Source organism: Anoplophora glabripennis, unplaced genomic scaffold (genome assembly GCF_000390285.2).
Source record: "Anoplophora glabripennis isolate ALB-LARVAE unplaced genomic scaffold, Agla_2.0 scaffold53, whole genome shotgun sequence".
Lineage (NCBI taxonomy): Eukaryota > Metazoa > Arthropoda > Insecta > Coleoptera > Cerambycidae > Anoplophora > Anoplophora glabripennis.
Genome location: NW_019416376.1, coordinates 948,267 through 1,020,355, shown reverse-complemented (window position 1 = coordinate 1,020,355; position 72,089 = coordinate 948,267). Strand labels below are relative to the sequence as shown.

Genomic DNA, 72,089 nt, shown 5'->3' with positions numbered 1-72,089 from the left:
TGTCACGTATACGTGGCATAATTGCTTTAACAGGCCCGGCCGGTGGAAAAAAACGGTGGTGACAAATTCTGCTTAATTTTGTTTCTTAAAAAACAACATATTGCTTATGAAGGAAAACTATAGGCTATTGGTTATATTCAAAAAACAGGGTTAAAAGGAAAAGGTTCAAGCAATTTTATTGCATGAATCGTTTAAAGTGTAATTTTAGATGAAAACACCGCGGAATGCTATTAAATTAGAGGGTGGAAATTGGAGATAGCGGTGTAAATGCACCCCTTTCGGTTTTTTAATTGTAGCTCGAAAACGAAGCAAAATTTCGGTATAGTTCATAGGAAAAATTTTGTAGAGAATTGAATTTCGAAATAGCTTATTTAAAAAATTTAAAAGAAAAATTTTATGCAAAAAATCGTTAATAAACAATTAAAAAAAAAATTGTTTTGATTTTTTTTACTTTTTTTCTCTAATTTTTTTTTAGTAGAAGTTGGAAAAGAAAATTGTTATAACCGGTCAAACTTAAATATTTTTAAAGTTTCGTGGTTTTTAACATAATGATTATAATTATTATTTTTACAACAAATTGGTTCTTTACTTAATAAAAAATTATTTGAAAAGTTTTATTTGTTCATAGTAAATAAAGATTTTCACAACTTAAGAGTCAAAAAGTAAAAAAAAATCAGTCTTGCTTTTTTTGAATTATTTATTAACGATTTTTTGCGTAAAGTTTTTCTTTTAAATTTTTAAATAAGCCATTTCGATGGGAAATTCAGTTCTCTACAAAATTTTTCATATGAACTATACCAAAATTTTGCTTCGTTTTTGTGCTATATTTAAAAAACTGCAAAAGTGCATTTATATCTGCATATCTCCAATTTTCACCCTCTAATTTAATAGCACTCCGCGGTTTTTTCATCTAAAATTACCATTTGAACGATTCATAAACATACATAAACAAAACGTACTCAGAAACATTCGAACATTTAGTCTCGATTGTAATACTGCTGCTTACCACTGGTTTTGATTTCTGAAGTTTAGGATATTCTATCCTTTCAAGATTTTTATTTACGAGAAATTTCTTTATGTTCCCAGCTTGGTGTTAGCTGGGAATTTTTTTTATTATTGCTGACTCATTATTTCACCCAAGTGAAAATACTTGATATTCTAAAAATGTTTACTGTTTCTCCGTTTCTCCGTCTGGTTAATTTAAAATTGTACATGCAAACCCCATCACAGTTATGTGATGCTAATGCATGTTATTCAACGATCACGTACGGACTACTAATAACGTATTAAGTGAAAAACAAATTGGTTTACTACTTTTCCACAACATCGATGCGACTTTTAAAATTTACATTACCACACAGTAAGTAATAAATTCGGTAGTAAAAACTCCATTTGAATGTATAAGATCGCCGTTAAACAAATACGTAGGAGCACAAGACTGGAGGTTTATATTCCACCTGAAATCTACATTAGCGTTATCTGTTATTTGTACCACTACACCAATCGAGGCGAATTGGCTTCCGCTTGGTAGAATACAATTGCGATTTCTCATAAAAAAATGGCATTAAAACATTCCCGCTGAGATTCAATCTCTGCAGGAGCAACAAAAAGGGGCATTGATTTCTATTTTAAAAAACGAAAATGCAAACAGTTCCGCAGTGTCATTGTATAAAATTACGAATGCCGAGTGTCTCAAGAGTACGAGACCTCGTATTTGGCAAAGTAGTTATCTATAAAATACTTGGATTTGCACAGTTTAATTTTATAGTTCTACTGCCAGTTTTTATATTCTCTAAAATATTTAGAGAGTTGCATCAAAAAAGGGTAAACATGTTTTAGATGAAATGTACATCTAAATAGAAATCATCTCATGGAAAATTTAATGAACAGAAAAATAAAAAATATACACTTAACTGTATAATGGAAGTTATGTTAGGTCTAGATGTATTTCCAGGCATTGTTAATTGGGATACTCCAAACTCCTGTCGAACAATTTGCTTTGTACTTAACAGGAATTCATATTTATTTCTTTATATTTCTTGTTGTATTATTTTTTGTTATACCCTAAATTTTCTCTTTGAACCCCTCAGTTTTAGATCCAAGATTAATTACGACTAATGTCATAAAAATATGTTTTGCTTTATTGTTAAAGAAAAAACTTTTGTACTAACCCTAATGTAAAAAAGCAAATTTCGTATCCTTGAAATCTGTTATCTAGTAGTCCTCTTTTATTAAACCTTCTATTAATTTGAATACCAAAATAATCAACGTAGGGTAGCAACAAAAATTTATTTTCAAAATACTCCCTGTCAATTTATGTTATGATGTCTAAGAAATTCCCGCGAATTTCTAAACAGCGTTGCATGCTACGAAAATTTCACATTCCATCATAATTATCGTAGTTTTTGAGTCGAATTATCCCACATTTATGTCCTACTAAGAGTTCACTGGGGTCAGTCGCAATGAACGAACCAGGAAAGCACGTAGTCGAGTAGTACAAAATTAGCAGGTTGTAGGTATGTGTAATGTAGACTACAATAATGTTGCTTATACAGGATGTTTTTAAATGAAGGAGCAAAAATGGTACCAGTGAATGTAGAGCCAAAAATAAGAGGATTGAAGTAAAAATAGCTTACATGAAAGTTGCACCCCTGAGGCGATATACCCTCTTAAAGGAGGGGATTGAAATTCACATTTTAATTTTTTTCTTTAACATGAGGAATGCTAGAGACACGAAACTTGGTATGAGCATCCTACTAATAAAGAGACAACTTTTCAATATTTTATAAAGGAGTGAAACAGTCAACCCCATTGCAATATTTTATTAGAAATTTTTTATATGAAGCACATTATTTATTTAAAAATTCTTAAGCGTAGTTCTTCAAAGGAGGCAACAGGAGTGGCATAAACAATACTGTTTATGTGTCCCCACAAAAAGAAATCCATAGGCATTAGGTCAGGTGAGCGTGCAGGCCAACAAACAGGGGAATCACGTCCACGACCAATCCGGCGATTCGAGTAATTTAAATTTAACCATTCTCTAACGGCAAGTGTACTATGTGCACCTGACGTGTAGCGAGGAGTACGTCCTCAAGTAATGTTGGAAGATTTTCGTTCAAAAATCTAAGGCCGCTCCAAGCCTGTGTGGAAGAATAAAAGGACCTACTAGAGTATTTCCTACAAATCCCATCCAAACGTTTAAACTGAAATTATGTTGACATCTTGAAACAAATATTTCATGAGTATTTTCTTCCGACCATGAATGAACATTATGAAGGTTTACTGCACCTACTCTAGAAAAATTTGCTTCATCGGTGAAAAGTATATTCATTAGGAAATTTAAGTTATGCCTGGAAATATTAATGTACTATTAACAAAAATCCACGAGGTTAAGTAAATCAGAGTCATTCAATTCTCGCACGGGTTGATGGTGAAAAGGGTAAAAAGATTTTCATGAGTTACATTCCACACAAGACTGTGAGAAACTTGCAGTTGCCTGGACCTGTCTTGTGCTTGTACCACAGTCTTGTTGTAGATGTTCCAGTATAGCTTCCTCAGTTTCAACAGTTTGGACATTACGCCTTCTTCCAGCACCCTCATGATTGGGCTGAATAATCTTACTGCAGCGTTACTATTTTTTCTGGATTCGAAAAACACTTGGAGCATGTCGACATATTCGTCATTGGTATAAATATTATTTGCCATAATTATTCTGATAATAAATTAATCAATAGGTACTAATTATTGGTTGAAGGAAAGTGTCAATTTATTAATATGATAAATAACAATTTATTTGTTATGACATCCGCCTACTTTATTTTTACAAATTTTCGCAATTAAGTACTCCTTTAGTGAACGATGACGCAACTAATTTTTTTACTAGAAAACTCGGTTTTATCGAAAAATTACAAGAGGTAAAAAAGTTGCGCAATAAATCAGTCTTCTCAATAAATATTTTTAAATAAATAATTTTCTTCATATAAAAAATTGCTTTTATTTCGATGCAATCTTCTCATCTTTGTATCCCCGCGACTAGCATTCCTGAGGAACGTCTGCGTTAGCATTTTTCGAGTTTTTCGCCCTAAATTTAGCTCTATGGCGACGGTCGCGAAACGCAAGCGCCGCGCCTGGCGCATATTTCAGTCCGTAGTTCTAAATTCGCTCACGAAGTTTTAGTGGGTCGGACGCATTAGTCATCTTCGAAGAGGTCGGGTAACGTGGTGCTTCGCAACCTTCGCGGGCGATCACTTGGTCAATTTCGACGATTAATCGATCGAACGCGCGACGGAGCTACCGTAAAGTTAAAAAAATTCCTCGTTCACGTCGCGGTAGTGTATTGTTTTTGTGAAGTTTACTGGAAAGTGTGCTCTTGTTCCTAGGTTGTTTTATAAAGTAGTTTGTACATATGGGTAACACATGGAGCGGATTGTAAATTTTTTATGCAATCTGGAATATCTGGCTAACTAGATCATCAGTTTTCTGATGGATGCTTGGGTTATTTTTAAAACAACATCATTTTGCTCAAAATATATTTTCTCGTACTTAGTTTAGGAACAGATCATTTATAAAACTACGATAATAAGGTTATCGAACAGACTTTTACATTTCGTACTAAACAACGAAATCCTAGATGATAAAAATATTTAAAAGTGGTATTTAAAGTTTAAATTATAATTAAGATCATGTTTTAATCACAAAATGATTATTTAGAAGCAGTATTTTAAAATACGGCATGCATATACTCATTTTGATACCGAATTGTTGATAACCGCAGATAGAGGTAATAAATGTCATGTTTGCCAAATTCATTTTAATAACGGTGTTATCAAGTTTGTTAAATTGTCGATATAACAAATGTTTTATTGATAAAAATTCAATGACGTTGAAAAATCATATGTAGGTACATAGATAAAATAATACCTCGAATCCAGACTACATTTATTTGTCTTTATATTTATAGGCATACCTTAATATCGAATAAAGTAAATCTCTTCCGTCAAAAATCATTTATTTCGTGAAGTAGTACGAATATTTTCTCGTATATTTTTGATTTAAGGAATATAAGTGTGATCATGTACTATTGACAGCAGTAGATAGTAGGTCAAGTAGGTATAGTCTTTGCAAAGTCAGTTGAACGTGTATAAAAACGCCAAGCAATAAAATTTATTTAGTTTCATAGGCGCCCCTAAAAAGTTTTCTGCTAAAGGTAAAAAAATTATAATAATTTGTATATAATGTTCTGTTATCCCAGAAGCGATTTTTTGAGAAATAATAGTTAAATTTATATCAGAAATAGGCGTTGCAGTAAAGAATGGTAGATATAATACATGACCAAATGTTTAATTACAAATCGTATTAAGAATATTCATTAGTTGTTTTGGTTTGAAAAACTTTACTGTACAGTCGTTTTATTATTATCAATGACATGAAATTATGAATTATTTTTCGGGGCCGCTGATCACGGATCCGAGATCAATTTTGCAAAATTCAAGATGGCGGATCCAAGATGGCCGACCAAATTTTCAAAATATAACACATTCGCGCCAAATTTCGTATACGGGGGGTCTCGGATACGTATTTTAAAGCTTTTTTCTCACCTAATCGGCGAAGTCATTTTGTGATTTGTTATACAGGGGTCGGCATAAGTCAGGCAACGCTCTCGAAAAATCGGCATAAGTCCGGCAACGCTCATAAGTCTGGCAACGCTGTCGAAAAAGATTAAAACGAAGCATGTTCGTGCTTCAGACAGTTGTGTCTGTGTCATGAATATGATAACACGTGCTCGTCGAGCAGACGCGTTTTCAGAATGAAAATTAATGCTCTTAATGCAAATTGGTTGCCTGACTTATGCCGACCCCTGTACAAATACTTCCCGCTTTTATGTAAATACAGAAAAAACCCGATTTCTCAGTTTTGCTTTACAACTGGACCTAATCCAGGAAATATATTTTCTGCAATTACTTAGAGATGCAATTTTTATTGTAATTTTTTCGCTGTTACGGTAAAGAACAGAACGAAATCAACAAAGCTGACGCCGTTACGTTAATCTGCATCTCAAGTATTTCGTATTTCTGACTCCGTGCGAGATAAAACGTTAAATTGAGCAGATGAAGCATAAAGTTATTTTTATTTATCTCTTCGAGTTATTTATAAGACCACTAGTAAAAGTTTACCGCCGTGTAATAAACATTAAAATTTTGTGTGGGGCGGGAAGATCAAACGTCTCGTTAACTTTTAGATTGGGAGTATTTTTTGATGAACGAAATCTAGCTTTGACTACTTGAGTATAATCCACGTTTTTACTTAGCTGCTTTCATTATCAAAAGCTTAAAATAAAGCTTGATATGGCACAATTGCTATTATAATGCACAAGAAATATAAGAGAAAATGAATTTCTATAAAAAAGAAGAGTAGTTTTTGGCAGTACTTGGTAGAATTATGTGGCAAAGTGAAAGCAAGTGAATTTGTATTTTTGTTACAACTTCCTAGAAATGAAATTTTCACTTCAGTTGACAGAGTTTGCTCAACAGTATTACTTTTTTGTAAGTGGTATATGTTTATTGTTTAAGGTTCTTGTAACAAGAAAAAAATAATTTATTTACATATTAATACTCGGATAGGCATTAAATTTTGTGTACAGTAGACCATTTTTCATTTCTAACCATTGGCATAGGAACAAAATAGTACAATTATGAATTAAAACATACAGTATGTATGTGTGATCAACAAACGAATTTGAAAAGCATTATTCCCAAATGTAGTTCATAAGCATTATTGTTTTTATTTTATTCAGGTAATATCCACTCAATAATACCCATTCTACAAATATCTTTTCCTAATTTTATAACTGAAGCGTTAAATATGTTCTCTATATTTTTTATTTTGTTGATACTCGGTTGTGATCGGGTGCGTAAACATCATTCTCATTCATCTCTATTTTTTTAACGTCAGTTTCGTTATGTAAAAAAATAAACAATACTGCGATCGTAATTTTAAATGGTCATTTTTATCTGAGCGGCGACCGGAAAATTGCCTTTGATTGTCACCGAACGACATAGCGCATCAACAATGGAACCAAATTAGCATTGACATTGATCCAACCTCGAATTTCTTTCTAATTATAAAGCCATTTGCCATGCAGTTACCTTCACATTGCAAAGGTCAATTAATTGAGTGCAACTTAAATTTGAAACGGACTGTACCGCAGATCGAAACAGTTTAGAATCACTTCTAAAAAACTTCTTTACTTCTTCACCATTTCCTGCTTCCCGATTTTACATCTTTAATGGGATTTATATTACCACGCTCGTATCCTTCTCGACAAGTGTTACACAAAAACAAATTTCCTGTTCGGTAATTGGCATTCTATAAATCCAATTTCTGCTACATGTCAATAATTCAATCCCGCAAATGCGTATACTTGTAATAACTTCCTGTTGAAAGACGTTTTCCTGCTATTGACTCGGTTCCTGTAACGCTTCTACGCATAATAAATGTCCAAAATTTAGCATTCGAATATGTATCAGATAAAACTTCGGTGCTATATTAATAATTCAGGACGTTTTTTTACGTAACTGGACTTACATGTATGCGTAACAGAAATACCGGACATCCGTTCGTAGGTATCCAAATATGAAGAATAGGTATGTACTGAGTAGAGGACAAGACTAAAAAATCAATAATTTATCGTGAAATATTTTTAATTGTTTTTAATATGACCCTATTATATTACAGAGGTATAGCTTAAGGGCCCCATATTCTTTAAATAGTGTTTTCCGCAAAGACAAATAATTTCAAACATTTAATAACTGAATAATCTAAAGCTTATCAAATAATAGGAATGTTATGTCATGCCACCTGAGTATTTTCAAAGACGCCGCAGTAAAACGAATAAACAGGTGCAAAAAACGATCAAACCATCAAGGTTTTAGGTACTGAAATCTACGAAAATACTAACTTTTTTATATATAATTCCACATGTAAATATTCTTATAACATTTACTTGCTTAGTCCTACATATAAAATTGTTTATTTTTATTTATAAGTACGTGAAAATAATTCTTAAAATGTGGGGTTAGAATAACAGCAAACGCATGTTTTACAAACGCTTTTTTTTAGTTATTATTTTATTTGAGTAAATTTAAATGGTAACAATGAATAAACAAAACATCAAGGATTTTATTTTTGTGCTTACTTTTGTTCTACACGTTTTACTTTTAAAGATTTCAGTAGCTAAAAACGCCAGAAATTTCACTATTTCTCGGCCAGGAATATGGCCACCTTAATAATAAATTTTATTATTCTATTCAGGAATAAACGTAAAATTGCGTTTTAATTATTTTCCGTTCATAATAAGCATATGTTTTTTTTCACATTCAAGATAAGAATCGATTACCTATTATTCCATTAAATAAAAACGTTTAATTCGACGGAAAACAAATTTATTATATAAGCCTTAAACAACGAAAGTCTCGTGAATAATCCCTATTTCTATTTTCTAAAATTATGTCAACTGTTACAATGAGTTTTATTTCTATTGATTTTTCCAACTATAAACTAGGTCAAACGCGACCCATTTCAATTTATCCTTTACATATTTTACTACTGTTTTATGTGAAATAGATTATTCCATATTAACGCAACAATGTTTGCAATTTTATTAACATATAACATAGTAACTAAGAAGGATATTTAATTAATTGTATAATATACCAACCTTCTGGGTCTAGGGAAGTGAAACGTATCTAGATTATATAACAAACATATTCCAGTAATAAAATAAAAATAAAGAACTTTCATTGGTTCAGAAACCTCCATCAAGTTACGATTTTCTGAAATCGAATGTAAGAAGGCCCCGATTAGATTTACTTGCAATTTATTTCAGATGGTATGCGAGGGTTAAAAATATATAGGAATTTATTTTTAAAATTGAAGTATAAATACCGGTGTTCGATTTGAAAATCAATTACATATATTTCTTTTAATTGAATTAGTAGTAAAAATACATTGTAGGAGCTACATTCTGCAGATATTAATTATATTCTATTTTCAGTTTGTTTTTATTCAATCAGAAACATAACGAATGAATTGATGGCATCTGAATTGAAGTAAAAGATAAATAATACAGTAATTGCATAAGGTATTTTATAATCGTCAGAAATGATTATAATTATTTTATTTTTTAGTGTCAATTAATCACGTAGGTCTAAATTCGTTTATTAACCTTATTAACTGCTGATGGAACTATTATCCAAATAGAAATATTTGGGAACGGGACTGAATTATGTCTTCTATTTCTTGTACTATATTTACAATGGGAAACTCGAATAATCTTTGATCTTTTAGTAGTATCAACACTTATTTTCTAAAAAAATCTATAGGCATTTAAATTTACCCTTTATGAAACAACAGATATAGTTTTGACAATAATTATGAAATTAATCTTAAAAATATGTTGATAACGCATTGAAACTTGAATGTAACAATTTATGGTTGGAAAATTAAAAGTGAAACCCTTTGTACACACCTAACTTTATACACACAATTTCATAAATTGTTTCGCCTAGTGTAATCTCTTAACCTGCATGTGTTTTGATCCAGGAAACGCCAATTATCATTGAAATCAAGTGAATAAACGGGATCATGTCGTACAACAAACGCGTTATATACAGACCAGTTTAGAAATACTGTACCGGCAACGAACCGCACAAATAAACCAAAAATTCATCGAAATAGTGAAGTTATAAATATTATAAACCCAATAGTGAGTCGTTTAATGAATTTTAATAATTCAGCGAGTCTAACCGGGCTGTGATAAAAGACCCTAGGGGGAAGTTTTAATCAGCTAGGAGGGCATGTTGATGGGCTTTGCACGAATTTAACTGAGCGTGCTATGCCCACCATGGCGACCCATGGAGGAGTTCTGTATTACGTAGTCAAAGTGCCAAAGGACCACGACGGCAGGTGGGTTTCTAGGTCGATATTACTTTTAATTAGAGGGTTGATATGGAATTAACGCCACTAGTGTTCGGGCGTAATGAATTATTTATAGTTTTACCTACTTTGGGGAGTACGAAATTACTAAAATGACACCCTTGTCACGGGTCCCAATTTTGAAGCATAATTGTACAACAAAATAATATGTAGATGATCTTGTAAGTTCTTAAAAATTGAAATATTTGATTTATTGAAATTTTCAAGCTATGTTTATTATCATAATTATTGATAGTTATTATAAACAAAAACTTATTAATATTAATTTGTAAAAAAAGTTCAAATCTTACCACAACCTGTCTTTATAACTTTCTTACAGAGTTTTGTTAATTTCAGTAATTTTCCGAATGTAATAAAATTTCTTTTTTCCCTGGCGCATTCGCCAAAATCTCGAAAACCTATAAACTGATATTTAGTCAATTTTTAATGAATATTTAGATAGATTCACACATTTAATTTTTTGCATAATTTTTTTAAAAAGTGTCATACACTAGTCACAAAAATTGAAGGCTAAAAAAACCTTAAATTTTTAGCAGATTTTCAAAAGGCTGTAAACTTGGCAAAAAAATGGTCGTAAAGCAATAAAAAAGCAAATTGGAAAGGTTTCTAGTTTCAGGACATGAAAGTTAACAATTTTATCGGTGATCACGTTTAAGAAATCATACCTAATAAACCTACCTAGCAAAAAAAATTATTACAAAATTTTTGCTTCTTTTTTTTCAATTTCACCATCAGCTCTTTTAGTTTGGTTCATTCCAATGTTTTGTCTTATGTTTAAAGTGAAAAATTACCTATTTTCAAATTAATTTCTTTAAATTTTTGTTTTCAACAAAATACCAACTATTATATAGTGTTCTGAAAGTTGATTCACTTATTTTAACAGCTGGTTGAACTCGTAAAAAAAGTTGGTTTTGTCAAAAATCGTTTATATAAAGCAATTATTAACAATTATTTAAAAAAATTGAAATTTAAAAACTATAATACAAACCTGATTTATTGTCATTTTCACCACTGCGTTGTAAAAACATAAATGGTAAACAAATGGTAACAATTTTGAACAATTTTTGTAGAACAGGATTTTTTCTGTAACTTTTATATAAACGATTTTTGGTAAATCGACTTTTTTTACGAGTTCTACCAGCTGTTAAAATAAATGACTCAACTTTGAGAACACCCTGTATAACGTGGTAAGTCCACCTATAGTAGGATCATATTCGATGCAAAGTAATAAATCATTGCCTGTCAAGGGAACCAATGAAGTACGCTTTTAAGGGTTTTACAAATTGAATAATTTCTTTATACATTATGAAGGGACGAGGGGATCAGTTCAGGTCTGGCACCCTTGTTCCTACAAAAATTCCTTTGTTCTCATAAACTATTCATTTTAAATGTAATTTATTATAAATCCAATTTGTTTCCTAAATTCCACATATGTACTACATTTTACCTCTGTACGCGCCACTGTTGTTTACTTGTTTTTTGGAAGCGCTCTCTAATTGACGGCAAAGCTCGCCAGGTTAGTATTTGACGTATAACCGACCAGTTCGTACACTCGATGCACCTGGGCGACTACAGCTACTACCAGAACACAGTGCGTATGCAGCGGTATTTCAGATTTTACATTGAATTTCATTTTAAATTTGAAATGATTTATCTTACGCCTCCTAAAAATGATGACACGATTTTTCTTTGATAAAAGACCGACAACTTTTTGCTCAACTTTGCATCGAATACGATCCTACTATAGATACTTTTAGTAATCTAATAAAGAAAAAAGTTTATAATTTTTTTGAAAATCAATGGAAATATTACACTTCAATGACGCCTTTTTGAAATACATCAAGAAAAAACTGGGCACTCCCACTATGTTCTACACTTCTACACAAAAGACTCTTCTTTTTATAAAACTTGCAGGGTAACGATACTTGTTAATATGACAACAATTTCTGTAAATCAAATTTCCACTAATCTGTCGGATTGTTCATATAAAATTGTCAACATTAATATCAAGATTACAAGATCCATGTAAAATTTAAATTTATTATAATTTGGCCGCCCATACTACAAATATTTGATTCAAACTGATAGATAAACAGCTTGTTAAATATTAAACATTTTCGCACATGTGGTATACGAACTTGACAGGGCCCCTTTTTGGGTTGATTAGTCATACATTAAGTAGAAAAAGTGTTTATTATTTTTTTTGTCAATTCACTTGTGCCACAGGACTTTAAATTATCTAAATATTGTTCAAATAACACCAGAAACTAGATATATAAAATATACAGTTGTACCAAAAACATTCAAAACTGGCGTTACTTTAAAAATATGTTATAGTGAATACTTAAAAACTTGTTTTTTATTGGTTATATAAAAGACACTTGTCTAGCAGTTCTACAAAAATTATTTCGGGTTCCCGTGAGTAAGAACCCGTTGGAATTTTTGCCGTGAAAATATCCCATTGGCTAATAAGAGATTGGGATATTTTCCGATACGCTTTTCTAAAATCTATATAACAATGCAGATCTGTAAAATCGGACGAAAAAAATTAAAGGTTACTGGGGGTGACCAGTTCTTAAAAAAAACACCCTGTACCTTTATTAGTATTTCATCTAAAGCGATTTATTTTACACCAATACAAGAACTATATTATTTTAACTAATCCTACAATTTCTATTACAGCATCGAGAGCGGCTGGGACAACCCCTTCCGACCCGGGGGAGACCTGAGCCGGGAGGCGGACGAGATCGTGGAACTGATAAAAGGGGGCAAGCCCATCACCCCCACCCCAGGTCAAGCGCCTCCTTTGCCCTCGCTGGACGAGGCCGACCACAACAACATCTCGAACAACATCCAGGAGTCCGTGCCCATCACGGAATCTCCCAAGAAGGCGACGACGCAACTCAACGCGTCAGCGCCCCCCAAGAGCGTCAACGGCACCGCAAAGAACGATGCCAAGGTGAAGACGTCTCCCCCGGGTGCCGTCGATATCCAGAGGGGGACGGTGAAGCCCGCCGGAGACGCTCTACAGGCGGAGCACGTCACGATAAAAAAGAAACCCAAGTGCAAGTGTTGTGTTATACAGTAACTTTGGGTAGTCGATAGGGTTTTGTTACTGTTATATATTTTATATAGATAAGTAGGTGTGGAAAGATCGGGTTGAGCCAGGTTTAAGGAAGCGGTATCTGTGATAGGTTTTTTTATCTCCATTCGGACGTTGTGATTGAGCTCGGAATACTCAGATGTTGGCTTTCGGAACGGGCCTTCCTGCAAAGTCGGAACTACGATGTGTTCTACAAAACGTAGTACCTCATATTTACGTTAGAGGAAGCACCGTTGTTTTTATACTCAAATCCAAATGAAAAATCGATTAGGTACTTTAATAGTATCCTGAAACTAAAATTACCCGTTTGGGAATGAGGTTTTGATCTAGAAACGTTCCGTGGATATTTAACGGTAGTTTGTAAGACTGTTTTCGGAAAGAGGAACATGTTTAGAAAAAACTATGGAGGTAAAAGCAGATTTTCGTGTGATAACGCTACACATACAGATTATGTAGTCACAAAAGACATTTATAAGATAACGTTAAAGTTATTTATAGTGGTGCTGTTGTATCGCTACTATCCACAAAATCCTTGTTTATATATAACATAGTTAGACAACCAGTCCAAGTTGGGAATGAAAATACTAGATGGCGACTCTAGTATGCCACACTGCCCTTATAAAGCCAGTAATTCATGGTTTGTATAAGCATAACGGGGATTTCATGGAAAGTCGCCATCTGGTGTCTTCCTTCCTAATTTAGACTGATTGTGTAACTATATTTATATATAAACAAGGACAATGGTATTTAATCAACTTCACTTATTTAAATTCTCACTTTGCAAACATTTAATCGCAGTGGTTACACAATAGCTTAACTATTGATATGCTGTAATCAAGAAATTCTCGACCATTTGCAAATATATTCTTTTTTTCTCTCGAAAACAGGCCATTTATCACACCACTTTTCGGGTACCTCTACGCACGCCATTCGAAACGTTATAATTATATTTTTATTATCTTTTTACATTTATACAAAGATAGTTTTCTAATTAACCCTTTATTTTTTTTAATTTACTGTTTTTTTATCGATTTTTTATATGTCGTATTCATGTCCTTACGGTACGAAAGTACAAATCTAAATCAAAGAGCAAAGTATATTTTTGTCGATAAAAATCGCTTTATCTCAGATACTATCTGTTGTATATTATAAATATAAAAGTGATATAATTGTCAACCCGATCTTTTTTCCATCGTAATCGAGCTACATGCTTAACATGCTTTAACCAGTCACACAAATACTAGAGCTACAATTCTTTTTTTTTTTTTTTCTATATATACTTTAAAAAACCATAAATCGAGTGCATGTTAAAGAATAAGTCAGTTGAATCTCTTCTTAAACTAGGAAGATCAAAATTACTTGGACCTTTTACCAAAAAATGCGAAAGGTTGTTCTGTTCTTGCGTATATTATAAGATGTTGTACAGAGACTTGATAATACATTGTATATTTTCAATGGACATCACGGAAGTGTGGAAGATGTACAAATAGTTCCGCGCTCCTCCATGTGCTATTAGCAATACGTAGTATTCGGAGAATATTTTATATATCATAAATCGGCAGGTGAGAGTGTACTTGTGAGCTTCAGCTTGTTGCTGTAGGGTAGCTAGAGTAGCAACTATTTACAAGGAAGTGTTGTTTATTTTCAATTTCAGCAAAAAAATCCATCACCCTCAGATCCATATAATTTCGAACATTTTACCATTGATTCATATGTGATGTTTTTAAAAATAATTTTTTTCAACGTATCTACAGCCTTGGCCAGAAAAAGTTCTCGACCTAAAACATTTACTGTGGTCTAAGGTATGAAAATTATAAAGCTTCGTTTTATAAAAGGTTTATATCGGGGAATTTTTATTGTCCACGGCTGTACATAGTTCATATTTTTTGGGAAATATTACCACTTTTAAAGCGTAGGTGTTTTTAATTCACTAGAATAGTACTTTACTAATCAACGAGTAGCTTAATTTATCTAATTTAGGTTTAGCGTTTTGTGTTAATAACACAGGCCGACAAAATTCAACTGACATAAACCAGAAAGCCGCCTCCACTTTTCCAAAAGTTTTCTGGCGTTGAATCCCAATCCGATTCCAGAACTGCTCCCTCACATCAAATTTTAGAGATATCCTCAGCTAAAAGTGCGAAAAACACGATTGGTCACTATATTTGAGGTTATGTTACATCACGAGGTTGTTTTTCAACACAAAAGTCGTTGTGCCATCTGCAACTACTACTCTTTTTTTTCAAAATCCATTTTGAATTGTTCAGCATTTTTTTGCCTCCAAGAAATCGTTTGTTGAGTTGATGTATTCGTCAGTAATCGGAAATTACTGAATATTAACTTTCAAGGTCAGGTGAAGAAAAGGAGAGAAGAATCAAATTACCAACAGCCAAATTCCTAAGGGTTCTGCAGGTTTTCAAAATGACATTTTTTTTGTATTCCGTTCTTCACTATCTGCCGTTTTGAATTTTGTAGCATGTACATGATTCGTAATCAGCGACACCAAAAACCTGAACAACACGTGGGAATTTACGCGATTGTACAAACTTAGTTCTTCTTCTTCTCATTTGAGTCTTCTGGTCCTACTTGCTAAAGTAATAAATTTCAATAGACGATTTAACGCAAACGAAAGAACACATTCGAACCATTTAAAACAGAATTTGAAGGGAAAAATAGACCTTTCAGATGATATCGAGAGAAAAATCACCTCGCAGTGTAACATAACCTCAAATAGTGCGAAAATTCGTTTTTCGCTCTTTTAGGTTAGGATCTAGAAAACCTGACATGATGATGTAATTCTGCGGTTAGATTTGGATTCAGCGCAGAACCTTCATAACAGTACAGTGTGATTTCTGGTTTAAAATTTTATCGGACTGTGCAACTGCAATCTATTAATTTTTTTTAAATTCAGAATTGAATGTATTTTTTTTTCGACGCATTTAAAATTCTATTTTATTACGTTTGAAGTCGATATCTAACAATAACTTACTGGTCTGATTATACTCGGATCGTCTCTGAATATAATCGGTTTCTTAAATATATCAAAATTAATAAATACACTATTATTATTTTGAATGGTATGCCGAAGCAATAATACGCGTATTTAATTGTGACATTTGACGTGTTTAAGGAAATTCTCCATGTAAGTTTTACTCAAAGTGGCAATCTAGTCAAAAATTTATTTATCGTGAAAAGTTTCACTTATATTTCTAAAATAATATAAGTAAAACTGTTTGATTTTTTTACATTAGCTTTTTAAATTATAATTGTAGTTATAATTTTTATCAAGAAAAAGGACATTCCAATTTTTATTATCTAAATATTTCAAGAATATTTAGGATAATAAAACTGTTGTACTAACTTTTGTGAGTGTTTCTAGTTACTAGTTTCGATTTTACGTTTCAGTTGCCCAACAGAAATGTTCTCTTTAATTATCACATATAAGAATGCCCGTTTGCATATTACTCGTACAGTTGTGGACAAAAAAAGGTTTCCCATTGTATGCAGTTGGAAACTTTTTATTGTCCACAACCGTATGTATAGTGTAGCAAAAACAACTCTTCGTTTTTGCTAAATTAAAACTAAACAACATTTCCAGATATAAAGAAATGTGATTAACACAGCTACATAACTATATTTTTACATTATGTAAAAGTTATATATTTATATATTTACTTAAGAAAAGTTATTTGTGTCGAGTGTGTACTGTTTATATAAGGATTACTTCTATGTGTACAGATGGATAATTATTTCGCAACGATTCAAATAAAAGCAGCTTGTAGGAGCAACCGAAACGGACTGAAAAAAACCCAATGAGTAGCTATTTAATTTGCAAAGCAGCTATTTTCATTTCCACTTGGCGATAATATAAAGAGGTTATTTATTTATGCGAAAATATTTATGAAATATCAAATTTGGCAACTTCAATAATACTTGATTTACGAATGTAAAAAACCGCTATTTTGCAACCAAATTTTAAACTGCGTGAGTTGTTTTAAATTATGTACGTGGACGGACGCAAATAACTTTTCTCGAAGTAGTCCTTTGTTTAAAAAATGACATATACATACATACGTTAAAAATAGTACACTTATTTTTATATAAGCAGAGCTTGGCGTCAGTGTTCTAATGTTTAAAAAAAATAAATTCGGAATAACGTGGTACCCAGTAGAAAAACCTTAGTTATATGTTTTAACTATCATGCAGTTTTATACAGTTTAGTGAATAGTTATTGTTGTTAATATTATTTGTTGTATATGTGTGTTTGCGTGTCAGGAAATGAAAGGTGTAAAAATCAAAATGCGAGCGAGTCATTATTTTGGTAAAAGGATATTTATTATATGTAAAATTCATTAACTATAAATGGAAATAAGGCACAAATGTTCGGTAGCTATTCGATGTGCAGGGACGGTTATTGCATTATTGACATCGAGCAATCGCAGCTTCAATTTAAAAAACCATTGTTATAGTACAAAATGCCGTAATTGGTTTTACAAATTTGGTTTCAAGCCTCAAAATGTGTATTTGATTGAAACGTAGCCGTATCATTAATTTTTACTAATGTTTCCAAACAAAACTGTATTTTGTGCCTTTTTTGATTCCCTGTATATTTAATATTTTTCGGTATAAGTAAATAACGTCCCCTGTAATATAGTATGTGTATGTAAAAATCGCAGCTTTTTATGCTTAAGATGTATAGAACTTAGACTGTACATTGGCATCATATTTAATATGTCTCCCCACTTTTATAATTGATATTTACTTATAACTTTTCTTTATATATTTTAATATATTTTGTGTATTATACTGTATTATAAATTAACCTTTATTTGTATACCATGCCACATTGCATTAAAAATAACTTGTGATGTACACAACAGAACGGTGTTTTATTTCAACGACATAGTCATCTAAAAAAATAATCGAGTGTTCGACCAAAAGGGATCATTGCACTTATAAGTTTTGTCTGAAAAGTGTTACCAAAAATAAAAATCAAAAAAAAATTCAAGGTAAGTAATAATATAATTCTTATAAGAGAAAGACTAAGAGAAAACCTTAAAAACTAATATTTAACGTAAATACATCATTCAAGATCAGATATTCATAGCAGCTGGTGGTCATATTTAAATAATGATGTATGGGACCGGACTCAAACTGTTTTTAAGAAGACTATAGCAAATAGGCAACCAGCGATACTTTTTTATAGATTTTATTACACAGTGTGACTAAATATGAATTAATACACAAATAACAGACTTTCCTCCATTCTAACGCAGATTTTCTATGAAGTGGAGTTAGTTTGAAACTCAAATTATTTTTTGGTGTAAAGAAATTTGTAATTTACGATGACGTTTGTTCAAAAGCGGCAAACTGAGTTTGCCTTGAATTTCAAACTAAGTCCATTTTATAGAAAATCTGCATTAAAATGGAGGAGTCTGTTATTCGTATTTGTATTTAGACAAACTGTGTAATAAAATCTATAAAAATGTATTGGTGGTTGCCTATTTACTATGCTATAGAGCCCTCTTGAAAGATGATTCTAACCCTATTGAGAACTTTCAAATTAAATTCGCAAAATATTCTAGAAATGCGTGTTTTAACGCAAAATTGAAAAATGGAATGTAGTATGCAAGAAAATTTAATTTCATGAATAATAAAATAATATTTTGCATATTTGCCTTGATTTTTCATAAGTAAATAAATTTTTATAAAAATAATAAATAATAATAAAGGCGGTGAATTCTGGCAGAGCTACTTTTTCTAATCGTTCATTTTTAAAGAAATTCCAGGTAACGATACTCAAAGTACATTTTAAAACAATCATACAACATACAAGTACATATGCAACCCTATGCAACCCGTTTCCAGATTTGGTCAATCTAATTTTCAGTCGAATTGTGATCAAGAACAGAATTGGGACTATAAAGTAGCGTACAGAATTATAATATATTAGAGAGAGAAAACTATAAGCTTTTCAGCACGTATATTGTGCTGCCTAACTAACTGCAGCATAGCTCATTCTTATAATTTTGTAACCAATAATCGCTTAGTAAAACGCCACTGTGGCAAATATGGTTGCATACAATTGGATATTGCATATTTTTACGAAGTTCATAGGAAAAATTATTTAGCGAATTGAATTTCCCATCGAAATGGCTTATTTAAAAAATTTTATGCAAAAAAATCGTTAATAAACATTTTGAAAAAAGCAAAAAATCGTTAATAAACATTTTGAAAAAAGCAAAAAATTCGGTTTTTTTATTTTTTTTTACTTTTTTGCCTCTACTTTTTTTTTAGTGAAGATAGAAAAAAAGTAGATAAAATTTCCTTCAAAATAAAGAGGTTGTATAGTATTTTTGGATGAAAATTGAATGATATATGGCCGTTCAAACTTACAATTAATTAGCCAATTTTTCGATATTCGTCGCGTTTAATACATTTAATACGTTTTAATTCTCACTTTTTGCAAAAAATAAATTAAATAAGATTCAAGAATTTTCATCACATGACTTGTTCGAAGAGTTATTAAAAATGAAAAAACCACGGGGTGCTATTAAATTAGAGGGTTGAAATTGAAGAAAATGCTCTTTTGCAGTTTTTTAAATATAGCACGAAAACGGAGTAAAATTTCGGTATAGTTCATAGGAAAAATTTTGTAGATAATTGAATTTCCCATCGAAATGGCTTATTTAAAAAAATAAAAGAAAAATTTTATGTAAAAAATCGTTAATATTTATTACTAAAGCTACGCATATTGCACATAGCTACAACTTGTATCCCTCTGGTTGCCGTCTCAAAAGTAAGGATCACAAAATGACATAACAGTTTATTCACGGACCGACTGTAAAGACTGGGTATCTACTGCGAGAATAGACAAATAAGGAAATCGTACATAATAGTTTATGTAACTTTCGGTTTGCTTTTGCGGTTAGAATTTAAAGAAGAACAATTTTCACAAATTAGGGATAGATAATAATATGTCTCAGTGTACAGTGAGTGGTACAGAATCAAATACAGTGAAAGCTTTGAAACAATCTCCTTTGAATCGCCATAAAAATCAAAATGCTGTTGCAAGAATAATCCCACTATGTAAAATAAATATTCTTTAGTTTGTTGATTATCATGTAAATCCTTTGGTATCTCTAGAACAAGCTATATTTTTGCAATATTCAAAAGTATTCTTTGAAAAGTTCTTGATAGATCCATCAGTCCTAACAAATCACAAATATCCTAACAAATCTAAACAGTTTTTTTTATGTCTCAATGATTTTCAGGGGTAGGAAAGTTTTTTGTGGCCAATATTTTTCGGTCTAGATTTGAGTCCATTTGTCTAAATGGATTTTAAGGTTATCTGTTTTAAAGGGTCTAAACATTTTGCGGAGGCTTAGTATATGATCTTGAAGGGAAGTCCAGAAAATAATTACATCATCCATGTAAACTAGGCAAATTTTGTTGTAAAGGTTGTCCATTACTCTCAAGGTGTTTGGGGCGTTCTTCAACCCCAATGGGATACGGGAAAACTCATAATGTCCTTGTTTAACTGTAAACGCAGTCCACGCAACGTGGTCGTGGTTTGGGTTGATTTTTGTATCTACGTTGCAACACTACTTCCTTTCTTCCTTTGTCTTGTGATACTTTTGCTTCGTCCACAAAATTCTCATCTTTGGCTTTTTTTAAAGAGAAACCTTTATGCTGAGTTTTACCACCATTCGAACAAAAATTCATATCACTCGATCACGTTCTTCATCTAGTTATTATTTTAAATGTCGATCTATTTTTATTTTATTTGTGTTAGTTATTAGCATATTCATAAAAAAGTTACGAACATGGAAGTGTGGGAAATCTGTCTCTGTATGTCATACAACAAATGTAAACAGTTTTAAGGTGATATTAAATATGTTTTTTCATGATAAACATTCGGTGAGCTATATTTGTATATACGAGTAGGTAAGTTGGAGTAAGTCGTATTATTTTGATCCTAGGTGATGTACCTATAGCGTAGTAACCTTTTTCCTTACAAATACAAATATTTTGCGAAACGTAAGTGATAAATATTTAGCCATCAAAATATATCTCTCCTGCTGTTTCTCCAATTATCTAATAAGATAATCTTATAAAGCAATATCTATAAGATCAAAAGTCGGTCATATTTTGCAACATACATGTTGTTTAATTAAAAATCTGTTGAACCCGATGCATCTGCCGTATTAAAATATTTCATAAACTTAATTATGAAATCGAGTGAGATATGGCTCCATATCTCCATTTGATTGAAGTTCGGTAAAAGTACCTATCTGATAGGAATCCTTAAAAAACATTCCGTCAAAAATAGATACCTATAGAATCCATACTTTTTGTTTTAGATCTGAACTTATACATACATTACATATATCGCAATAGTGTTTTAACTTTTGTTCAATTCAGATCGAAATATATGCGATAAAATGGGGTGTCTCAAAATTTACGTAATATTTCAATTTTGCGACATCTGTGCGATAAAGAGTGTTGAAAACGAAAAAAAGGCAGTATGACAGCTGACAGTTTGGGATTACTAAACATTTTTAATTAAAAATCTGCGTTTTCTATCAAAATTTTTCTTGGGTGAATTTTGAGACAGATTTTACTTTAGAAAAATTGCAGTTGAAACACTAATACGTATCCCACGCCACTAAGATGTAATTAATTCGTAATATCATACCGTTCGAAGCACTGATTAGATATTGAGATTAGTATTACGCTTAGGAAGCTCGTTAGCTAATATTTGTAAATTCATAAGTAACTTTTGAGTTCAAATTGAGAATAAGATCTATGCCGGGTACAAACAGTAATTAATTACTGTATTTTTGAAAGCATGCATTAACGTTAACGAAAGACGTCTTCATATCTTAGATGAAAACTTTCAACTTACATTCTAAATTAATTTCGTTTCTTAATAACATGATAAATTTGATATGTGAAAAGATGCAGGGTGTCCCATTTAGAACTGATTCTTCCATAGCTCTAATAATATCAAAATGTGTATCAAACATTTTTTATTTATAAAATTATTACCTGTTACGCAAGAAAAGGCTACATTTAACTTCATTTTTTCAAATGAACACCCGGTATATTACTGCATTTTTTAATTTTTTCGTTGAATTTAAGTCCCACTTTGGTAAACATACAGGCTGTCTACTATAAGAGGGCCATTCCTATGGATCTCGATTAATATACGACGCACGTCAAAAATCTTTAAATGTTTTTTGTTGCATTTTTTGAGGCTTTTATGCTCGTAAAAACAAATTTGAGATCCATGGCCAACTTTGTGAGTAATCATAAAGAAACCGGAAAAGTACTAAAAATTTAGGGTAGTCTAACTTGTTTATTTTAAGAGATGGAGAAAACTTATTTTAATAAAATTTCATGGCAAAATTGATATCTTTCACCTGGTGCACACATAATTTTAAAACAGGCTGTGACTACAAAAAATTACTTTTTTTTTCTCTTTCATGCGATAGACTACATGTTGCCCTTATCTTCTATATTTATTACATTTTTTGTAATTTTGGTATACAAAATTTTCGTCTTATCGTAGAAATTTTTATAGACACACCAACTACAAAAAATTTAATAAATATAAAGTACTTCTTTTAAGCAAAATACATATTTTCTTTTCACATTATTATAATATTGGTTTTTTACTTTAGAGATAACTGAGCCTTCAACATTGTTCTTGCACAAAGCAGCTTACGCTAAATGTAACACAGTAATGCCATCATTTAGCAAATTGTTTATTGTAACAGTTTATACATAACTGTTGATTTAAAAATTGTTGCAGTTCCATGTGATAGGAAAAACTATAATTTTGAATAATAATGATATTTTCACATATTGGGAAATGTAATATGTTGAAAACCTTCGCTGATATGGATCTCTTAAGAAGTACAGGTCAATAAAGTCAGCTGTTGTTAATAAAATAGGTAATGTTAACAGAATTTTTTGAATTATGTAAATAGGAAAAATGAGCAAAACAGTGAGAGATTGAATTGAAGTAAACTACAATGTAGAGAAGGATATTACGAAAAAATGATTTCGACTGTTTTAAGGTGAAAAAAAAAGCATTTCTTGAGGGAGGAAGATAAACGGAGGAGATTAGGAGGTGGTGACAAGAAAGAAAGAGGAAAGAATTCTCTGGTCAGATGTCTCTAATTTTTGTCAATGAATTTTTTAATAGGAACATTTACGTACTTCAAATGGACTAATGGTAATTTATATTGGCACGAAGAAACTGCATTTTAACAGAGATTTTCAGTAAATGTTTGGGTTAGAATTCTTGATACCAAAACCATAGGATCTTACTTAACAGAAGTACATACATTACATTCATTAATTTTTTTATAGTTGTCATGTTTAAAACAATTTCTACATTAATTTACATTTTTGATACTAAAATTATAAAGAATGTAACAAATATAAAAAATAAAGGCGACATGTAGTACATCGCATGAAAGAGGAAAAAACAAGCGTAATTTTTTATATCCACAGCCTGCTTCTATGACAATTTTTTTTGTCCGCGTAGAGGGTGCAGCAAGTTACATACGATACTTCAAAAATTTCTTTACACCAGGTGAAAGATATCAATTGTGCCACGAAATTTTTTAAAAAAAAGTTTTCTCTATCTCTTAAAATAAAAAAGTTAGACGGCCCTAAGGCTATAGACTGTATTGAAAATGGTCATAGTTAGAAAGTCGTAAAAACTTACAATACATATAGCATATTTTTCCTCGAATTTTTACGCCACTGCTGCTTAATAAGAATCTGCAGTTCCGAGTATCTTATCCGATGGGAAAATATCTTCGTAACAGTTATTAAATTAGTGTTCATATTATACTAATTGAAATTTATTAATGCTCCCATACATTTACTTATGGGGTATATCTATTGTGGTTACTTTATGTAATTATTATTAGAATAATCAGTTTTATTTAAATTATTGTACCGCTGACTTTCCAATTGAGATCAAAAATTCAAGATTTTAAATGAAGATACCAACACCAACAATTTAACTCATCCTTATCTGCAACATATTTAAATTAGTCTTTCGAATTAATGTCTGTATTTGAAATACGTATGATTATGCTTCACCAAAACGACCCTGCCGGAAAAAAGGTTCAAAAAAATAAGATATATGCAGATGCAGGTTAAAAAATGTACTATTCCCAACAGTTGCAGTCAATCTAGTCCAAACTCCATCATGTTTGATTGAAATTTGTTATTTATCAACAAATATCAATGACCACCGAAGTTTATATCCAAGATTGGACTTGTTTTTCATTAAAAATTGCAGTTATTGGACTTATACCATATAAGGTACAATTCACTTTTCATGTTCTTGCAACACACTATTTTTGTAAGTAATATGCACTTATAACTATAACACTCTTGATCCATAGTCTTCAATTAGTGAGCAAAATAAAATAATTACAAACACATTATTTTTCCATTTCAGTTTAATGACCTTTTTGAACTGATTAGTTACAATTGTATTTCAAACATCTCGGGTTAGTATAATTTTTCTAAAAAACATTTCCAGGACGTCATCAGTAGATATAACCACCATTTTCGTCTTGGACTGTACCAGAGTAACCTGTTGCTGGACGGTGGGCTGACAAAACACCCTGGGAAGACACTCCTCCAAACTGTGGCCCTGCTCTGAAGGACGAAGATGGCTGTGCGAACTGAGGCGCTTGGTACTGCTGTGGGGCTCCGTACTGGGTGCTGAGGCTGCGACCTTGTCCAATTCGCGAGTTGAAGTGAGATGGGGCAGCATCTACACTGACGCTCTGACCAAAAGCTGATGGTGCACCGTACTGAGATGAGGGTGCTATGTACTGAGATCCTGAAGAGAATGGAGTGCTACGCCCAAAGCTTGAAACTCCAGAGCCTTTAAATGGTGCGCCGTATTGAGCGGATGGCAAAGTTTGTCCTGCGGAAAATGGGGTGCTGGATCTGAAGCTTGACACTCCGAAATTTTGGGAAGGAGCTCCGTATGCAGGTGCAGGTGCAGATGGTCGGTTATACTGTGAGGGAGAGGCGTACTGACGTCCGAACTGGGAAGTGCTAGGTACACCATATTGAGATGATGGTACGGAGGAAGCTCCAAACGCACTGCCGCTGCCAGGGAATCGAGAGGTTGACGAGTAAGTGCTGATGGCACCTCCAGCATGTGGACCAAATGAACCACCTGCAGAATTAGATGTCACTCCAGAACTTGCGGGAAGGTACTCGTTGCTCAGGCTTGCGCATATTGCCAAGCCGGAGAGGCTCAAGACAAGAAGTACCTGGAACATACACGAAAAGTGAACAATGCAAATTATTTTGGGACATAAAATATGTATAACTAAAGTAGATTTTTTTAGACTTACTTGCTGCATTTTTTATTTAGATGATGAATCGACCACTGAAGTGTTATGTTCTAGATCACTGCCTGACATCTTTTTATAGTGCCCCAAGTTGAAGTCTCCCACTATTACTTAAGATGATGGATCATATTTTTCAATTATTCAATTATTAAACGTCGATTATTACCAAGGTGAACCATAATTTGTAAGAGCTAATTTCTCAGGATATGAGACTAGAATTATACTTGTCTTAAGCGGTTTGATGTGTTCATCTCAGCAATTACCCTAAATTGATTTATGTATTCTATTACCTCCAAATCGATACAGGACGTGATTTACTTAACTTTACAATCAAAAATAAGCTAGCAAACTTACTTTCACATCCGCAAAATGCCCAGCTTTAATTGAAATTTATATAGCGTATTTCCCTCTATTTTTTTGAATTTTTTTTTGAATCTAGAGATTTTTTTGTTGAAAGTTGTTCATTTTAACATAGGTTTATATGGCGAAGATGGACGATGCAGCTCTTTTTTTGACCATAACTGTGAAAAAAATGTAGAAATTGTGAAACAAAACTTTTCCATAGATAGTACACAGTATTATCTTATTTTTGATGTAAATCTAATGTAAGTTTTGAACATAGTACAGCTGTATTAATTAGAAACAGAAACCAATAATTGCATTTCTGTCTGACTCGAGAATTAATGTGGTAATGTCGCAATCAGCTGACAGCAAGGACGGAATACATTTGAAAGACTTGTACATTGTTATCAACAATAAATTATCCACAACAGATGATTTTTTATAATATTTTTAAAAAACTAGATTAATTAAAAAAGACTAGGAAGCTGTGATATATTTATTGGAATAAAAAATACAGTTGATAAATCCTTTTAATATATTTTATTGTTTATAAAAACATCGTAATCATTACCCAGTAATATTTAGGGTTACATAAAGTTTTCTTTACTTGATTAATATTGTACTTGAGATAAAAGCATTTGTAGGGAATAACAAAGAAACATAAATATTTCTCTGCAAACTTTATATCTCATTTAAAAAATTAGTTATAGTTGCAAAACTTTTATAACATTACTAAAATAGAGATTAAAAACACGAACAGTGAGTAATAATGTAATTTCTATCACAGAATCTTCAAAATTGCATCCAATATTTTCTTCGACTTGGACGAGAGATGGGCGCGAATCATTTCATTTCTTTAGAACTAAATTAACATAATTCTCGTTGTTTTACCACTTCACATGATTTACGGATTTTAAATAAAGGATACAAATCTTCGCAAGGATAATACGATATATTTGCTATATATAATAATTATTAGCGCTGTTGCCACATTTACATAGCCTTTATGCGTTCATTAAATATAATTTAAAACTACTTAAATATGATATTTTTATGTTGTTAATTAGTCAATATGTATGCTATGTACATATGAGTAGATTTCTTTGCTATATAGATAATGTTTACCTATCGCAAATAATTTCAATAGAATTTAATTTTTTCAAATTGGCAGCGGGCTTTAGTCCCATAAGAAAATCATAGGACCCCCCTGCGCTCCTCACTTGCCTCGGACCCCGATATATCTCCTTAAATATCATGGCAGAGCTGCTTCCTTAACGTTATACAAAAAATTGTTATTATTTACATGTCATTAACATTTAGTTTACTGAATAGTTTGCTAAACTATGATTGCTTGGGGAAAAACTTGATAAAAATAGTTTTCCCCAAAATGGTCCTTAAAAAATATACAATATTAATAAATATGCAATATTAAAGAAAAAGTTATGTATAAAATATATTCCGTTGAAATTAAGGCGAGTGGTAATGAAACTGATACAAATTTATTTTAGTATTTTAATTAAGAAATTAATAAATTTGACGTTTCATCTTCCTCTCTTAAGACGAATATAACATTTTTGACTTAAAAGAACATAAACATAAAATGACTAATTTTGAAGCTGTGACGCTCAAGGTTTGATAGTTAATTTTCAACTTATGACAAAGGAAAAATTATGAAATTTTCGTTAAAACTGAATTTACTCCGTACCTAATACAAATTTATTTCTGGAATAAACTAACGAAGTAAAATAATTGTCCTGACTTTTATAAACAAGAAACACCGGCAAAATTAATGCTTTGACAAACGCCATCCATTATCCCAATCTGGTTAAAAAACTACGAGTTGCGGTACCTACTCTATTATTAAAGAGACACCAATTTTAAGAAAAGCATCAATGTACTAAGAGACTTTCACTAAGGGTGAGTTTGGTTACTTTGGCTCAGTGGCTGTGTCAAAAGAGGAACCAAAGACCCATTGCCTCCCTCACAACCTTTCGAACTATCATAAAAAAAAAATTCCCAGTACAAAACGAAAAATTTTATTATTTGAGTTCTTATTGAGGCCTTTTTGACATTTCGGCTCCCTCCAAACTTTAATACTGACTACACCACTGTTTGCCGACCTGAACACCCTGTATATAATAAGACTTCACAGTGGCCTTATTCATTAGCATACAATTAGTGTAACAATGCTAAAGATGTTTCATATCGAGTGAAACTTGATATAAAAATGTTATATAAATTCAGTAAGAAAAGATTAATTAACAATTTATTTTATCAGCTTCAGGATCGAGAGATATTTGTCTGGTCCGAATAAAATTTATTGCTAATATTAGAGCTACCTAATTAAATCCCAATAAAATAATACAAATAATGTATATCTTTTTAATGTTATGGAAATGAGTAGAGTCTAGAAATCTTTTAGAATAATTGAAAGCTAAGAATAAATTCTATTAAGCCAAACTCGACTTAAATCAATCACCCCGATAAGACAGCCTGACAATTTAATTATGCCCAAATAGGTGAACTTTTACGATTTTTTTAATGTTAAATTTTATCTACTTGTACCCGCATATTAGAAGCTATTAGTTTATGTAACGCAACATCCAGTCTGTTTTATTAGCTATTGAATAAATTAATTGGATACCCATCAATAATATTATAAATTTCTATGATCAGGAAAAGATCGCTGCATAGTTCAAATATTAGATGAAAGTAATATGCAGTTACGGTTAATGGGTAGTTTTGTTGTTAGGATATTGCTTAAATTACTTCATTACTTACGGCAGATAATTATTATCGACATGATTCGCTGATAGTCATCTGCTGTTAACTTTGTTAGGATCTAGCTACTTATATGGACAAATGTCAAACTGATTTAAATTGTCGGAATTTAATCATGAGAAAGCAGGTATATAATTTTTTAATATAGCAAGTATAACAAATTAAAGGGCATATTAAAATATGTACAGCGAAGTCAAAACCCCAATTTAGAATTTTACATCCGATAAACGATCTTTTTACTCTTTAAAATATTGTACAGTAAAAAATTGTTGTATCTGTACCTGTGTAGCTTCAGTGTACTATGAATAACTGCAAGTGTATGTATTTTTATAAAAGAACTTAACTTTGTGAATTTTTTGATCTAGTAAAACTAAAAAAAAAAAAGTCATAAATTTAAGTCTATTTTATGCTACCAAAATTTGAATATATAAAGATACGAAACATGTTGTATACCTACTGTTTTCAGTTTATTTTACCATTAATCTAAAAATGTTTCAAACTTGCGAGGAAGGACATACTAAGAAATATGAAGAAGGTTGTAGTACAAGATATTAATGGTCGCGAAGCGATCATAGTCGATGAGATCTACTTTCAAAACTGAAGCAAACGGTTACTGTTAATAAAACCATAATTGGATTCATATGAAAAGATTAATAACGATACTAATGTATTGAAATTACTACACATGTTTACATGACTTCAGCTGAAATGAATAACGCTCTCAAGGTACTAAGTGAGAGAATTTATAAAATTAAGTTGGTAGTAAAAGTCTCGTGAAGATTAAACGCAACAGATCCATAATAGTCCAATTAAAGGCCCGCAATTTTGGTCAACTTGCCTGAAATTTTGATATAAGTTAGTTTGAGGTATACAATAACAATAAGTGACAGTAATTTTTTTTTCAACCCCCGGCCAACTCAAAAGAGGTAAGAGCTAGAAGAAAAAGTTTCCTATAAAAGTTGTCGAGCATAAAATTCTATATAAAAATGGTTCATAGACTTTTTCTTGTACCATTAAAATTAACAGAGTTATGGAGTTTAAAAGTTAAGGGATGATATCAGAAATTAAAAAGATTATAACAAGTAGAAGAATGAATGAATTTTATATATTTTTTCAATCTACTGTAAAAAATGTAAACTATCTTTTCAGAGAAATAGACATATTTTTTAATTTTTAATAAAAAAATTATAACAATTTCACGAGCGTGATTTTTTATCTTTGTCGTAAAACAAAATTTCGAAAACAACTTTTCATTATTTTAAATAATCAATCAAATGACAGAAAAAATTGTTTTAGTGTTAAATCATAAAAATTAATGATTAAACAATAGAAATTGTTATAACTTTGTTATTAAAAATTAAAAAAATATATCTGTTTCCCTGAAAACAAAGTTTACATTTCTTAGAATACATTGAAAACAAAAAATTATAAAATTCATTCGTTTTTCTGTTTATGATTTTTTAAATTTCTGGAATAATCCCCTAACTTCTAGTCTCCCTAACTCTGTTAATTTTAATAGTACAAGAAAAAGTCAATAGACCATTTTTATGTAAAATTTTATCTTCTACAACCTTTATAAGAAACTTTTTTTTCTAGCTCTTACCCCTTTTGAGTTATCTTGAAAAGGCCCATTTAATTGGACTATAAATACGTTTTACCTGTTGAGATAATGCACTAAGGTGAATGCAATGAAGAATATAGAGTTCTTTGTGGATATTTTTACATTGGTCTGTCTTAATACATCCTTTGCTGAAAATAATTAGCATACGTCAAATTAAATCAATAATTTATACTGAGATGAATCAAAAGATGTTGCAATGCAAGACGCCCGTCTCTTCGACGAGCTATTTACTGTTACTTTGTCGTGATTTAGTTGTATCCAATATCAAAATTAGTGACAGCGACAGAAGACTACCCACAAATTTCGAAACTATATTGTAAACTCATTCTCATATGTATTACACAAAAGGTACGTAAATTAAGACTCATTCTTTCAGACAAGTAACATAAATTACTGTATTATACATATAATGATGATGATACCCAGTCATGATGTTGATATAGTTTTAATTAATTTAATTTTTTCTTTTTCAAAGAAACATACGTTTCCCACGAAGCAGTACGTAGAAGCAATTCATAAAAATGTTATTATATCGACGATTTAGATCACTCAGTTGAAGAAAAATAAATTCATACATTCACATCTTTATGATGCAATTCTAGATCTAAACATAATGCGCAACATCAATCTGCATAAGGAAATTTTAGTGATAAATTGTTATTCAATCCGTCTCGTTGAGAATATCTTTTCATAATACCTTATTCATATCGTATGCCGAACGAAAAATTCACTTTAGTTAATTAACAAAGGAGCTTCGTTTAAAAAAAAAATCAAGGACAACGCATTAACTTCTGGTTCACATTTCAACAGTAGGCCATTCCAATCTCACAACCAAAGTATTATTGCAAGTCTTTGTTAACAAAGGCAGGACCGGCTTGAAAAGTTAAATTAACAGCCTTCCAGTTTACATAAAAAACCTCATAACTAAAAAAACTTAGATTTTATTTGCCTCAATAGTGTTTTTACAGTACCGCATATTTTTATAAATAAGTATTAAGTGTACTCGTATATACTCTCTGGGGAAGATATTTCAATCAAATTTTATGTTTGTGCTGCTTGTTGTAATTGTAATGTTTGCAATTGTGTTTGTGCTTTCCTATATATTTTTTGCGAAGTCTTGTAACAATAAATAAATTTTGAACTTGAATTTGAAAAATTTTACGCGTTAATCGGGAGCGTTAAGCGATAAAAATATTTAGAAAATATTTACTTCTCATTTGATGTCAACATTTTTTTTACACATTCGCATTTTTTCATTTTATAAATTAAAGAAAATTAATTAATTAATAATAACAATAGAGATGTAATAATGATAATTCTTCCAAATAGTATTACAAAAAATGTTAATTTTTACAAATTGTTTTAATTAACTTAAACATACGTCTATTGTTGTGTACTGCATGAAACGTGGATATATTTTTATTATCTACAAGAAAACATATAATTGCGACAAATACGCATTCCAGTACACTTACAAGCTTAGATAATTGTTTATGTAACTTTTTACACCTTAAAAAGGAAGCTTTTTACTACTTACATATCACTTAACCATTAATAGATGTATTATTATTTTAATGAGCAGTAAAGACAATTTTGCGCAAGTTTTTATTAACAGTACCTACTTGCAAAATAGTAACCACAAATCGACCGCCCACATATTTTGGCCACAAGACGGACCTGATTTTACCTTCTAAACAGATTCTGCAATAAAAAACGAACATTTATTTGGAGCATCTTCAGGTGGGAGTAACGCCTTCATCTTCATATAAAAGAGAGCTGCCGAAATTTTATAACAGTACAACTCGCCAGTTCAAGTTCAACGTTCACTTTCAATATGAAACAAGTAAGCATCTCGAGTTACATAATCACACACGCTCTCGATATCAGATTGCTTTTCATTCATCAAACTAGGCCGGAGCAGGTGAAGCGATGAAAGCCCAATAGCTATGTAGTTTGCTGCTTTCAAGTTCAACTAGTGGACCGATTTTTAACTAGCAAGAGCACAGTTGGCGATTTGGTTGGATTAATTACTACAATTACTAATTTAACTAATTGTTTACAATTAAAAATATATGCTAAATGTATTATTGCTGTTTTCAGGTAGTTTTGGTAGCAATCCTCTTTGGTTTCGCGGCCTGCGGTCGTCTCGACAGTCAGTACCTTCCACCAAACCAAGGAGGATCATCTGGACAATATTCTGGAGCTGGTCAGTACCAAGGATCATCAGCAGCCGGTCAGTACTCTGCACCAGGGGCTGGAGGTCACTATTCCGCACCAGCTGCCAACCAAGTCCCCATCCTCCGCTTGGACAACAACCCAAACGCTGGAGATGGTTCCTACAGCTACGCTTACGAAACTGCTGATGGTATCGCCGCTCAGGAAGAAGGTTCTTTAAGAGGAGAAGCTCAACTCGCCCACGGAAGCTACTCTTACACTTCCCCCGAAGGAGAACAAATTTCCATCCAGTACACCGCCGACGAAAACGGTTTCCAACCCCAAGGCTCCCACCTCCCTACCCCACCACCAATCCCAGAGGAAATCCTCAAGTCTATCGAATTCAATCAAGCTGAGGCAGCGCGTGGTGGATACCAAGAAGGCCAGTACAACGAACCCCAACAGCAATACGGTGCTCCAGCGCCCCAGCAGCAATACGGTGCCCCCGCTGGTCCTCAACAGCAACACGGTGCTCCAGCACCCCAGCAGCAATACGGTGCCCCCGCTGCTCCTCAACAGCAGTACGGCGCTCCAGCTGCTCCTCAGCAACAATACGGAACACCTGCAGCTCCTCAGTACAGAGCACCTGCTCAATCTCAGCAGCAATACAGATCTCCAGTTTCCTCTCAAGGGGGACAGGGAGGTTATAGATATTAAGAAAGACTTGTTTTACTTGTGACTGCATCAGTTGTAAATACACCTTATTTATGATTTTATAAATTGCTTTTTTATTTTTTTCGTTTTATACAGGAAGTTCCAAAAACAGTTAGGTACAAAAAATTAAATGATGAACTCCCTGTACGGTTTCAAGGGAAGATAATTCTTATCAAGTTTTCGGATGAAGTGTTCTCTACATAGTTACAGGGTGTTCAATGTCGTGGGTAAAATGAAGTTTTAATTTTTCATTCGAAATATAATTTTAAACATAATGTTACCTTTAAAAACCCAACAAATTCATATAGAAATATCCAGGGTGTACAACTTAAAATTTCTACACCAATGATTTTCTTTTAAAGTTTCTATTTTAAACAAAAACATTTCTGTACATTTTTTTTAGTGGAATGAACAACTTTAAAGATATTCATTCAACTATTACGTCCCTATTATCACGTAGAGGCGTATGCGCCCCTACGTGAAAAAAGGGACGATTTAATAGGCTTATTTTAAATAAAAAACAATAATAAACTCGAAAATTGCTGCTTTTTCGAATAAGTGAAAGATACATTTTTTCTTACTAACAATCGTGGAAAATAATTACAGTTCGTACGATATTTGTTCAGATAGAATTCCAAGAAGACCCCCGCGTCACAGTCTTGGAATTAACCGCATTCGACACCCGAAGTAGAAAGACATTGGAAGAAAATTTCAAGGCACGCACCTGCCACATAAATTGTCACAATAGTTCCTATAACAGAACTTTATTGGCTTATTCTATTCTCGGAATTATATCTCAGCAATTTCTAAAGTATTCAGTGGCGTCGAAATCCGAGGGATCTCCGTAATAGTGCTTCTCAATTTCATGTATGTGCCACGGCAATTGAATAATTCCATAATTCCAAATATTTCGAATTTTTACCACCAAGAACGGCGGTGACAACATTTTTAACATTAAAACGATGTTTCGCATTGTATTAGCTATATCTTGTCCAAATTTGGTTAGTGCAACTCTCTCGGTTTCGAAAATACAATACCTATTTATGTTTTTAGCTACGAAAAGCGAATAATTCCAACTATTTCGAAGTTTCACCACCAAGAATGGCGGTGACAACATTTTTAACATTAAGGCGATGTTTCGCATTGTATCAGCTGTCTAAATTTTGTTAGTGCAACTCGCTCAATTTCGAAAATACAATACCTATGTCAATTTCTCCATCACTAGTTGACAGATATACTGTAATATATTTGCCTTCAATTAAATATTAACCCAAGTTTGATCAATTTATGAAGTAAATTCAGACATCCTCAGAGACATTGGATAAATGTGGTATTTTTTTAAACGACATGGAATACAATGAATACAATGATATAATGACTGATGGGTTGATTTGTGATGCAAGTAGCTATAAGATACACAAGATTTCATAACCTAGAAATTAACTAATAACCTTTCCCCATGGTGTCCTACCTCATTTTAAATTGTACCTCAAATTCATCACTTCAGTCAGCTCATTCATATGATAATTTATTATTGGTTTATGCTATGTATCATTTCGACAGTCGATTATTTATAATAACCATTTGATTTAAGTATATTACACGACTATTCCAAGTTTTTTATTACTCTTCTCATATAGCATATTATATTAAGCTCAATATAATAATATTTTGTTGTAGTACAATATGTCCTTTATTTCTGATAATTAGTTTACAATGTTATTTATTTTGTTTCCATCAATTGCTGTATGAATTGTGAACTTAATTACAAATTTTCCAATTAATTACAAATTTTCCAATAAGTGTTGACCTATTAAGAAAAAAGTAAAAAACTAAGTTAATTTTATGAAATGTAAAATTTAATAATTTTGGTATTACCTATTATCTAATTATTTAAAACAATAATAAAAATGTATATTTTGTAAAATTACTTGTCATATAAATTGAAAGCAGGTACTAACTTAAATTCTAGTAAAAGATAAAGGAAAATTTTGTTGTTTCTACATAAGTTTAGATAATTATTTATATAACTTTTTCCATTTTAAGAAGAAAGTCATTTAGAACTTACATATTATTCATTATTAGTACTTATCATCTTCATGTGTGGTAATGTCAATTTTGCAATTTATAATTAAAAGTACGTACTTGCAAAATTGTAACCAAAAACTGACGCCTTCATATATTCATCACAAGGTGGACCTGATTTTACCTTCTCAGCGTAACGATGTTGCAATAAAAAAAGGTTCATTTATTTGGAGCATCTTCAGGTGGGAGTAAAACCTTCTTCGTATAAAAGCGGACTACTAGAATTTTATAACAGTAGATCTCATTAGTTCAAGTTCAACGTTCACTTTCAACATGAAACAAGTAAGCAGTCTGAATTACATAATCAAATACCACATGTCTAGATATTAGACTGATTTCATTTGGAACAAATTGAGTCATAGAAATAATTTGCAAGATTTCTTTCATTGTGTTTATTAAAACAAATTTCATTATCAGAAGCCATTTTAATCATCTGTGTGATAGTATTAGTACGATATAGAACTTTGTAATGTGTTTTTCAGATACTTCTAGTAACAGCTCTCTTTGGTATCGCGGCCTGTGGTCACCGTGACAGTCAGTACCTTCCACCAAACCAAAGAGGATCATCTGGACAATATTCCGGTGCTGGTACATCAGCAGCTGGTCAGTACTCTGCATCAGGGGCTGGTGGCCACTACTCTACACCAGCTGCCAACCAAGTCCCCATCCTCCGCTTGGACAACAACCCAAACGCTGGAGATGGCTCTTACAGCTACGCCTACGAAACTGCTGATGGTATCGCCGCTCAAGAAGAAGGTTCTTTAAGAGGAGAAGCGCAGCTTGCTCACGGAAGCTATTCCTACACTTCTCCCGAGGGTGAACAAGTTTCCATCCAGTACACCGCAGACGAAAACGGTTTCCAACCCCAAGGCTCCCACCTCCCTACCCCACCACCAATCCCAGAAGCCATTCTCAAGTCCATTGAATTCAATCAAGCTGAAGCATCCCGTGGAGGAAACCAGTACAATGAACCCCAACAGCAATACGGTGCTCCAGCACCTCAGCAGCAATATGGTGCCCCCGCTGTTCCTCAACAACAATATGGCGCTCCAACTGCTCCTCAGTTCAAGGCACCACAAGCTTCTCAGTACAAATCACCAGCAGCTTCCCAATACAGGGCGCCTTTTCAACCTCAACCACAGTACGGAGCTCCAGCTACCTCTCGAGGAGGACAAGGGGGTTATAGATACTAAGATACGACTTGTCATCACATCACATTAGCTGTTAATAAACTTTATTTATTATTTTGTAAATTGTGTTTCCTTATTCGCTTTTTATCTGAACACAACGCATAAGTTCATCGCATTTTCCTGTTATATTTAGGTACTGATATTTAACATATTATGTGGATTTTTAACTCTAACATAAAAAATTGAGGAAATCTCCTCTTTCAGATGGATTTTCGGAATAAACTAGAAGAAGCGTTACTGTAATCATTTATCGCATCGATTTAATTTCTATAAAATTCATATTTTGTCTTGTTCAATAAATACAGCTTCATCAATTTCATACTGTGCTCTAGTTTTAGATTCACAGAGGTAATTTGTTCACATATTTAACTTAATAATACAAAACCTCCATTAAATAACTATATTTACTATACCTCAGTAACATTTTTGCGCAGATACCTGCTTTACTATTAGGGCCTCTTGTCTTCGTCACTTCTATAACGCACTTTCTTCTGATCTCTCGGACAAAACAATTTTGATCAAGCTGTAGGTTTTGTCGATCACCATCACTCTGACATTTATTTGGCACTGCCAGATTTCAATATAATATGGGTTTGCTTTGGGTTTCCAGGTCAAATCAAAATAATATGTACATCCCTATTTAAAATAATACAACACATAATAAAGTACATATAATTTACAAATATCCACCCTCCTGTCAATTCAAAATTTTCAAGAAAGCGACAGGCTAAAATAATAATTACCCTTTATTATTACATAATAATAATTAAAAGTATGTTTCAAACTGATAAATTCTAATGATCTTGGTCAAAACTGGTGGCAATTGAAGCAATTTTAAATATAGGTAAACACAGGGTGTGGACTGCATCAATATTTAGGACATTTAATATATTTTGATTTTTTAAGTATATTTATAAGCAGAAGTTAAAATATGTCATAATTTTTTTTTACTTCATATGTCAAAAATTCAACTGTTCCATAGTTATAATAGATATAACAAATTACGCAAACTAAATTTTTAAATAAATTTTTCCAGTAATTTATTACAACGTTGTTTACAGTTTGTAAATTTGTCAAAATATATATTTTCTCTGTTAATTTGAACCTTTGAAAAAATTAAAAAAATATTTACACAAACCCATTATTTTTGTGTCTAACCAAAAGTATTACACAGGGTATAGGTCATTATATCAAACATTTAAATTTCTGAACATTTCAACAAACCTGTCTTAGATTTCAAAATTATGAATATTGTTTTTTTGAAATGTTTGACAGCTTTATTTCAAAAAGTAACAACATTTGTTGTTTTGGAAATCAAAAGGATTGATTTTGGAAAACTTATTAAAGTGTGTAATATGTATTTTTACGCTTATCATTGTGACATATTCGGTTAGACAAAAATTGTTTAAGGGGGTTTATATGCGCAATTTTTTGTAAAGCATATGGGAAAATCTAAGAAAGTTAGAAACAATACCTCTACACTGTACCAGTTATATAAGTTTTCTTCAGGGTATAAGACAACTGACAATACACTCAAAATAATATTTTTACCTCGTATGTTTATCGTACGTTTCCACGAATTTTCCACGCCTGTTGAACATACAAAAAATCGCGTACGGTACTATAAACATAATCACAACCCGCAAAATGCTTTTAGGGAATTATTAATACATGCACTAATCATAGTTATTGCATATCTTTACTTGCTGGAAAGTTACATTTTCTGATATTTACTTGTTCTCCGTGATCTTTCAATACGAAAAATTAAAGGCAGTTGCTTTAGTTTAGCTTTACGCTTGTCACTTTCTGGATGGATCTACTTGTTCTATCACTGTTTTACTAAAAGTGCGATTTCTTGTCAAAACTCCAGCCTTAATAAAAATCCTGACTAATCCTTTAAGCAGACGAGTATTAATTTTTAGATTTTTTTTCACAAGTGTATCCAAATAAACACAGAAAAAAATAAAATTACTACAGAAATTAACAAATATCTCGACATATTTTTGATCTAGTTAAAAACCTTCCTCTATTTTATCTTGAGAACTCTATTCTCGTGATTTAGGACTCATCAAACGGGACGTATTGACAGACATGTCAATAACAATAATATGATTAATTTATTTGTAAAACATCACATTTACTTTACTTTTATATTAGTGTTTCTGTTTATTCTAAATCATTATTATTGAACAATAATATGTATAAAGATCAGTTTGAAAAGATATCCTTAGGACAATCAAACAAAAGGAAAAAAAAAGATTTCAAAATAGATTGGGGTTTAAATAAAAATTGTCAAAGTGACTCATAAATTTCTATTTAAATACTCAAAATGTTGTTTACGCCAAAAGATACTTCCACTTATCGATTACTAGATAATATATGCACTTTTCTGCTGACAATCTGAAATAAAAGTTAATATTTTTTTACGTACAGTAACAGCAAGCTTTAATTACAAGAAAGTAATACTCCACATTTGGTCATAAGATGAACCTGATTTCACCTTGCGCCTAAATCGAATCTTCAGTAAATAAGATCATTTATTTAGTACATCACTTTCAGGTGGGAGTAATATCATCATATAAAAGCGAGCTGCCGAAATTGTATTACATACAGTACATCCGCCAGTTCAAGTTCAACGATCACTTCCAATATGAAACAAGTGAGTATCTAAAAGTTACATAATCATACATATCGATATCACGTCGTTTTTAATGAAGATTAAGAGATGTTAATAATTATATTAAGCAACGTAACAACACGACTATATACCTGTATATTAAAGGAACTAAAAAACTGCACCTAATAATAATTCCAATACACCTTTCAGATACTTTTAGTAACAGCTCTCTTTGGCTTCGCGGCCTGTGGTCGTCTCGACAGTCAGTACCTTCCGCCAAACCAAAGAGGATCCTCCGGACAATACTCCGAGGCAGGTCGGTACCAAGGTCCTTCAGGAGCTGATCAGTACTCTGCCTCTGGTGCTGTTGGTCACTATTCCGCACCAGCTGCCAACCAAGTCCCCATCCTCCGTTTGGACAACAACCCAAACGCTGGAGATGGTTCCTACAGCTACGCCTACGAAACTGCTGACGGTATAGCCGCCCAGGAAGAAGGCGCCTTGAGGGGAGACGCTCAACTTGCCCAGGGAAGCTACTCTTACACTTCCCCGGAAGGAGAACAAATCTCCGTCCAGTATACAGCAGACGAAAACGGTTTCCAACCACAAGGCTCTCATATCCCAGTCCCATCAGAAGCCATCCTCAAGTCTATTGAATTGAACAAAGCCGCTGAAGCACGCGGAGGATACCAGGAAGGCCAGTACAATCAACCTCAGCAGCAATATGGTGCCCCATCCGCTCCCCAACAGCAATATGGTGCCCCATCTAATCTCCAACAGCAATATGGCGCTCCAGCAGCTGCTCAGCAACAGTATGGCGCTCCATCCGCTCCTCAACAACAGTATGGCGCTCCTCAATTTAGAGCATCTCCAACTGCCCAATTCAGATCAGTTGGAAGTTCCCAATATAGAGCACCTGCAGCTTCTCAGTATAGAGCACCTGGAGCTCCTCAATTTAGAGCACCTGCCCAATCCCAGCAGCAATATAGAGCTCCAATTTCCTCCCAAGGAAGTCAAGGAGGTTACAGATATTAGAATGGATTTTTTGTTACTTGTGACTGTATTAACTGTAAATAAATATTATTTATGATTTTGCAAACCGTCCTTAAAATTCTTCATCCGTTCCTAAACCAAGACGTTATAATTATGATCAGCTCCTATGGTAACCAATATTTTGGTTCCAGCTGGTTAATAATTGATGACACATCCAACAGATTTTGGTTGAAAAGTCATATTGGTTGAAAAGAAAATCAAAAGGACTGTGCAGTTGAAATAATAGCATCAACTATGACCATGATATCATAGAGTACATAGAATACTATATAGAAGGTACACAATTTCGATAAAATTTGGGATTTACTCGAAATGCTCCATGCAAAATATCGATATATCTGCGATTGACGTCATTGTTTTTTCGCTAAAATTGGGACCAAGAAACATACCTAGATCGTTTTTTCTATCTCAAATGGTCTTTGAGATAAACCCAAGTCCCATCGAGCTTAATTTCATGAGAGTAATGATTTATCTTATTATGTTCAACATTTTAAATATTCAATCATTTTATTTTGACAGCGGACTATTGACTATTGACTAAAATATTCAGGTCTTTCTTGGAAGTAATACTTTAATTATATGTTTTCGACGATCGATCGGTTCAGAACAAAAAATATTAAAAACAATGGCTAATATAAATATTTCTATTATTTTTATAAACACTCGTCATTATTTACCTGCGGGCACACAGGTCAAGCATTACAGGTAATTTTCCACGTAAATAATAATTGTACTTTGAAAATAATATAGTAATAAACTATTTTTATTATTACATGCAATGTTTCAAAGTTCTGTATACGTACTATTTGGCTGTTATTTTTTTACTAAATCTCTACTTCTTTTTTTTAGTACTAATGCATATATAGGAGGTTGACATAAGTACTTACACTAAAAAAACTAGACGTTCAAACAGCTACTGTGTAACGATGTGACCTAAAATATATCGTTTTAATTTGATTATCTAACTAGGTACTGACATCACAGCAGTTTTGGTGGTCTTGAAGTGACTTCTCAATTAATGTTAAATTACTCATGCTCTAATCTAATCGGGAAATCACCACAATAGAGGTCATATGATTTTATAAAAAAAAGGTCGGAAATGTTATGATATTTACAAAACAATTTTAGTTTTTAAGTCGAAATGGAGAAAATCCAGTATTTTTCTTAAATTAACAAAGTCGCAAATCAGAACATAAAACTTACTTGTTTGGAATATCTAATTATGTAAGAATAATTTTAAATAGACAAATAACAAATTACAAATTTATAGCTAACATAAAACTTAAATGACTGGTTTTTTTGGCTAAAAGACGACTCTACACACTTGGGATTAACAACCAAATAATTGCCAGATGTTCTTATCGCCTTCATACATTAGGACAGTATTATTGGTAGAAAGAAGAAATTTCCATATTATAATATAACTATAAATATTCAAAATATGGTAATTTATACACCACCTGAAGATACAGAAATTTAATAGACATACTACAAATTACAGACGGTAAACTTATATAATCGTTTAATATATTTTACATAAACAAAAAATAATTTCAATAAAATATATAAGAGGTCCAATCAGAAAATATAGACCAGGGCGGATATGTTTTGAGGTGGATGTCAGAGGGGGCAAGCAAATTTTTTTCTCAATTATCTTCAGTACAAGTCACATAATAAAAGTGTAGATCTGGGCGAGGTCCGGAACATTTTCAATATTGCAAAAATGTTTTAAAATTTAAAAAATACCTATTTTATCTGAGCTTTTACTTGTATCTTGGAACCTATGTATTTTGGAAGAATATTGAATAGAAAAAAGTTTTAGAATTGAATTTTGCACAATATACTGCAAGTCAAAAATGTGTAAATATATTATCGATGTTGCAAAATAGCAATAATTGATGAAAAAACAAATTTAAAAAAAATATGTGGAAATTAATTTTTTTGGTAATACAAATAAAATTAAGAAAAAATAGTACTCTAAAATTATAGTTTTTGAGAAAAAACTAAATTGCAAATTGATAAATGTAATCTAATTGTTTAAAAATTTAAAAAAAAAATTAAAAAATTAAAAAAAGAGGTAACTTCAATCAATCGGTTTCAATTTTTCAAAAAACCATTTGAAAGGTTGAGCGGTCTTTTCTATGAAAATTTCAAGTAGTTCTATTTTGATTTGAGGCTATGTAACATTTCAAAAAATTATTTTGCAAAAACTATAGAATCGATTTTAATGAAATTTGGTGTGTTGTTTTATTATACTCTAAAGTTTTTTTTACCAAAATTAGAATGCCCTTGGAGCATTTAAAATATTTTAAAAAAATTATTCAAAAAACTTGATTATTTTGCCTTTTTTCATCAATTATTGCTATTTTGCAACATTGGTTATAAATTTAAACATTTTTAACTTACAGTATATTGTGCAAAGTTCAATTCTAAAACTCCTTTTCCTCATCAATATTCTTCCAAAATGCATAGGTTCCAAGATATAAGTAAAAAACTCAGATAAAATAGGTATTTTTGTAAATTTTTTAAACATTTTTGCAATTTTGAAAATGTTCCGGTTCTCGCCCAGATCTACACTTTTATTATGTGAGTTATACTGAAGGTAATCCAAAAAAAATTGCTCTCACATCCACCTCAAAACAGATCCGACCTGGTCTATATTTTCTGATTGGACCTTATATTCCCTTCATATTTGTGTCGCCTGTAAAAAAAGTAGTTTAACCCCTGTCCGAAAGAATCAGCCAAGGGCTGTTTTCATGAAATTATATTTGCCTAACCAAATGCCTGTCTCTGCTCTTGTATAATTTATTAAAAATTATAATACGTAAATTTTAAATTTGTTATTCCATTTTTATGATTTAACCCGAGAACAAAGAATGTTTGTTTTGCGAATGACATTGTACAATAAAAGTTTAAATACAAGTTCAAGGCAATGCAACTATTAGAGAGAAATATAGACAACTCACAGACTGGATAATTAATAAACTTTTTTTACATATACAACTTATTTTTATGACATAAAACTGTGGTCAGGTGAACGTCCTGGATCAAGTAAAAAACATTACAGCTTCATACAACGGCTTGCAAATTACAGGCTTCTAACAATGCTACCTTTGATTGAGAGGCATAAATTCCATAACATTTAAGACAATAATTTCAGACTTTGACGGCTCCTATTTAGTTTATTTGCGTTGGGTTCCACACAACAAAAATTATTCGAGAAAATGATGATCTCACAAGTGGTGATTTTTTGTGTGTACACGTTTCTGTACTGTTGCTACCAAATTAACGTATCTATTAATCAAGATCTCGTGGAAACTCGAGGCTCTGCTTGATTTATTAATCAGTGTAGGATCATCGTCCGAAAGGCGTTAACGAGTTCCGAATTACATCTTAAGATCCCGCTGGAATTGTGGGTGGGGTGGCGTCTCTATAAAAGGCGTTTGCCAAATTTTTGAGGCATCACAAATTACAGGTGCTCAGTTCTTTCAAGATGAAGCAAGTAAGACTTTTTTTTAATTAATACAAACATATTCGCATGTACAAAGTACTTATAGAATAATATAGAAATTTAAACTTGGAATATTGGATATAAAAATATTTGTGGATTTTAAAATTTTTTAAGACCATTTGTCTAGTATTTTAAGAAAACACACTATACACTACATAGATTATTGTTATTATTAGAACTAGCATGGAAGTAATGATTTTTTTAAAATTAAAATAGGTGATGACAACTGTGCTTGCTATGTTTGATGATTACAATTTTTATGTACCACTACAGTCACATTTTTTCTCTTTTGGTATTTTGCCATAGTCCAAATTAAACATTTTAAAAACTAAACTTACGCCTTAGGGATAAGTCAAAGGTTGTTTTTAATATACCTACTTATTTGGGCCTACTTTGAAATGAGATAGTGAAGTACTGAAGTACTTCAGTAAACGACAAAAAAATAACAACTATTTAGGAAATGTCTCAAATAAATATTTATAATGCAATGGCCGTTTCGCGAGGTTAAAAAAAAGATAAATAAATGATTGTCATTTTTTCTTTTCGGGTGTTTTTCCACTGTAATTTTTTTAAAAATTGAAAAAATATAAAAGGAACCTATGCCACAAAATAATCTTGTTCTATTTAGAAATATCAGAATCAAGAATACATAAACTCAGTATTATTTTTATTTAAATAGATTTAAAATTTTGAATATTACAGAAGAAAAAATATAAAATGATTGTTTAGTGTAAATTCAAATAAGCTATGTCAGGTTTATGATATTTAGTGAAAGCATAAGCAATGAAATTATCAAATAAAAAAATAATGCGAGACAATAATACTAGATTTAGAATATTTTTTTATATATAAATTTCACGTTCTTATATGAATATTAAAAACTACACTTTTCATTTAATGTGCAATAAAATCAAAAATATATTTTCTACGTAAATTTTATAGACAATTTTATGTATTATTCGAATTTTTTAAGTTTATTTAAATTAAACTAGTAAACATTCGGTATAGTTTATTAAAACGTATTCGTACATATACATATAGGTATTGTATATTTTTCGTCAAAGTGGAATATGAAGATGAGTCAGAACGAAAACAAGTTTTTATGTCATATGTCTGGTTTAATTTATTAACATATAAAAAATCTACATAATCCTCCCATAAAGAAGGATTTCACTATATTTTAGCATAAAAAAAAAGCAATTAAAGGGTCATGAACTTACGATTATATAACAAAACAACGATGAACTTGAATTTTCTAGTATAATTCAAGAATTAGGACATATATTAACATGTTTTCCTAATTAGTATCTCAAAGGTGAGAACTTGCGAATAAATTATTTTTTTAGTCATATATTTCAAGGTTATTGTTAATTTAAGAGATTTCCTTTTTTACATATTTTATATAAAAAATAGTTTTATTTATTTTAAATTATAATCAGTAAATTTTTCCATCGTAAAATCGTTGTTGTTCTAAAATTTTTCACTGATTTTGCTCATTTTTTCAGAATATTGTGAAGAAATTTACTTAATTTTTTTCCGATTTTGGAAAAAAATATGTCCCGGATTATTATACTGGTGGAACTAAAATGATGCTTCGGTGGTCTACATTTTTGTTTTATTCATTAGAGATAATCCTGAAATTAAACAAGCTTTATTGGAACTGTGTATCTTTACAAAAATTGGGATACTGAGATGACTAAAAAATAAAATATTGTAACGGAATACAAGGGACCCTGGCCAAATCTCCTAATTTTCCAAGTGTTTCATTTTAGACCAATAACACTTTTTTTTTCGTCTGGCATAATAAATAGGGACATCATTTTTTATTTAATTGAATGAATTTATGACAATTTATATGAAATGTCTTTAAAATATGCCGAAAAACTAACTAAAGTCTACGAGAACTTGCAGGAAAATTTTGCAATAGATACTTTACTCAAATATGCCAGTGGTAGAAGAGAATTTTCGTATTTAATTTTCTCAAGATACTAGGGTGGAAAATTGTCACATAAATATTATATTTTTACTTAATTAATTCAAATTTTGCCTAATATTTCTGTAAAATTCTCATCAGATGAAATCATATGCGCTCTTTGATACCAAATATCCTAAGTAAGCTAGAAGAATAACTTCATAGATGAGATAGAATAATAATTATGTAAAACAAAACGATCTTTCCAAAAAAACTAATAAAAACACATTTATGACACACTGAAACCATTAAATAATGTTATAAATGATAAAAAAATTAACAAATTCTTATTTTAAACACTGATTATTGAGGCAGTTATTATTTTTAAAGGTGTTTTTCTTTTAAGTACCTTTTCAATATATTTTTAGTGATCACAACACTGTACACAGATCAACGTCAGTGAAATCGGCAGTTCTCAACAAGTTTTCTTTTAAAAAATGGCGCATACGTATTAATACAGTCAAAAGTGTCGGCATTTTTGCTAGATTGACAATTGTGAACTGTTGTTTTCACACAATTCCAACATTTGCAGATATTGTTCCTCACTCTCTTTGGATTCGCTGCCTGCGGCGTATACTCCCCACCAAGACGCTACCCATCGAACACCAGCCCAACCAGTCAATATGTGGCACCAGCATCTCAATCTCAGTACTACGGTTCATCATACCAACAGGTCCCCATCCTCCGCTTAGACTCGAGCAACAGCGGCGACGGCACCTACACCTACGCCTATGAAACCGGTGATGGCATTTCTGGACAGGAACAAGGCGATGCGAGAGGAGAAGGCACCAGGGCTCAAGGAGGATTCTCCTACACGTCTCCAAACGGACAACCCATTCAACTTCAGTACACCGCAGATGAGAACGGTTTCATACCCCAAGGGAGTCATTTACCGGCTGGGCTGACTGGTCCAATTCTCAGGTCCATCGAGCAAAATTTGGCTGACGAGAGGCGCGGGGTCGTGGACGACGGTCAGTACAGGGCCGGACCAAGTCAAAGTTATGGGCAACAGCAGAATGTTGCTACCCAGCAGTACAATACACCTACAAAATATACCCCACAGAAATACAACACTGCTCAGCAGTACAGACCTGCCCAGTATGCACAAAACAAGTATGGAGCTCCCACTAGACCACAGACTGGATATAAGTTTTAACTGATACTGTAGTTATATGTAGCTATAAGTTATATAGAAAATAAATCGTAATTTTTTTATATAAAAAAATGTCTATTTTAATGGATGTAAAAATTAATTATTTAATATGACCTACCAAATAATAATATGCCGTCCTTCTTCCACACAAGTCTTCTAGTTATTCATACTTTCTATAAACAAAAAATGTGTGCTTAAATACCATACTTCTTGATTACAGTCGAGGAAATAATCAGCACTTACAACGATAATTACAGAATTTATCGTTGTAAATATTTATTTTATAAATCATTTCTAGAATTTAGAATAATTTAGCATCAACACACATCAATGGTAAAAAATAATTTTTGTATAAGTCCATTATCAAACAATACTTGTACATAAATGTAGCCAACAGAACCAAATCGGAAAGGTTTCGAAATATCTTATTGCCTTATATCAAAATTGTAATCTATTAAGCTCGATTTAATGAAATTTAATGAAAGTGAGGAAAATCAAGATAGCACTTCATGGTAATAATAAGTGTATTCCATCTCACAACTGAAGCAATACTAGTCAGCCAATATCAGTATGGTTTCTAGAGGGTGTAAGGAGTTTGACTGCCATTTGTCCTACAGAAAAAATGTAAACAACTATTATTGTGAAATATTTAGTAAATTTCAAAACAATTGTTTTCCAGTTTTTAAATAAATAAAACAAAATGTATCGATTTTGTAGTACGAATATAGTGTTGTGCTCGAATTTTAGTAAATATGAATCTCTTAAACCGGGAATTTGACTTTTAATCAAATTATGGATTTGAAAAATATGTAATTAAAGTAACTAAAGATTCACGTCATCCAAATAATCATGCGTATTAAAAATAATTTAGATACTTATCAAAAAGCAAAATTCAGTAATTTTGAAACGCATAAGTACAAAACAAACTACAACATATGCTCAAAATGCCTACTATTCTCGTGAAAATTATGTTAGTAGGTATACTAAGATTTATTAACATCATTTATGAAATACCTATTAAAGGTTTTATTAGGTAAATAAGTACACAATTTTTTAAACCGAAAAGAGAAAGTACAAGTTAAATTTATATTCGTTTGTAGTCTCATCTCTAGATATGAAGATTAGGCAGGTACTAACTTGCCAAATCCTATTTTCTTAATAAATTACACATCATATTATCCAAAGAATACTAATGACGTTGCTTAATAAAAAATGTGTGTTACATGAAGATTTCGTATTTACATAATTTTAGACACAATTAATTAAAATGTCACAAACAAATGTTATCATATTATCCATAGTTTTGTTTTCTTGAGTCTTATATGATTAGGCCTAAGTTTCATCATGAGGTAGTGTCAATAATCTTGAATATTTGAATAACGTCTAAGAAATATGTGGTTTTATACTGTAAGATTATCAAAACTGAAATTTTCTGAAATTATAACTTGGTCTGAACATCATGCAGACACCAATTTTAGTTATTAAATTTACTTTAGAAATAATGTGTTTGGAAAGAAAGTTGGGAATAAAAAGCAAACATATACAAAAGAATTTATTTACAACTTAATTCTAGTAAATAATGGCACTCTAGTATTTGTATCCTCCTTGGCTTCCTCCAGAAGCGGCTGCGTTGTATTGGTTCTGTGAAGCGGCTGGGGCATTGTACTGACCCTGTCCGCCGGATGGGGCGCCATATTTCTGGCTAGGACCGGAGTCGTCCCTGTACTGTCCATCATCTACGATACCATTAGCCTCATCAGCCAAATTCTGTTCGATAGCCCTCTGGATCTCTTCTGGGATTGGTGGTGGAGTTGGCAAGTGTTCCCCTTGGGGTTGGAAACCGTTTTCATCGGCGGTATATTGGATCTGGATCTGTTGGCCGTCTGGGGCGGTGTAAGAGAATCCACCATGAGCTTTGGTGCCGTCTCCTCTGGCGTCTCCTTCTTCTTGGATGTTGATACCATCACCGGTCTCTACGGCGTAGTTGTAGGTGCCATCTCCGTTGTTGTTGTTCTCAAGGCGGAGGATTGGGACTTGGTTGGAGGCAGAGTATTGTCCTGCTTGGTGACCGCCTTGCTGAGCAGAGTATTGTCCTTGGCTGGAGCCTGAGTATTGTCCTTGTTGTCCTTGGCTGGAGCCTGAGTATTGTCCTTGTTGGCCTTGACTGGAGCCTGAGTATTGTCCTTGTTGGCCTTGGCTGGAGCCTGAGTATTGTCCTTGTTGGCCTTGGCTGGAGCCTGAGTATTGACCTTGTTGTCCTTGGGTGGAACCAGAGTATTGTCCTTGCTGTCCTTGTTGTCCCTGGTGGCCTTGTCCTTGGAAGGGTGTAGGTCCGTTGTACTGGGCGCCGCCGCCGCCCCCTTGATTTGGTGGAAGATATTTGCTGTCAAGGCGAGCGCAAGCGGCGAAGCCAAAGAGAGCGAGTGCCAATATGACCTTAAAAAATAGTTTTTTGGGTACAAAAACATTCCGAGGGTTATTTAGAAGAACGATAATTATAATTTCAAATTTGTTATTGTTGAATTCAGTTGTGAAATACGAATAACAAACTGTTTATCAATTGAATCAAAGGATACATAAATAAATTTAACTTAATTGTGAGAGTAAACAGCACCAGACATCTACTATTACAATAACATCATTTTTACATTTAATAAGGTCGCAAGATGTGATTGATGCGTGATTTGCCGTCCTCAGTAGTTTACTTTTTAATAATAAAGCGAATGCACATTAATAAGTTACAAAAATAATTATTAATGCTGTCGATGTGTTGCACAAGTATCTTCCAAGCTCATTAAAGTCGTTTCATAACAAGGAAAGATGGGTAGCGCCAAAGAAGTGGCGTCCTAGTTTTTTTAAGAATAGATCGCAATTGTTATAACTATGAATCAGTCCCACGTTTTTAATTGAGATTTAGATCTCCAAGCCAGTACAATCTGTTTTATTAGATCACGAAAGTTTAAAAAAGAGTGCCAAAAATTTCAACCTTGCTTTCAGTTGACTAAATTTAAGGGACTGCAAATTAAATTATCGTCTTTTTTCTATATTCAGTGTATATTTACGCCCAAAACAGTATCTTAACTGGAAAATTGCAAAATTATTAATTAGTTTTTGTCAATAAATATCAAAGACGAAGAAAAAATTAAACAGCCAACCTAAATTCAAAATGTGAAAACTCCTGTTAAATTACTAAAATGGTTGAGTAAGTGTTTTTGAAGCAAAAACTATAAATATTAGTTCTATAGTGTGACACCAGTACAGTTTTTTTTTATAATTTCAAAAACATTTACTGGAATTCTAGTGTATTATAATTCTAATTTCTTTCGATTTAAACATGGTTAACAGTTTCAAATATTTGCAGTTGCAGAATTTTTTAAAATTGTACAAGAAAAATCCGAGTCAAAAACTAAAAATACATATGTTTTGTTTAATACTGGTAAATACGATTTTCTGTTATAATTTACAGAAGCGACAGCGTTTGCGCTGGTATCCACTATAGAAAGGCACTACACAGAAACGACGCGTAATATCATTACACATTATTATGTAACAACAACAAAATTCTTACTTGTTTCATGATGATGTTTGTAATTGAACACTACTTGATGTTGTGATGCGTTAGAAATTTCGGCATACACTTTTTATAAGAGGATCCCCACTAGTGAAGACGATTTAAAAATGTATTACAGAATCACAATCGACTCCCCCAGGCCATGTGAACCTAATGAGACAGATATATTAAAATTTTTCAGCGAGTTGCGATAATTGCAATAATGAATCGACTTGAATGGAACCACTCTTAATTGCGTTTTGAATAGAGGAGATGAATGGCTTTTCGATAATTGCTTTTATTTCTAATTCAGAATTTATCTACACACAATAATTTTGATGACATGTGGCATAACCGCAAGAAACTGCCAATTAAAAAAAATAGGTATATTGAAATCAGACGCAGATTGCAGTTACTTGAGTGTATTTCATCAAACCATTACTGATAAGTTTTCGAGAAAAAAAATAACCTTGGGCTTTCGGAAACAGTTCTAAAAGTAACAGCTTTCTTTTTATATTTCAAAGACTATTTTAAATATAATGAAATAGGAAGAATATTTTGTAACGAAAGAAAACAATGTAAGTATTTTAATTTGGTGTCCTTATCCTCCTCCACTAACATAGTTACAGAGAAATATCTCCTTCGCAATTTTGAAGAAACGAATTTCAAAAGAGTGCTAAAAATAGTCGATAGATCTGTTTTAATAATAGATGTCTATTTTATTTAAATCAAAGAATGTGTACACAGTTCCTTTTAACTCATTTTTAAACCAAAAATCAATCTAATTGTGTCAGATTTTAGGGAAATACAAATACGTATATTTCATTTCGTATCTTAAAAAAAGTAAATAATTCTTAAATTATACAGGGTGATACAAGTTTGACTGCCTTAATTTTAACAGACGATAGAATACATTAAAATAAACAAGTCTGCCGCGTGCACACGTGGTATACATCAGATGTGTAGCATTAGGCTAAGCGCTGTTGCCACGTTGTGATGAAATTCCCCAGTATTAATACTCGTTGTATTTTAAAAACTGTTCGTTATATATTGTATATTTTAGTTTTAGGATAAAATACTATATTTTTTTAACCGTAGGTACTGTCATTTTAAATAGGTAGGTACCATACTACTCTCTGAAAAGCAATAAGTTACACAATAAGGTATACGTACTATAAACTGAATAATTAATGAAACATAATAATAAAAAGTTATACAGAATTATAAAACACAGCGAAGACGTCAAAAATATTAAAAATTCTAGTTTTTTACATTACCTAGCAGCATTTATGCCCATTTAAGAACGAATAACAAAATTAAATCGATGTATTATTTGCGTAAAAGTAATGTTATTGCGATTCTCCTAAAAAAATCATTCATCTGTCAAAACGTATTATTTCTTTACATCTTTTGTACCACTTTAGAATATACGCCTACAAATTGAAATCACAATATTTATTTTTACTCTTCGTATGCAAATCACCCTGAATAAATCAATATCGACTGCTCAGCCTTCTTCTCTAGGTTGATTTAGTACTGAAAGAGGTTCACATGGATCCGAAGGTCGCGGCTGACATATGAAGCTTCTTCACGTAAAAGTAAAAATCGTATTGTACTCGATTCATAATGAATTCATCGCAGCTATTGAGGATAAGTGTAGTAACAAGAAGTAAACTCGATTCCCTGTTCGCTGCGTCACGTGAAATGTCATGGTGAATTAAGTTGTAACGCATAATTAAAAATGAAGTACCCGCTAAATATCTACCTACTCCTTTTGGTCCTGACGATTTTACCAAAAACGGAAATATGCACTTCTGTTTATATTGAACTTATAAATACCGTTATTGGTTATAGATTAAGTTGAAATTTAGGTTAATAGCTCAATAAGACATATGTATTAATAAAATCGAAAATTATTTTGGTTCTATATTATTATAAGAAAGGGAAAATCAAATTAAGTTTAACAAATTATGTACAAGAACTATAAATTGTAGTAAAATTAATTTTGAAGGTCTAGAAATTAAAACAATATGTACTAAATTGTTCTAAAACTTCTATACAGGGCGATTCAGAACAGAAAAAAAATTTTGAATGTAAAAAAATTAAAAAAGGCATTTCGAAAATGATTTAATAACTTTTTTGTACGACACTGGAAACTGGTCCACTGTAAAACCTGACCTTAAGGTAAAGCATGAAGTCGGCGACCGGCACGGCGGCAAAGTGTAATAAAAAATTGAAAGATTTTCTTTTTCAAGGAAAGAAATAAATAAAATTTTATATCACCTATTTTATGTCAGCAAATTTAACTGCTTCTGCTGCTATTGTTATTATTAATTAATAAAATTAGTGTATGGTTTTAATTAATAAAATAATAAATAATTTGACATACCTAATGTTACAACTGTTTAAAACTTTGTCCACCGACGTGTAAACACATTTGAGTCCGTCTTACCCAGTCTCTACGAACTAACAGAAATGTTGTCTTGCTTCACCATAAACTAAAACGATATCCATCAGCTCCCAGTTGTATAACACGTAAGCCATTTCTGAAACTTGAAAAACTAATGTAAACACTATCGCAACAACGATATTAAAATCGAATTTCAAAGAGATATTACGTTTTTGTTTTAATGACAGCAATTGCTCATATCTACGCCACTGATTATTTACCAAAATTGATTTTATGGTGTTGACTGATACAAATTTAAATGGTATCTTCCAATTTATAGTAGGGGATAAATTAACTTTCCTACTGACTAAATCTTGACATACGTCAGCTTTAAAATTCCAGTCAACATTTTTTTTAAAAAAGAAAGAACCTTGAAAATATGAACGTTTATTAGTATGTAGTACGATAAATTAATAGTTTGATCTTTTTCTTCTGTTTTTTAAACCTTATAAACATTATAGGTACATCGTCTTTGAAAATTTATTTTCCTGTATTACATGTACATTTGTGTACAAAATTTCGAATAAAAATGTCCATAGGAGTTCCAGATTCGACTCGCTGAAGGCGTGGGGGAAAAATTAAAGTTTTTTGAGGAGAAATGTCATTTGATAAGAATGTATTATTTTAAAAACAAAAGCTGGTGTGTCTCAGGATTCTTCCCAAAAATAAATAACACCTTTGAAAATTAATTTATTGGCTGAATATAGATAGCACTGCATGAAACAAGGTCTTTTTAAAATTAATGTTACTTAAACGGAGAACAAATTGGAAACAAAACAATCAAATTAATTATTCCTTGTTTTTAAAGTATCAATTATACTGCCGTCGTCAGAAAGGTTAATATTAAAAACTAACGTCCTTATTGCAAAAGGTCATCAGATTTGAGTCATCTGGTACAATCCAACGTAATTTATGCGTAACAACGAACATAAAAAAACATTCACATCCTTACAATAATTAAAAGTAAACAACGAGAAAAATGGACGACGACCTACGCCCATACAGGATTGCCGGTGTGGACAGGCATCCAAACATTTATTATTTTATATAACATTATACATGCAATTCGCTAACGATATGCATAAAGAAATTTATTAGCTCTATTAGCATGTCTTACCTTTTAGCAACCCTTTTTCCGGTAGTGATCCCATGTTAAACCATGGTGCTAATGATTCGGTAAGTTAATTTCTCCTCGGCATATTAAAATCCTAATGTTTTATTTTGCAACTGTACGAAACACACTTTTTATTCGATAATGAACGGTACCTTTCACTTGTATTGTTTGCTTACGTTAGTGGTCTAATGTAAGCTATACTTTTTAGGGGAGGACGATTTCTTAAGACTTTAAGGCAGATGGAAACGAGAGTGGAAACTGAGAACCCAAAAAAGTAGACGTTACATTCATTTTGGTCAAAAAAAAGTAGACAAACGACGTTATAATCTAATGTCGATGTCAGACTTAAAATGCGTATAAAAATGTGAATAAGCAACAATTTTTATCAACAATATCAGCAAACTTTCGAAGATGATTATAGAAACAAATTTTCTCTTTGATTTGTATTAATTTCTATCCTTTTTCATTCTTTCATAACTGCAATTATAAGGTTTGTCTTTTCTAGTTTATTATTAATTAAATATCAATTTTAATACCCAAAGGTTCGTCAATGTCATCAGAGTTTTAATAAAATTCCAGCACACAATTAGATACATCAATGTTACTAATGAAAAAATAATCAGGCGGTTATCTTTTCAATTAAACAAATTCTGTGTATATTCACAAAATCGACACATTTCAAGGAAATTTTCGGAAACCACAATCAGGGCGTGTTTTTTGCCATTTTTGTGCAATATATGGCTAGACGGGACCAAGAGGATTACAAATTGTAAAAGAACGTAGTGATGAAGCACATTCTTAACAATTATTTTCACTTGTGACCTTATAGGTTGAGACGAACAATAACATTTTTTAATGTTGCTACATACCAGACAGTCTGTATACTGGAATAGATAAGGATTCATTATAAACGAAATTTCAAAGAATATGACTTCAAGATGAATACTTAAATACTTAGAAAAATAAGTGTAAGTAAGGTTTATTAATTCATAAAGTTTAAAATTGCCAATTTGTCAGTGCCAAAAATTAGATTACTGTCCTCCCTTGCCCTACTTACTAGCCAGACCTGGCTCTTTGTAATTTTTTCTTATTTCCTGAATTAAAATCAGTGTTGAAATGATGCTGTCTTCAAACTATTGATTTGAAGTTTAAAAATAAAGTTCGGTTATTTTTTAAACAGATGGACCAATGTAGTCAGATATTAATATCACAATAATAGTGTTTGCTTCTCTTTTCTGCAATATTTTTTTATTTCGCTCTTAGTTTGTAGTTTTTAGTTTTTATCATACATAACTTTGTATATTTTATTCTAATACAAACTGTACTCCCAATGAGATTTACCAATATTTTCATAATTTAAGAAAGCCTCTGAAATCAAATTGCAAACAAATGTAAATAACAGAATTCAGAAAATTTTATTCGAAGACGTTGGTATTTCATATTTTGCATATTTATGAGCCCTTGAAAATTGTATTCTTGAAAGGAACATAACAGTGATGATGAGTTTTCCAGTTCGAAATGTCACTAAACCGTAATACATATTACACATCACTGGACTAGAAAGAAGATAAAGAATACAATGTTGTGAAAACATTAGATATTTAAAAAATTGGAACTGATGTTGGTTACTGAAAGACGAAACGTCCCAATAAAATTTTATTCCAAATTCGAATAGAGGGGCATAAGTGGTCTGAAGAAATTGCTTCTATTCTGCTGCTGCTTTTCAAATAAATCCAGAAAACGATAAAATCAAAATCTGAAAATTTTGCATTTTTCAAAAAATTTCAGTTATTTTCTGTTAGTCTCCGAGAAATTAATATATATTAAATTCTGAAATGTTCCTTTATTTTAAACATCGCTTCTGTCTCTGAAAGTTTCCGAAGTAGCATATCATTCTTATTTAATTTTGAACACCCTGTACAGCAATAGAAGAATACATTTTCTTATAATCGCTAGTTTTTTCTTAAATAAAGGTATATTCTAGAAGTTTTGAAAATATATACAGGATATTAAAAGTTTGACTGCCTTAATTGTAACAGACGATAGAATACATTAACATAAACAAAAAATCCTTATGGGTCCTAAACTGAACCATTTTCGAGAAAAAAATGATCAAAACCTCCAAATTGATGTACAAAAGTTCGATTAATTAAGGAATATTGACATAACCGCGTGCATAGAATACCATAAAATACAATGTTTATCTTGAACTTCTTTATGCTTAATTCTAAAAAATAATTAGAGTTGTAATAAATTTAAAATTCGATAAAATTCATATCGAGCAATGAGACAACGGCGCGGCGGATAACACGAGGTACTAAGCTGTCAAGCAATACGCAGTTCAGTTGGTATCTGGAATTGGACCGTGTCTGAGTGTTTTTTGCGTACCATTATTTCCTTTAATAATATTCTTCAGGTAAGTTTAAACTTGTTTCAAATTTAATGTAACTAGGTAAAATTCTGTTGAAGTAAATATAATTATTGTAAAATTCTCAAAAACAGTTTTATTTTCAATACGTTCATCTCGAACTATACGAAAACGCAATCAAGGCCAGTCGGCCGCCTGAAATAAAGGTAACTATGTTCCATAAATAAGATAAAATAGTCGCCAATTAACATTTACTTTTTCCATAAAGGTGACAGTATTACGTTAATTATATTAAAATAAATTGCCGCTAATCGATTCAGTAAAATGTGAAATTGAAGAGCGTAAGATATTAATGTTTGCTAATAATTTAACGTATAATTTAATACTTAATTTTAATTCAGATAATTTCATTTATATAAATAATATCTTGCGAAATTTTCGCGCGGTTTTTTCATACTACGGTCCGTAAAAGATAATCTCATATGAATCTTAAAAACATGCACGATTATTATAAAAAGTCGAAGCAAATTGACAATATATCATGAAAGACTCTTCTCGGAAATGATTTGTTATCGAATAACACTCCACATGGAAGGAAATTCTGCCAATACTGTAGGTGTATTTTGTAACATTGTATATGTACATGTAATAAGTGAGCACGTATATCGATATTGAGAGAAGTCGGAAACACAATATGAAAAACTGGAAATAATTTTCATAAAAACATGTTATTTAAAGAAACAGGAAAACAACTTTAGTCAAGTGATTGCTCTACAGGCTGTTTATAAACTTGTAATAGTTATTTACACCATAAAAGAGGTAAGTATTATTTACCAGCTGAGGACGATTTTGCGCCCGAGCGGAGCGAGTCCGAGACTGGTAAAATATACTGCTGCGTGGTGTATAACATTTTATCTGCTCCAACAGTTCTTTATAGTTCATGAAATACAGATTAGGTTTTATTTTTTGACATTTCTGAATCAATTTATTTTGACATTATTCGAAATCTTGCAGTCACCTTGGTTGTTCGGATTTTGTCGTTTGTCTATAAACAAAGCTACATAAAAGTTGCAATTTTGCTGGTTTTGAATTATTATTTTTAAATGAGTGATTTTCAAATAGAAAGTGCAGCAAATGCTGCCTGCGAATTTTTATTGCCCTTTCGATGACATTATTATAGTTGCAATTCCAGATTCTAAAAATATTATGTCACGTACGTTTAGAATTACTTCTCGTCTGGGTTCTGTTTCTTACGTAGAAATTCTCAAGAAGTATATCAAGATTAGATTGGAAATTAAAACTGAAATTGCACACTTTTTTTATACGCCATCAAGCAGGTAGATGTTACAACCAACCAGTTGGCAAGAATACCCTTTCTATGATTCCTAATAAGATTGCACAGTTTTTGTAACTAGAACACTCTGAAACATATTCATTCCGAAGATCGTCGGCAACGTTACTGGCTAATACAAGAGTTGATGTATTAACAATCAAGAGAGGTGGGTGGAAATCAGCAAAACGGTGCTTAAAATTAATAATAGTCAAAATAGTAGTTGTGTCCTTAATCGTACGAATTTCTTTGAAAGTTGGTGGGTTAGAAATCATTAACAAAAAACTATTTTTTCGTAAAATTTGCCGAAGTTTCGACCATATATTTAGTCTTTCTGGAGGCAATTCCACTGCAAAAAGAATTCTATGTCAGTAAAGATAAAATAAAACCTTTCCATCAGATGACGGAAGGTAATCAAGAAAATTTCTGCCACAATTCATATGCCTCATTTCTTGAATTGAGTGTTGCATTAAATTAAATGTAAACAAACTTACTACAAAATACAAATTTATTTGTTCATAATTTACATACACATCTATTTACAATAATATATTACATCCCTATAGTTTATGGCAAGCAACAATATCCCATTAGTACCTGTAACCACCAGGGCCGCCAAATCCGGAGCCCAAACCAGGTCTGAATGGAGAGGGAGCTGGGGCTCCGTACTGCGGTAAACCTCCAGCTCCACCTGGACCGCCGCCGATACCACCTGGACCACCACCACCTGGACGGCCGCCAATACCACCTGGAGCACCACCAATTCCGCCTGGAGCACCACCAATACCACCAGGGCGACCGCCGATACCACCTGGTCCACCACCACCTGGCCGACCGCCAATACCACCTGCAGCACCACCAATACCGCCTGGAGCACCACCAATACCACCAGGGCGACCGCCGATACCACCTGGACCGCCAGCACCTGGGCGGCCGCCAATTCCTCCCGGACCACCGCCGATTCCACCTGGGCGGCCACCGGCGCCGCCTGGACGACCGCCTTCATCTGGTCCAGGTTTATATTGTCCGTCATCGACGACGCCGCGAGCTTCGTCGGCCAAGTTTTGATCGATGGCTTTTTGGATTTCTTCTGGAATAGGGGGCGAAGTTGGGATGTGGGATCCTTGAGGCACGAATCCTTGTTGGTCGGCAGTGTATTGGATTTGGACCTGTTGGCCGTCTGGGGCAGTGTAACTGAACGAACCTGGAGAATAATTGATGAAAACATAATTTCGTATTCAAATTGTTTAAGAACAGGAAATAACTACATCTTATAATTTGTAGCTAATTTGTAAGTAAAACTGATAGAGTAGATTTTGTTTTAGAGTTAAGTCAGATTATTTACCTAACAAATTCTCAAACTGTTGTTTCAAAATTATGAACTTGGTGAATATAAGTAAATATAATATTCCAGGAAAAAATGGAACAGTTTATGGAAGTCCTTCAAAAGGTATTTTATGATGACAGTTCTAGAAAAAAATCTAAATCGCTCTGTCATTTCAAATGTATCGCAATGTACCTAAAAACTAGTAAGGCCCAAAAACTTTCATGTGTTGTAAATGAATAATTGTCGACCCATTAGAATTAAAAAAAAAATTCATTTCAAGTACTATTTACCTTATGATGGCCAGATTTGGATTTGCAAGTATAACTAACATAAATCGGCATCAAAAGATAGTAGCATAGAGTTTGGATTTTCTGTTGGTCATAAATTTTCAGTCGTCGGCTTTCTAGATTTTTTTTTAAGTCTGTATTTACGGCACTTTGTGTTTTCTTTTGAATAATAAATATTTAAATTAGACAATATAGATTAGAAAACTCCAAAAGGATATTTACTGTTTTGAGATTATTTAATGAAAGCTGGATAATTAAGTTTGTTCCTTCAGATACCAACATAAGAAAACTACGAACCTTGTGCCTGAGTGCCATCACCGCGAGCATCTCCTTGTTCCTGAGCATTAATTCCATTTCCAGTTTGGTATGAGTAGCTGTAGGTACCGTCGCCGCTATTGACATTACCTAGTTGAGTAATAGGTACGTCGGATCCAGCCCCAGGTCTTCCACCAGCTCCGGGACCGCCACCGTAACCGCCACCAGCACCCCCGCCAATTCCACTACCAGCACCGCCCCCAGGGGCACATCCCGGACGACCTGGGGAACATCCGGGGCCACCTGGCGCTCCTCCGGGACCTCCAGCACCTGGACGACCACTTGGGTAACCTCCTGGACCTGCTCCACTCGGACCGCCTGGGAATCCTCCTGGCCCCCCTGCACCTGGTCGACCTCCAGGTCCGACTCCACCTGGACCGCCTGGGAATCCTCCTGGACCGCCGGCGCCTGGGCGACCTCCTGGACCGGCTCCACCTGGAGCGCCTGGGAAACCTCCTGGAGCTCCGCCAGGGGCACATCCCGGACGACCTGGCGAACATCCGGGGCCACTAGCACCTGGCGCTCCTCCAGGGCCTCCGGCACCTGGACGACCACTTGGGTAACCTCCTGGACCTGCTCCACCCGGACCGCCTGGGAATCCTCCTGGCCCTCCTGCACCTGGTCGACTTCCAGGTCCGACTCCACCCGGACCGCCTGGGAAGCCGCCTGGACCGCCGGCACCTGGGCGACCTCCTGGACCGGCTCCACCTGGAGCGCCTGGGAAACCTCCTGGAGCGCCAGCAGGGGCACATCCCGGACGACCTGGGGAACATCCGGGGCCACTAGCACCTGGCGCACCTCCCGGACCGCCTGGGAATCCTCCTGGCCCTCCCGCACCTGGTCGACCTCCAGGTCCGACTCCACCCGGACCGCCTGGGAATCCTCCTGGCCCTCCCGCACCTGGTCGACCTCCAGGTCCGACTCCACCCGGACCGCCTGAGAATCCTCCTGGCCCTCCCGCACCTGGTCGACCACCAGGTCCGACTCCACCCGGACCGCCTGGGAATCCTCCTGGCCCTCCCGCACCTGGCCGACCTCCAGGTCCAACTCCACCCGGACTGCCTGGGAATCCTCCTGGCCCTCCTGCGCCTGGGCGACCTCCAGGACCGCCTCCACCCGGAGCGCCTGGGAATCCTCCTGGGCCGCCGGCACCTGGACGACCTCCAGGTCCGACTCCACCCGGACCGCCTGGGAATCCTCCTGGACCGCCGGCACCTGGGCGACCTCCAGGACCGGCTCCGCCTGGACCGCCTGGGAATCCTCCTGGACCGCCGGCACCTGGGCGACCTCCAGGACCGGCTCCGCCTGGAGCGCCTGGGAATCCTCCTGGGCCGCCGGAACCTGGGCGACCTCCAGGACCGGCTCCGCCTGGAGCCCCTGGGAATCCTCCTGGGCCGCCGGCACCTGGACGACCTCCAGGTCCGGCTCCACCTGGACCGCCTGGGAAACCTCCTGGACCGGCTCCACCTGGACCACCTGGGAGACCTCCAGGACCTAATAAAGTGCCACATATAATTACTAAATATTGAGATACCTTTCCTGAAGTGTCAAGTGACGTTTTAGTCTCAGAAATAGCAGTTCGTGTTTCCTAATAAAGATATAAATCTATCTTGATTAACAAAAAAATAATGTTGCTTGCAAATACAGATAAACACACGCGTATATCAAACGTAAATAAACTTAATACTTCTGATTCCTGTCCATTTCTAGACTTGCTTAACGCGGTAATCAATTTATTGTCCTTTGTTACAAAACAGTTGATAGAATTTAGAATAAATTATACATATATGTGTACTTTTCTATGAATTCAAAGTTGCCGGTGATTTCGATAAAAGTGACGCAAACTAGTTTTTCTCTTTAAGCTTAATAGACCGTGTAATGACAGCAACGACATAACCGACGGGTGAGATGCGAAACCATAATTGCAGAAGATAATTTAATATATTTGTAATGCGTACATCTCGCATGAACGGGTTATATAACGTTAAAAACTATAAATTGCAGTTTAGCCTCGTTAGGTTCTGCTTGTTTTGGAGGTTTTACCTAAACGAATTTTTAATAATCGTGTGGATTCACCTTGACACACAACGATGCGGCCGTAGAAATGGGTAGGAATACGATGCGATCGAATCAATAAATTTCCTTACTCATCCGCTGAGAAAATTTATTTCATATAGATGATTTATTTGTCGAAGCAAGATATTTTTTGACTCAGTGAAATAACAAAGTAAAGATATACATTTATTAGATGGAGGCACTCTCTCTCTCTATATATTTTTTATTGATTTGAGGATCAATTTTGTGGGCTATCTAGACTGTTGTATATTCCATATTGCAAAAAAAATAACCAAATAGTTCGTCATAAAAAATTTAAAAAATATGTGGTTATCGTTTAAGGAATATCAACGAAATTTCGAATTTTTAATTTAGGAAATTTATATTCCCGAAAAGTTACATTATACTTTAAAATATTTTTATGAAATTAATGTAAAAATTTCATTTGACATCATTAATATGTTATATATAAAATAAAAACTACTTTTCGTAATATCACTGCAAATAAATAAATAAGATATCAGCTGTTTCATCGAGATGAAAGATATTTTTAGAAATGTTTACATCAGCTAGCATTTTAATCATCATTGTCTTCCATATTTAAAAATAACTAGGTGTCACATTGTCATTCATTCAAGTTAAGTTAGATGTTAAATGTAATAATATTTTTTCTTCGTAAACGAGATGAGAATTGAGCTCGAATCATTAATCGCCCAAATATCAATTCAATTACCAATTATGAATGATGAATTATCAATTCATTCAATACTTTTTATACAAGTGTCACATGAAGGACTAACTTTAAGGAAAAAGCAAATATATATGAACTTGAATACTGCGTTGTAATAAATTAAAAAAAAATGTGTTTTCGAAATCTGACACGTATTTTTATTATGATTGTTTTTTGTCAAAATCAAAAACTAAAACTAAAGTTAACATATTTAGTGAATATGGAGCACCATACAATTTACAGTTACTTTTAAAAAAATGTACCCACCTCCAGGGGCACCACCTGGCCTTCCTCCAAATGGTCCTCCAGCTCCACCACCAGGTCCACCACCTCCCGGTCGACTAGGTGGCAGGTAATCCAAGCGCGCGCATGCCGCAAACCCTATCAGGGCTAGCGTTAAAATTGCCTGGAAGGAAAAATTAAAAGTGATAAAATAGCGGACTTATAAAATATTTTATTAAAAAAAAAATATGTTTATTTCTAGCTTACCTCTGGTTTACCACGAATAAACAAAAAAATTTTAACAAAAAGTTTTTCTATTCAATGGAATATGAAAAATAAAATAAGTGTAGCGTTTGTAAATAGAATTACTTCTATATTTTTTCCACTCGAACTTGGATATTGTTGATGGGAAAAGAATTCAAAACTGTGGCGAAAAATTTTACTCTGTTTATTAAAACGAAAAAATAAAAGGTTACAATGAAAAGTAACGATTCTTAAATTATCTCGGATATAATTTCTATATTTAAAAAGAAAACTTGCTATCTATAAAGAATACTCATATTCTTGACTAATGAAATTAATTTTTATTGCCTCTATAAATGTCAATAAAAACCGACATCAATTATTATTAGTCAAGGTTAAATTCCTTCTTAAAGCATTTCACAAAGAACTTTTTCCGGACATAACCTACACCAAAAAATTTAGACATAAATGAAACATATCTAAGATTAAAAATAAATTTGGTATCTTCAACTGAATTTATTGGTTTGTAAATGGTAATATATGTACTTTCATTTAATTTCCAAGAATGTTGTAGAAACAATATTTTTCTAAAATATGACATTATCAAGATGCTTTAGAAAGAAGACAATCACAAATATTTCGTCTCAATTTCATGAATAGAAGATATTTACATTTCCATTAGCGTGAGTTATCTTAAAATGTAAAAGGTCCCCTAGATCGCACGAGAAAGTAAATTTTGTTTCGAGCGAGGATTATATGTCACTAACTCAAGGATTCTACCATTGTACACGAAGATGATGTAGAATAATATATAGAATATACCGCAAAAAAACTATAGTTAACAAAGTGAATATTAAGTTTCTGTCCTATTTAAAATATCAAAAAATTGATTATAATAATTGAATATTGAAAAAATAACAATAATTGAATAATTTCGATAATGAAGTAAGAAAACATTAAAATAGTAATAATTAGTATTTTCTTTTCGATGGGTTGTCATTTGTATGATTTGAAAAGCATATACTAAATAATAAGGATTAAAAAAAATGTGTATAGCAATACCTACTATAATTCAGTTAGTCAATGTTTAAAGAGTGGTACATAATTAATATTTAGACTACATTACTATCATTTGCATTATTTTTAAAAAATATACTAATATTGTGAAATATTATACTTCCGAATTGAAATAAAAATATACCGATAACTAAAATAAATCATTTAGCTGTCTAAGAAGGAAAACATTTAAAAAATAACAGACAATATTTACATTGCGGTGGACTAAGATTTTGAAAAGTATATCTACTATGATAAAGATAACTATTACATTTTTAAAAATATGTAAGTTTTTCTTTTGTTCTTGTTTATGTACCTGTCTATTTATAATTTAAAAATTATATCTAAAAGTTGTGTTAAATCCAATTTTAAAAAGCGCAATATTTTATTAATCTCAAAGCCTTAGCCTTGAAGAAATGTGTTACCAGGCCTTTTCATATATCTATGAGTGATGGGTATAAATTAGATAAAACAATTCAAAACGGAATCTATAAAACTCTAGCTAGAATTCCCAGCAACTTTAAAGTTGTATTCTTATGTTTGTTCTCAATTTCAACTTCTTTTCCTTTTGAATATTATAAGTGTAAGTTATCTGTAACAAAAATCGGTAACGCTCGCCGGCTAATATCAAAAAAATACGTCACCAAAACCGGCCCATCACTTTCGCGATCCACCCGCTACAGGCACAGCACAGTTAATATTCACAAGCCGCGTGAATAATGGTACTAATCTAGCGGACAAGTAATGAATAGCTAAATGTCTTACTTGCTTCATGCTGGAAGTAAAGTGCACTCGAAGTGTGATGCACAGATTCGGCTGTTTGCTTTTATAATATGACTCCCACTGGTGAAGATGAGCTCTTGGATCCGTTGCATTTATTGCAGAATCCTAGATCTCTGCCCCCCGGGGTACATTAATTACTCCACATAGGTATTGTCCACCTGGGGATCTCAGTCTCAACGGGCTGCTGTGCGGTGTACAGGGCATCACGGAACCGATATGCAAATCAAGGACGGATGATCCTGGAGATGTCGGAGGTCGTCTTTTTGTTAATTTACATGATTTTGTGAGGTTGCAGTTAACATTCGTACAATTCACGTCTGGCACTTTATGAATTAAAAGTGGCTCGTGCCATTTTTGACCAGCAGGACTGTACTCTTTGTACTCCATAAATCAAGAACACCCTTTTATTTCCTGGAAGTGTATTAAAAAGTGTATTACGACGGGATATTTCTGTGATTTGCGAACATATTGTCGATATATCTGATAAATTGTGGGAATTTACAGCAAAATTAAAAACACAAACACTTTTAATGTGTTACATAGAGATTGTCCTTACAGGGTTAAACTTGAGACAAGAAGTTTCAATGAACCAGTCAAGTCAATCAATCAATCAATCAATCAATTCCTACTCTCTTTAAGAAGATTTGGCATCTTGAAAATTTTTTTTAATATCTTTAATTTTTTTTACTATTAGTGAGACATGTTTGTCTATTTAAACTAAAATTAAAAATGGCTGTACATTTGATAGTTTTGCTCGTCAAATTGGTGAAATTTTTAAAGTTATTATTGATTGGCTTTTGCTTATTTATGTTCAGGTAAGTCCTGTAGTTTACTATTTATCTATTATTTTTTCTAAGGTTTGATGCGATAGAAAAGTTTATAGCTATCAGTTTTTTTATAGTGCACTTTATTTTTTATTTTAGATACCTGGTATTTGCAAACTTGAATTTTTCCTTGTTGGAAACTACGTAGATGTCCTGCTACATTTATGGGGCCACTGGAAACCACTATGGAACTGCTTACTACTGGTAACGGAAAATTTTTCTATGATGACAAATTTCTTTCTCTGGACTTTGAGATAAAAAAACTGTTAACCTTACTGGTGAGTTTAATTTTCTTTCTTGACTGTCTCTTTCTTGTGTTATTTTTTAAAATTTACTGGAGCGTTCTCTCTACTCTGTATTTTCAAAACCCAAGCCGTAACCAATCAATAATTTTTTTTGTTTTTTCATCTTTCCGGATTATTCTGTTCCTATCTTTGCTTAAGGTCTCTTCACAGAATTTTCAGTCCTTGGATGTCCTTTTTTAAAACACTTCCACAACACTCCTTATGACTAATACATTTTTTTAAATGTCCTTTTATTTTTACGTACAATAATTTAATTAATTACTAAAATATGCCTTATTTTATGTTTTTTTAAGGTTATCTCCAGGTACTCTTGTAAAGCCAAGTTTTGACATTTGTGAAAATTATTAAATTTGACAATTGATAAAAAATTTCATGCTATGACTTAAGTTGAATTGAAATATCTTCTATGCATTTACTCGTCTTCCCAGGCTATGTATACCAGATTCATCTATAGATATTGAACTTTTATTTGATATACGTCACTCTAGGTTTAAATTCTGTTCTCTTTATGTACTGAGTACTAACAAGTGTCGATGTCATGCATTTTATGAAAAATTTATTTTGTACTTGTGAATAAAATTAAAATATTATTATTTTTATACTATGTGATATACTTAACTATTACTAGTTTTATATTCAGAATATTTATATTAACAATTTTATACTAATAATTAAAATTTGTATATGACCTCAAGTTTGGTCAGGGAATTTTTCATTCGAGTCTCTATATGAACATTTCCAATTCGTTACAATATATATCATCTTATAATACCCATAACACATTGAAAGAGACTATAATGGTCGTCTTATATATAAACAATAAATATTCACTTTTAAAAATTATAAAATTTATTTCCTCTGTTTTGTTATATGAATATCCACAGCTCCAAATGTCTTAAACTGTCTTTAATTTTTAAAAGCTATTTATTTATCTCTGGAAATGAAAATCATAGCACTCTTTGATGTATTCTTGAACGTAACTGGGATACTGTGATATATTTTTAAATTTCTCTTGTATCAATCAGCAAATTTGGTTCTTCAAACTGCAACATATTGGTAAGGATAAAGAGAAATGATCTTTACCTCATTTAATCTTTTTTGTGTTAATTTTGATCAAAAACCACCCTGTAAATATTTGAGAGTCAAATTAAAAATCACTCAGTACAACGGAACTATTCATAATTCTAAAAGATTAAGCACACGGTTTTTGTGGTACTTTGCAAAACCCAAATGCATACCTGTCAAATCAGTATCTTATTATTTCTGAAGTACCCCAAGAATCTGATTTGGGTCCACTTTTATATCCCATTGTCGTTAACGATATTACAGTTTACATTAGTTGCTATAAATTAATATATCTCTGTGTAAACCAGCAAATGAATAAGTAGGTTTCTTGCTGTTTTCAACCAACGTTCCTAAGAGAGCTTGGTTGATTGCCATACAGGGATTGAAAAATTATATTTTTTGTCACTCAAGTCCTTGTGACGTATGATTAAAAGTATAATAACTTATTTCTAACTGAAAAACTTTATTTTTATATACCTCTAATCTGCTTTAACTGATAGTGTTGGAATTATAAACATTACATCTTTAAAAACTGAATTATTTAAAAAAGGAAATGCCAATATAAGTTTTATTTTGAATATTTGATACCTGCGAGAACAAAAATCAATGTTTTTAGGTAATTATTGTTGTTGCAAATCAGTTTCCGCAAAACGTATAGTAGCTATCATAAAAGAATATTTTCTCCAAACAAGTTTAAATGTATGATTTATAATATCCTTTTCGCACAAACTTAGATCTATTTTAGTATGTATTAAAGACGACAAATTTAATCCTTGACAATTTTTTCGCTGAACTATGAATAAAGGAAAAAATATATGGTAATAAATCTCTAGGACAGATTATAATAAACATGACTTAAGTCTGTTTAATTAAATGCAACATAAATTTTTATAGGCAATATATAATAATGTCTTTAATTGATGCGAATTTATTTTTAAATACTTACATCCCGTAATAGTTTGTAATATGTACAATGAAACTACGTACTGGTACTCGAGAAACGATATGTATCATCAAGAAACATACAACTGATTCCTTTTTCTTTTAAATTTGTTCCTAAGATGAAGGAAGCATAAAATTTGGCGGTTTTTTAAAGCACCACAGACAGCTAATAGGTTGCAATTATTCACTTATCTTTAACCACAAATGGTACTCATATATTTTTTAATTTGATTGAGTAATAGCATTCATTACCGCTATTATTAGTTTAGTGGTTTTTCTCTATCTATATTCTTATTGTCTAATAATATCAATTAATTAAGAAATAAGAGCAGAATACTTTTTCCACTTTGATGGAGAGTATGATATCTTCAAACAGACACAAAGGTTTTGGAAAAAACAAACTTGCTGTGAAAGCACATACCTCCTGAGTGGACATTTAAATTGGAACACAATTTGTATGTTATATTTCACCCATATTCACATCAAGTCTGTAAATAGACACCAATATAACTAGAGACATGTCTGGTGGTTCTACTGACGAATGATTTTAGCCTTTTATTAGATATTGCGAGTGTGATTCAATGCTGGTCAGGGCATCAATCCGCAGAGTAGTTGTTTCTCAAAACATCATAGAGTGAGTTATTTTATAAACTCATGGAAAAGTCTATCAAAACAAATATGAAGATGGTTAGTTGTTTCAAGTATATATTTCTTTTGTAAAATATTAAGCCTGTGTTCCAACAGGTTGAATTTATTTTGAAAAAATGAATTTAATTTGCAAAAACTTGGCGAGCTTTGATCAAAACATAATAATAAGCAGCTGCTTCAAACACTGTTTTTATTTTACGGTGACGGCACAGCCAATACATTTATAGGTACTACTGACTAGAATGAAAATATTGCAGACAATCCAATAAATTCAGAACTACAGATTTGGAAATGCAAGTTCGCGTTCTCATCTTCCTATCCTTAAGAGGACGCTGGTTTCAGTCCGTTCCTTGCGATAGATCGCATACGGTGATAATATTGCATTTGCCGCAGGATCGATGATTTTAGATAAAACCATTAATTAATAAAACACGAGTCTCTCCCTCACCGTATTTAGTAAGACTGCTATGGTGATCCCACTCATTTACATGTAATTATATACCGAAGTGTTTTAGCGCTGATGAAATGATTTAATTTATAGACCAAGTATCGAGACTCGAACGCACCTGAGCACTCATCAATTGTTCTTTACACGTGCACACTTTACAATGTGTATCGCGAATAGTCAACGGGGCATGTAGAGTAGAACAGCATCATCCATTACCGTGCATGCATAGTGTGAAATTCGAACGTGTATTATTACGGATGATGGTTTATTATCCCAAGGAAATATTTACGCGTAAGTGAATAATAGCTCTAATAAATTTTATTATTAGATGTATGTTTATTTACCAGCCGTATTTCATCTGAATTTGAATAATCGAAATTCGTCACAACGTTGCAGTTACACCTACAAAAATGAAATCAGCCAAAAGCTATCTACACCACTCCTATGATGACTTAATGGAAAATGTTAGTCATATACTAGTGAAAAGTGAAGTGAATTGTAATATACAGGGTCGGAAAGTCCCCATGGTTCATCGGCTGTTACGTGAGAGCGATAAAGAAAGTCATAGAAATCCGCGCAATAGAGAAAGATGGCTATAATGGAGGGGTCTAATAGTCGCCGCCCATTTCGCCCTTCCACAAATAAGATCCACTTCTTATTTGTGGAAGGGCGAAAGTATACTACCTTGAGGTACGCCCTCATGCAGTATTTTTTAAAATGAAAATTTATTATTTAGAAAAACCCTCTGGCGCCTACCATAAAGATAATTTTGAAAAAATGAAATAGTAGGTAACTGGATTAAGTCCAAAATATTTGAGTTTTTGTAAAAGAATTTTATGATTTAATGTGTCAAATGCTTTGCTGAAGTCGAGCAAAATTAGGCATGTGTTTACGTTATTATTTGCGAAAAATTTTTTATCAGTTATGTGCAGAAGTGCAGTGGTGGTACAGTCCCTTTGAAAGTGGACGACTCTTATAAGCAAATTGTCTATAATTGGCCTTTGTGAAGCTGACTTGAAAATGTGAGATTCAAATCGGCTGTCATTATATGAAATTTAATGTACGTCTATCATACTAGTTCTAGTGAGCATTCCATTTTTCTTTGAGTTTAAATATGCTACTCTTGCATACATGCAGATCATCCGCAATGACCAACCATTCTGAAGTAAAGTTATAGCTCTCACTTTCTCTGGTTCCTTTAAACGTGGCATCTTAAATTACCAAGCAAATTACTGATGACTGACATATAAAAACTTCATAACGTAATAATAAGAAAAGTAGACCACATCACACTAGAAAAATAAATCGTCCACTTTCAAAGGGTCGGCAGTGTACTATGTTTTTCTCAAAAACCTGACTGAGTGAAGGGCAATATCGCTTCCTTTAATAAATAACTACTTAACTTTTTCAAGAAACCCAAGAAACTATAGTACTTTAAATACATTTTAAATTTTTTATTAATATTTGCCGATTTGTTTCTGAAGTAAAGAAATCAAGATCGATTACTTTACCGATAAAAAAAATAATAGCAGTAACAAAGTTTTTAGAATTATGCATCATATTTTAAAAATTGAAAACAAAAAATAATATAAGTTAAAAGACTTCTTACATCAGTTACTATTTTCAGCATGTTTTCGGTAGAGGCAGGAACTTGGTTAAATTAATTGATGGAGCACTGAAGAAATTAAAAAAATTCTGTCTAAATAGGTGGAAAATGTTCTTTCTGCGCTTACTTACACTAATGTACGATTTCAAATTATGATATACGAATGATTATAACAATTACAAGCGAGTTAAATAAAAAATGCAATTATCACTTTTACAATGAACGAGCACTATAACAATGCAAACTATCAGATACAATTTTGATTAGTTAATTGGGTGGTAATTGCTAAGGATATATTAAATTTTCACACTTCTTGCAAAATTATCTTTGTATATGAAGGACAAAGGAATAAATAGAGGGATATATGAACTGGTCCAAATTCTAGCCATATTGTTTAATTAATTATTGAAATTTAACAAAATTTTTGAAAATGTATATACTTAGAATCCCAAAATTGAAAAATGCATATGAAAGAAATAACTGAAAATTGTAAACATGAAAAAAATTTCGATTTTTTTTGTAAAAATTAAGAAAAAATAGAAGATCGTTTTGAATATTTTTTTTGTATTTTTTTTTCAAAAACTACATCCAAACAAAGAATATTAAAAAAAAATTTATTTGGTCCATTTTTGGATGAACAGTGAGCTTTAAAAAAAGACATGCAACGCATTTGAACTCAAATAAGTCAATTTAAAACAATTCTCTTTTGACTTTTTAAAATTGTCATCAATCGCTGCATAGAATAAATTTTTTAAATTTTGGGATTCTATAAACATTTTTCAAAAATTTTCGAAATGGTGGTATGTGAAATAAGCTAATTTAAAAAAAAATCTTTTTTCAATAAAAAAGAATAGAAATCGAAAAACACCACTCTGAAAATAATTTGAGGATTTATAAAAAAAGGTTTTTAAAAGAAAAAAAAAATTTCAAAAATGGTAATCATCCAGAAATTTTCGTCTTTTCGAAAATTGAAAAAAAAACAGTGAAGATAAGTCCGGATAATTTTGATTTATTTTTTTTTCAAAAAGTACATTTAAAAACAAAAATTTTGAAAAAAAACGTCCCGATAACTCAATTTTCGAAAAAGTTATGGTTATTTAAAGAAAAAAAAGTTGGAAGAAAAAATTTGAAAAAATTCTCAGAGGTTTTCATTGGGGTAGAAAACAATAAAAGAGTTTCAGCCAAATCAAAAGTGGTCGATTTGGTGTGGAATGCTCCATATCTAACCCAATACATTTTTTAATTCGAATCAAAATCGTTACTTTTAACGATTTAGTTCAACAATTCAAACAGTAACATTTTTGCAAAAAGTCCTATTTTAACCCGTTCATTTTTTAGGGTTTCTATAATGTTGATGACATCTAAATGTTTTTAATGTCCATACAGGATATCGCACGAACAGCAATGCCTAAAATTAGAAGTCTCGCCAAATAATTCACTAAATGGTGGAAAATCCGATACTTTATATCGTACACAGGATCTAAGAGTACTTATAAATTTTTATACAACTAGTCAAAGATTGTATCCAATACGCAACGAATCGTTTGACAAGCAATTAAATCACGTAAAACTTCTTAAAATATTATCCAAGCATTACTGAATTGTTATTTTCGTCGCAATTTGCTGTTTTTATTTGCTCAACGTAATGAAGAGAATAAAGTGACTGATATGTTCGCAACTTCCTGGTGTTCCTGTTAACAGGATTTACTATTAAGTACGAACGTTTAGTAAT

General features: G+C 32.5%; 8 protein-coding genes across 11 annotated transcripts in view; 5 read left to right on the top strand and 3 right to left on the bottom strand.

Moving 5' to 3' along the window:
- Window positions 1-16,343, top strand: part of LOC108905594 — a 144,903-nt gene extending 128,560 nt beyond the window's left edge. For 2 of the 3 annotated variants that reach the window (XM_018708538.2, XM_018708539.2), the window contains exon 5: window positions 12,676-13,081. In XM_018708538.2, coding sequence (XP_018564054.1) covers window positions 12,676-13,081 — 406 coding nt within the window. Of the gene's footprint in view, window positions 1-12,675 lie in introns of all 3 variants that reach the window. The other variant, XM_018708540.1, reaches the window with a different exon arrangement.
- Window positions 16,344-32,056: 15,713 nt separating this feature from the next.
- On the top strand, window positions 32,057-33,175 carry LOC108905552 (pupal cuticle protein 20-like). The gene is made up of 2 exons (XM_018708489.1): window positions 32,057-32,084; window positions 32,342-33,175. The coding sequence occupies exons 1-2, from the start codon at window positions 32,076-32,078 to the stop codon at window positions 33,110-33,112; spliced, it is 780 nt and encodes a 259-aa protein (XP_018564005.1). The 5' UTR covers window positions 32,057-32,075; the 3' UTR covers window positions 33,113-33,175.
- Window positions 33,176-35,453: 2,278 nt separating this feature from the next.
- Window positions 35,454-36,387, top strand: LOC108905532 (pupal cuticle protein 20-like). The gene is made up of 2 exons (XM_018708416.1): window positions 35,454-35,476; window positions 35,677-36,387. The coding sequence occupies exons 1-2, from the start codon at window positions 35,468-35,470 to the stop codon at window positions 36,385-36,387; spliced, it is 720 nt and encodes a 239-aa protein (XP_018563932.1). The 5' UTR covers window positions 35,454-35,467.
- A 2,647-nt stretch (window positions 36,388-39,034) lies between these two features.
- LOC108905531 (pupal cuticle protein 20-like) lies at window positions 39,035-40,036 on the top strand. Its single transcript, XM_018708415.1, has 2 exons — window positions 39,035-39,043; window positions 39,212-40,036. The coding sequence occupies exons 1-2, from the start codon at window positions 39,035-39,037 to the stop codon at window positions 40,034-40,036; spliced, it is 834 nt and encodes a 277-aa protein (XP_018563931.1).
- Window positions 40,037-43,470: 3,434 nt separating this feature from the next.
- Window positions 43,471-46,774, top strand: LOC108905570 (cuticle protein 3-like). Its single transcript, XM_018708512.1, has 2 exons — window positions 43,471-43,556; window positions 46,070-46,774. Exons 1-2 carry the CDS (start codon window positions 43,548-43,550, stop codon window positions 46,691-46,693), a joined length of 633 nt encoding a protein of 210 aa, XP_018564028.1. The 5' UTR covers window positions 43,471-43,547; the 3' UTR covers window positions 46,694-46,774.
- Window positions 46,775-48,277: 1,503 nt separating this feature from the next.
- On the bottom strand, window positions 48,278-50,286 carry LOC108905565 (pupal cuticle protein 20-like). 2 transcript variants are annotated; one of them, XM_018708508.1, is made up of 3 exons: window positions 50,259-50,286; window positions 48,829-49,126; window positions 48,278-48,795 (listed from the first exon to the last, which is right to left on the bottom strand). In XM_018708508.1, the coding sequence occupies exons 1-3, from the start codon at window positions 50,265-50,267 to the stop codon at window positions 48,278-48,280; spliced, it is 825 nt and encodes a 274-aa protein (XP_018564024.1). In that variant the 5' UTR covers window positions 50,268-50,286. The 2 variants fall into 2 exon arrangements, with proteins under 2 accessions (XP_018564024.1, XP_018564023.1); XM_018708507.1 differs by having other exon boundaries at window positions 48,278-49,126.
- A 7,737-nt stretch (window positions 50,287-58,023) lies between these two features.
- LOC108905560 lies at window positions 58,024-59,541 on the bottom strand. The gene is made up of 2 exons (XM_023454326.1): window positions 59,413-59,541; window positions 58,024-58,705 (listed from the first exon to the last, which is right to left on the bottom strand). Exons 1-2 carry the CDS (start codon window positions 59,515-59,517, stop codon window positions 58,037-58,039), a joined length of 774 nt encoding a protein of 257 aa, XP_023310094.1. The 5' UTR covers window positions 59,518-59,541; the 3' UTR covers window positions 58,024-58,036.
- Window positions 59,495-64,510, bottom strand: LOC108905530 (treacle protein-like). Its single transcript, XM_018708414.1, has 3 exons — window positions 64,502-64,510; window positions 62,483-62,596; window positions 59,495-60,924 (listed from the first exon to the last, which is right to left on the bottom strand). Exons 1-3 carry the CDS (start codon window positions 64,508-64,510, stop codon window positions 59,521-59,523), a joined length of 1,527 nt encoding a protein of 508 aa, XP_018563930.1. The 3' UTR covers window positions 59,495-59,520.
- Between the last annotated feature and the right edge of the window lie 7,579 nt (window positions 64,511-72,089).

What these genes read in the sequence shown, in the direction of transcription:
- LOC108905560 (XM_023454326.1), bottom strand. Translation starts at nt 59,517, where the DNA reads ATGTCAATAGCGGCGACGGTACCTACAGCTACTCATACCAAACTGGAA. An exon ending in TGATGGCACTCAGGCACAAG is followed by an intron (nt 58,706 to 59,412) that starts GTTCGTAGTTTT and finishes ATTATTCTCCAG; the next exon opens with GTTCGTTCAGTTACACTGCC.
- LOC108905530 (XM_018708414.1), bottom strand. An exon ending in GCCAGGTGGTGCCCCTGGAG is followed by an intron (nt 60,925 to 62,482) that starts GTGGGTACATTT and finishes GCACTTTATTAG; the next exon opens with GTCCTGGAGGTCTCCCAGGT.